This window comes from Salmo salar, chromosome ssa01 (assembly GCF_905237065.1).
Source record: "Salmo salar chromosome ssa01, Ssal_v3.1, whole genome shotgun sequence".
NCBI lineage: Eukaryota > Metazoa > Chordata > Actinopteri > Salmoniformes > Salmonidae > Salmo > Salmo salar.
In genome coordinates this window covers 41,205,415-41,265,646 of record NC_059442.1, presented here as the reverse complement: position 1 = coordinate 41,265,646, position 60,232 = coordinate 41,205,415, and the positions used below count along the sequence as shown (strand labels likewise).

At 42.1% G+C, this 60,232-nt stretch overlaps 1 protein-coding gene across 1 annotated transcript; it reads left to right on the top strand.

The window, feature by feature from the left end:
* Positions 1-17,011: 17,011 nt before the first annotated feature.
* On the top strand, positions 17,012-57,734 carry LOC106602440 (calmin). Its single transcript, XM_014195086.2, has 13 exons — positions 17,012-17,717; positions 40,726-40,787; positions 44,200-44,295; positions 44,567-44,650; positions 44,850-44,942; positions 45,065-45,258; positions 45,444-45,637; positions 45,942-46,024; positions 46,525-49,044; positions 51,685-51,884; positions 53,982-54,072; positions 54,223-54,281; positions 56,468-57,734. Exons 1-13 carry the CDS (start codon positions 17,627-17,629, stop codon positions 56,607-56,609), a joined length of 3,909 nt encoding a protein of 1,302 aa, XP_014050561.2. The 5' UTR covers positions 17,012-17,626; the 3' UTR covers positions 56,610-57,734.
* Positions 57,735-60,232: the final 2,498 nt, after the last annotated feature.

Below are 60,232 nucleotides of genomic sequence, written 5' to 3'. Positions count from 1 at the left end.
CACCACCCACATGGGTAAATATTTAATCCTTCACTACGTTGCCATAGCAGCCGCTGCTTGCTGGGTTTCCACTAGTTACCACAGCCACAAAGTCAAAATTGGCTATATCGTACAAATGTATGATATCAATAATTCGCTTTTTTATATTCATTTAAGGTTAGGCTTAGGCATTCACATTTGAAGAAGATACATTTTAGTAATAGGCGTGGTTTATGACTTTGTGACTGGTAGCTAGTAAAAAACACATTGCTGTCACAAGGTGTTGACCTCGGGATGACCTCATAAATCTTGATATGATGACCCTGTAAAGCTACACTAGTCTAGGTTTGGAAAATGTAATATCTTTCTCTCGTCTTTCTTCTCTTCTCACCAGGTTAAGCACTAATGCTGAGGCCTCTTTATAGTCTAAGTCGGTCTGAGTATGTTTTTGTTTTAGCTGTGTGATCTTTGGAAAACAAAACATTCATTTAAAGGTGAGGTGCTAGACCAGTGGATCTGCTGTGTTCTGTCTCTGCCCCCCATGGAATGTGTGTGTGTGTAGACAGAGTCCTGTCATGGAATGTGACCTGCCATCAATCTGTCCGAGTAGATTTACAGCTCCCTCTCTGATAGGTTGTTTTCACCTTACTGTCACCGCCCTCGGCCATCCTTGTTTTTCTTATTTTTTAACTCCTATACATTCATCTCAGTTCAGCCATGATGATAACTGATCGTTATCTAATCACATTGTAAGAAGATAAATTGTAGAAATAGGGAGAGACTTTGTGTCTGTGGTAAGTAGTGACAACCGTGTTGCTGTCACAGGGTCTTAACCTCGGGGATGACCTCGTGACACTGTAAAGCTACACTAATCTAGGTTTTGAAAATTGAATATCTTCTTTGTAAGCAACTCCAGTGTAGATTTGGCCTTGTGTTTTAGATTATTGTCCTGATAAAAGGTGAATTCATCTCCCAGTGTCTGGTCGAAAGCAGACTGAACCAATTTTTTTCTCTAGGATTTTGCCTGCGCTTAGCTCCATTCTGTTTATTTTTTATCCTGAAAAACTTGCTAGTCCTTAGCGATTACAAGCATACCCATAACATGATGCAGCCACTATTATGCTTGAAAATATGGAGAGTGGTACTCAGTAATGTGTTGTATTGGATTTGCCCCAAACATAACACTTTGTATTCAGGACAAAGAGTTAATTACCTTGCCACAAACACGATGCATGTTTTGGAATATGTTTTTTTATTTTTTACAAGCTTCCTTCTTTTCACTCTGTTAAGTAGGTTAGTATTGTGCAGTAACTACAATGTTGTTATCCATCCTATCACAGCCATTACACTCTGTAACTGTATTAAAGACACCATTGGCCTCATGGTGAAATCCCTGAGCGGTTAATTATTCTCCGGCAACAGAGTTAAGAAGGATGCTGGTATCTTTGTAGTGACTGGGTGTATTGATACACCATCCAACGTGTAATTAATATCTTCACCATGCTCAAAGGGATATTGAATGTCTGCTTTTTTTATACCAATATACCAACCCTTCTTTGCGATGCATTGGAAAACCTCCCTGGTCTTTGTGGTTGAATCTGTGTTTGAAATTCACTGCTCAACTGAGGGACCTTACAGATAATTGTATGTGTGTGGTACAGAGATGAGGTAGTCATTCAAAAATTATGGTAACACTATTATTGCACACAGAGTGAGTCCATGTAACTTATTATGTGACTTGTTAAGCACATTTTCACAACTGAACTTATTTTATTTAGGCTTGCCATAACAAAGGGGTTGAATACTTATTGACTCAAGACATTTCAGCTTTTAATTAATTTGTAAAAAAATACAAATCTATAATTCCACTTTAACATTATGGGGTACTGTGTTTAAGCCAGTGACAAAAATCTCAATTTAATCAATTTTAAATCCAGTCTATAATACAACACAATGTGGAAAAAGTCAAAGGGGTGTGAATATTTTCTGAAGGCACTGTCTATGAAAGGCAAAGGGAAAGGGAAAGGGGGACAACTAGTCAATTGTACAACTGAATGCCTTCAACTGAAATGTGTCTTCTGCATTTAACCCAAACCCTCTGAATCAGAGAGGTGCGGGGGGTTGCCTTAATCGACATCCATGTCTTCAGCGCCTGGGGAACAGTAGTTTAACTGCCTTGCTCAGTGGCAGAACAACAGATTTTTACATTGTTAGCTCGGGGATTTGATCCAGCAACCTTTCTGGTTACTGGCCCAACACTGTCTACGAACATACAGTACCAGTCAAAGTCTGGACACACCTACTCATTCAAGGGTTTTTCTTTATTTTTACTATTTTCTATATTGTAGAATAATAGTGAAGACATCAAAACTATGAAATAACTTATATGGAATCATGTAGTAACCAAAAAAGTGTTAAACAAATCAAAATATATTTAATATTTTCGATTCTTCAAAGTAGCCACCCTTTGCCTTGATGACAGCTTTGCACACTCTTGGCAATCTCTCAACCAGCTTCATGAGGAATGCTTTTCCAACTGTCTTGAAGGAGTTCCCACATATGCTGAGCACTTGTTGGCTGCTTTTCCTTCACTCTGCTGTCCAACTCATCCCAAACCATCTCAACTGGGTTGAGGTCGGGTGATTGTGTAGACAAGGTCATCTGATGCAGCACTCCATCACTCTCCTTCTTGGTCAAGTAGCCCTTACACAGCCTGGATGTGTGTTTGATAGTCCCACTAAGCACAAACCAGATGGGATGGTGTATCACTGCAGAATGCAGTGTGCCATGAATTCTAAATAAATCACAGACTGTGTCACCAGCCAAGCATCCCCTCCTCCATGCTTCACAGTGGGAACCACACATGCGGAGATCATCCGCTCACCTACTCTGCATCTCACAAAGACATGGTGGTTGGAACCAGAAATCTCAAATTTGGACTCATCAGACCAAAGGACAGATTTCCACCGGTCTAATGTCCATTGCTCATGTTTCTTGGCCCAAGCAAGTCTCTTCTTCTTATTGGTGTCCTTTAGTAGTGGTTCCTTTGCAACAATTTGACCATGGCGGCCTGATTCTCCTCTGAACAGTTGATGTTTTTATTTTTGTTTTAATTTAACCTTTATTTAACTAGGCAAGTCAGTTAAGAACAAATTCTTATTTATATTGACACCCTAGGAACAGTAGGAACTTCCTTAACTGATTTTTACCTTGTCAGCTCAAGGATTTGATCTAGCAACCTTTTGTTTACTGGCTCAACACTCTAACCACTAGGCTACCTGCCACCCCTGAGAGATGTGTCTGTTACTTGAATTCTGTAAAGCATTTATTTTGGCTGCAATCTGAGGTCCAGTTAACTCTAATGAACTTATCTTCTGCAGCAAAGGTAACTCCGGGTCTTCCTTTCCTGTGGAGGTCCTCACGAGAGCCAGTTTCATCATAGGGCTTGATTGTTTTTGCGACTGCACTTGAAGAAACGTTCAAAGTTCTTGACATTTTCCAGACTGACCTTCATGTCTTAAAGTAGTGATGGACTGTCGTTTCTCTTTGCTCATTTGAGCTGTTCTTGCCATAATATGGACTTGGTCTTTTACCAAATAGGGCTATCTTCTGTATACCACCCCTACCTTGTCACAACACAACTGATTGGCTCAAACACATTAAGAAGGAAAGAAATTCCACAAATAGGATATGCATATTATTAGTAAATTTGCATAGAAAAGACTCTAAAGTTTCTAAAACTGTTTGAATAATGTCTGTGAGTATAACACAACTGATTTGGCAGGCGAAACCCCGAGCACAATCCATGCAGGGAAAAAATATGTTGAGCTCAATCTGTTTTCCATTAGTTTTCTATGGCAATCCCTTTTTAATAGAAATATGCTTGCAGTTCCTATGGCTTCCACTAGTTTAGAAATTGGTTGATGTTTTTCCTTTGAGAAATGAAGAAGTAGCCCTGTTATTTTCATGTGTCACTCCAGGTGCTCTCTAATGTTTTGGTGCGCACGACCTGGAACGTGCTTCACTTTGTTTTCGTCCGGTATTGAGCACAGGATTTCCCGTCTTAAATTTGATCAATTATTTATGTTTTAAAATACCTAAAGTTGGATTAGGAAAGTTGTTTGAAATGTTTGAACAAAGTTTACAGGTAACTTATTAGATACTTTGTAGGCATGTTGGGCGAGTTGGAACAGGTGTTTTTCAGAATCAAACGTGCCAAATAAATGGACATTTTGGGGATATATAGAAGCAATTTATCGAACAAAAGGACCATTTGTGATGTTTATGGGACATTTTGGAGTGCAAACAGAAGAAGAACTTCAAAGGTAAGGCATGAATTATATCGTTATTTCTGACTTTTGTGTAGCACCTGCCTGGTTGAAATCTGATTTTCATGTGTTGGTATGCTGGGCGCCATCCTCAGATAATCGCATGGTCTGCTTTCGCCGTAAAGCCTTTTTGAAATCTGACACTGCGGCTGGATTAACAAGAAGTTAATCTTTAAACCGATGTATAACTAGTATGTTTTATGAATTCTTATTATGAGTATTTCTGTTTTTGAATTTGGCACGCTGTAATTTCACTGGGTGTTGTCAAATCGATCCCGCTAAAGGGATTGGCGTGCGAAGGGATCCATAAGAAGTTAACACTTTTTTGGTTACTACATGATTCCATATGTGTTATTTCATAGTTTTGATGTCTTCACTATTATTCTACAATGTAGAAAATAGTTTTAAAAAATGTAAAAACTTCAGTAGGTGTGTCCAAACTTTTGACTGGTACTGTATGTGTTTTACAAAAGTTACAATAGATTTCCATAGATTTTCTGCTAATTACCAAAATTACTGAAGATTCCGGTAACTTTGGTAAATTACCGGTAGCTTTTCAACCCTATTATACTGTAGGCGTATAAGGTTATAGTATATCGTTACAGTTTATCCACTCAGAATCTTGGTCTTTTTTTTCTTGTTCACTGTCCGCTTTAGTGCTTGTTTAGTCCATGATTCACCAACACCCTTTTATATCTGCAATCTTATGGCACATCTGTTTATTCCTAATCCGCACACATTTTGTGATTACTAATCCAGACAGATCATCGGTAAGTGTCACACAAATCGTGTTTCTATCTGCTCATCAGGAAATGAAACTTCTACACACTTGCTGACTGTAGAACTATACACAGGGAATCTAGGTCTAGAAAATTAGGTCTCTGTGTGGTGAAATTATGTCACGATGACACAACAGGGTGAGAGTGGGAAAGGATGTTTTCACACCTGACACCTCCATTCATATTGTATTTGTATCATGTATTTGGCCCAGCTGCTGTAATACATTAGAGTCTAGACTGATGCATAAGATTGTGTGTAGACTAGAGTAGTGTCTGTGTGCTGACACAGTGTGGTTGACGCATGCACAGTGTGTCTGTGGTTAAAAGCCAGTTCTCCCTCTGACCATCTAAGCTACATATCAGGAGGACAGATAGACAGAGAGCTTCGGAAGTGACTGGAGGGGTGGGGGTGGGAGGAGCTGTTTATTTGTTTATGTTTGTGAGCGTGTGAGCTAGGCTCTATGGTTTTGCATGTGTGGCTGTTTGCTATGCACAGTAAGTGGCCAAAGGTTTTGAGAATGACACAAATATTAATTTCCACAAAGTTTGCTGCTTCAGTGTCTTTAGATATTTTTGTCAGATGTTACTATGGAATACTGAAGTATAATTACAAGCATTTCATAAGTGTCAGAGGCTTTTATTGACAATTACATGAGGTTGATGCAAAGAGTCAATATTTGCAGTGTTGACCCTTCTTTTTCAAGACCTCTGCAATCCGCCCTGGCATGCTGTCAATGAACTTCTGAGCCACATCCTGACTGATGGCAGCCCATTCTTGCATAATCAATGCTTGGAGTTTGTCAGAATTGTGGGGTTTTGTTTGTCCACCCGCCTCTTGAGGATTGACCACAAGTTCTCAATGGGATTAAGGTCTGGGGAGTTTCCTGGCCATGGACCCAAAATATCGATGTTTTGTTCCCCGAGCCACTTAGTTGTCACTTTTGCCTTATGGCAAGGTGCTCCATCATGCTGGAAAAGGCATTGTTCATCACCAAATTGTTCCTGGATGGTTGGGAGAAGTTGCTCTTGGAGGATGTGTTGGTACCATTCTTTATTCATGGCTGTGTTCTTAGGCAAAATTGTGAGTGAACCCACTCCCTTAGCTGAGAAGCAACCCCACACATGAATGGTCTCAGGATGCTTTACTGTTGGCATGACACAGGACTGACGGTAGCACTCACCTTGTCTTCTCCGGACAAGCTTTTTTCCGGATGACCCAAACAATCGGAAAGGGGATTCATCAGAGAAAATGACTTTACCCCAGTCCTCAGCAGTCCAATCCCTGTACCTTTTGCAGAATATCAGTCTGTCCCTGATGTTTTTCCTGGAGAGAAGTGTCTTCTTTGCTGCCCTTCTTGACACCAGGCCATCCTCCAAAAGTCTTCGTCTCACTGTGCGTGCAGATGCACTCACACCTGCCTGCTGCCATTCCTGAGCAAGCTCTGTACTGGCGATCCCACAGCTGAATCAACTTTAGGAGACAGTCCTGGCACTTGCTGGACTTTCTTGGGCGCCCTGAAGCCTTCTTCACAACAATTGAACCGCTCTCCTTGAAGTTCTTGATGATCCGATAAATGGTTGATTTAGGTGCAATCTTACTGGCAGCAATATCCTTGCCCTTTTTGTGCAAAGCAATGACGATGGCACATGTTTCCTTGCAGGTAACCATGATTGACAGAGAAAGAACAATGATTCCAAGCTCCTTTTGAAGCTTCCAGTCTGTTATTTGAACTCAATCAGCATGACAGAGTGATCTCCGGTCTTGTCGTCATCACACTCACACCTGTGTTAACGAGAGAATCACTGACAGGATGTCAGCTGGTCCTTTTGTGGCAGGGCTGAAATGCAGTGGAAATTGTTTTTGGGGGATTCAGTTCATTTGCATGGTAAAGAGGGACTTAATTGCAATTCATCTGATTTCTCTTCATGACATTCTGGAGTATATGCAAATTGCCATCATACAAACTGAGGCAGCAGACTTTGAAAATTAATATTTGTGTCATTCTCAAAACTTTTGGCCACGACTGTACAGTTGAAGTCGGAAGTTTACATACACCTTAGTCAAATACATTTAAACTCGGTTTTTCACAATTCCTGACATTTAATCCTAGTAACAATTCCCTATTTTAGGTCAGCTAGGATCACCACTTTATTTTAAGAATGTGAAAAGTCAGAATAATAGTAGAGAGAATGATTTATTTCAGCTTTTATTTCTTTCATCACATTCCCAGTGGGTCAGAAGTTTACATACACTCAATTAGTACTTGGTAGCATTGCCCTTAAATTGTTTAACTTGGGTCAAACATTTCAGGTAGCCTTCCAGAAGCTTCACACTACAAGTTGGGTGAATTTTGCCCCATTCCTCCTGACAGAGCTGGTGTAACTGAGTCAGGTTTGTAGGCCTCCTTGCTCGCACACGCTTTTTCAGTGTTGCCCACACATTTTCTATAGGATGAGGTCAGGGCATTGTGATGGCCACTCCAATACCTTGACTTTGTTGTCCTTAAGCCATTTTGCCACAACTTTGGAAGTATGCTTGCGGTCATCGTCCATTTGGAAGACCCATTTGCGACCAAGCTTTAACTTCCTGACTGATGTCTTGAGATGTTTATTCAATATATCCACATAATTTCCCTTCCTCATGATGCCATCTATTTTCTGAAGTGCACCAGTCCCTCCTGCAGCAAAGCACCCCCCACAACATGATGCTGCCACCCCCGTGCTTCACAGTTGGGATGGTGTTCTTCGGCTTGCAAGCCTCCCCCTTTTTCCTCCAAACATAACGATGGTCATTATGGCCAAACAGTTCAATTTTTGTTTCATCAGACCAGAGGACATTTCTCCAAAAAGTACGATCTTTGTTCCCATGTGCAGTTGCAACCGTAGTCTGGCTTTTTTATGACGGTTTTGGAGCAGTGGCTTCTTCCATCTGACCCACTGGAATTGTGATACAGTGAATTATAAGTAAAATAATCTGTCTGTAAACAATTGTTGGAAAAATTACTTGTGTCATGCACAAAGTAGATGTCCTAACCGACTTGTTAGACCTGCTTTTCTAGATAGAGTACAGTGGTCCATGTTCATTACAATCACAGAAATAGAATCATTCTAATGTATGGTTAAAACCTCAGAGCCTCTATCTCTGTCACAGGCATCAAAATGAGTAGACCAAGGTGCAGCGTGGAATATGTTCATCTTGTGGTTTAATGAAAGAATGAACACTTTACAAATAAAAAAAAATGACAACAGACAGTTCCGTCAGGTACTTACAACTAAAACGGAAAACAACTAGCCACAAAACCCAAAGGAAAAACAGGCTGCCTAAGTATGGTTCCTAATCAGAGACAACGATAGACAGCTGCCTCTGGTTAGGAACCCTACTCGGCCCAACAAAAAGAAATACAACACATAGAATGCCCACCCCACACCCTGACCTAACCACATAGAGAAACAAACCCTCTCTCTTAGGTCAGGGCGTGACAATCTCCTCCAAAGCTTTTCTCTGCATTCCTTCTTTTTTCCCCTCAATGGTCACACTACAAGTTTACTTACAGCTTCATTACAAACCAGTTCCATTATTGCCAAGCACAGAGTGACTAATGAGTCACACTAGTCCCATGCTAGTTCCTCCACCACATTAGCATCACCACTGGGGATTCATAAACATTCCCTGCTTTCTCTTATAACAACAAGACAGGAAATATAGGTGTCAAATCTCCCAGAAATAAGGAAGTGTCCCTGCCTTATGAAGTCACAGGACTGTCCCAAATAGCACCCTATGTAGTCCCTGGTCAAAAGAAGCACAATTTTAGGGAATAAGGTGCCATTTGGGACACAGACACAAAGACAGTTTAAATAGGCGGAGCTGCCGCCACTTGTCATCTGTGTCCAGAAACATCAAACCCCTGCAGATTGATAAAATAAATTAACTGGGCCTAATCTATGTATGTCACATCACTTAGAATACAGATATGCATATATTGATCACAGATACCTTAAAAAAAAGGTAGGGGCGTGGATCAGAAAACCAGTCAATATTGGGACTCCCAAGTGGCGCAGCGGTCTAAGGTACTGCATCTCAGTGCTTGAGGTGTCACTACAGACACTCTGGTTTGAATCCAGGCTGTATCACAACCGGCCATGATTGGGAGTCCCATAGGGCGGTGCACAATTGGCCCAGCGTTGTCCGGATTTGGCCGGTGTAGGCCGTCATTGTAAGTAAGAATTTGTTCTTAACTGACTTGCCTAGTTAAATAAAAGTGAAATATATATATATATTTCTTTTTAATCAGGTGTGACTACCATTTGCCTCATGCAATGCGACACATCTCCTTCACATAGAGTTGTTCAGGCTGTGGATTGTTGAATGTTGTCCTACTGATTTTCAATGGCTGTGTGAAGTTACTGGATATTATTGGGAACTGGATCACGCTGTCGTACACTTCGATCCAGAGCATCCCAAACATGTTCAATGGGTGACATGTCTGGTGAGTATGCAGGCCATGTAAGAACTGGGACATTTCCAGCTTCCAGGAATTGTGTACAGATTCTTGCAACATGGGGCCGTGCATTATCATTCTGAAACATGAGGTGATGACTGCGGATTAATGGCACGACAATGGGCCTCAGGATCTCGTCACGGTATCTCTGTGGATTGAAATTGCCATCGATAAAATGCAATTGTGTTCGTTGTCTGTAGCTTATGCCTGCCCCCACCATAACCCTACCGCCACCATGCGGCACTATGTTCACGATGTTGACATCAGAAAACCGCTCGCCAACACGATGCCATACACGCTGTCTGCCATCTGCCCGGTACAGTTGAAACCAGGATTAATCTGTGAAGAGCACACTTTTCCAGCGTGCCAGTGGCCATCGAAGGTGAGCATTTCCCCACTGAAGTTGGTTACGACGCCGAACTGCAGTCAGGTCAATGGTAGAAAAATTAACATTCAACTCTCTGGCAACAGCTCTGGTGGACATTCCTGCAGTCAGCATGCCAATTGCAAGCTCCCTCAACTTGAGACATCTGTGTTGTGTGACAGAACTGCACATTTTGCACATGCCTTTCAACTGAATTGTAGAGTTACCACCCATGACTGTATTTGTTAATTTAATAAGGCCTTATTTTGAGGGCCTAGTTTTACCATAGTACATTGGCAAACTCAAAGTTTACAGGCCTGCAAGTCACATTATGATGGCTTGCAAAGTGATGTGTAATTCCTATTGGAATCCAGCCAAAGTGGGGATATCCAGCATTTGGAATTTTTATTCACCCATAACCATTCAGAATAATATGAGACTACCTAAACCATCTAAACCATGAACAACCATTTCAGTAACTTGGGCAATAAGTCCATGTAACAGATTGGATTAGTTTAGAAAATATATATATAATTTATATTTGAGTAGCATAAGACTAATTAATCAATCAATGTACATGCAAAAACATAGATATTGAAACAAACCATTTAAAAAAAAAATCTGCCTGCAATACAGCATGCTGGGAAATATGGTAATGATTGGCATGGGTTTTGTTTAACAATGGTTAATAACACCAACACTGGGGTTCTTTTACACCGATGACTGTTAATTTAACACTTACAGAGTTAATTTAACACCTGAATCAACACTAGAAATGTCACACTGAAAAATCAACACTAGTCACACTGCCAATTTGCTGTGTAGTTAGCAATGTTAAGAATTCAACTCCAAACTGCTGTCAACATCAGGATACGACTTGAGAGCACTAATTGGCTCCAAATGTGGCTATAGCTTTGACTGCATGCTAACAGTGAACTCAGAGCCATTCAGTGACTAGCTACACAACAAACATAATTTTCCCAGGTTCCCGTGAAGCAATTGTAATGACAGTCCATCACAACAGACCCAAGAGTTTCCTAATTATCAAGGGGTAGTCTGTGTTTAATTTAATTGTGTATTACAAACACAGTTTGAGATCATTGTGAGGAGATTTCGCCAATGGTTGCATGGGGAATTGGGCTTCCTGGGAAAATGGCCGAGGTTGCAATAGTAAGCAAGGGGGGCGGGGCTTAGCAAAGAGTCAATTATGTACCTTAGGGTGTTTTCACATACAGTCCTCTTTAAAATAACTAATCTGTCCTCTTTAAAGTGAACTCTGGGATGAAAAAAGCTAAATATTTAAATTATCTTTGTATTCACACTGCTCTTCCTTTTAACTGAAGACTCAACTCTTTTGCCAGTTCACGTCACCTATTTTGTGGGCTGAGTCCTCTTTGCATTCACATTGCTATGTTTAGAAAGGAACCAAGATCTTTTTCCGACATTCACTCAATGCACTCTGGGTATTTAGCAAGTGCAGGACAAGCCATTCCATTAGAACGTGTTATTAGACAGCTAGATTTACCTACTCAAATTTTATTTAAGCTAATAGTTTGCATTTTGTTAAAATATCGGACATAATATTTATAATTAGAAGATGTTATTGGTAACAGAATAAATAGCAGAAGAATAACTGCAAATTAAATATTTCTGTATTTGAAAATGATGCCCCTTTAAGAGGTAGCACTGTTTCCCAAAATATGTTGTTGTCTTCTATTCAAGGTTTGTAACGCCCTTTCTTTTTGGTCTATTTAACTAATTGTTGCAATGGAAGGCCAAAACTCTATCCCACCAAAACAGGCAGAAATTTCAGGCGGTCTTTTCAAACAGCTCTTATGCTAGAAGGGCATTTTCATAATTTTCACAATTTCACAGTATTATTCCAACCACATAGTGTGGAAATATACACTACCGTTCAAAAGTTTGGGGTCACTTAGAAATGTCCTTGTTTTTGAAAGAAAAACACATTTTTTTGTCCATTAAAATAACATAAAATTGATCAGACATACAGTGTAGACATTGTTAATGTTGTAAATGACTATTGTAGCTGGAAATGGCTGATGTTTTATGGAATATCTACATAGGTGTACAGAGTCCAATTATCAGCAACCATCACTCCTGTGTTCCAATGGTACGTTGTGTTAGCTAATCCAAGTTTATCATTTTAAAAGGCTAATTGATCATTAGAAAACCCTTTTGCAATTATGTTAGCACAGCTGAAAGCTGTTGTTCTAATTAAATAAGCAATAAAACTGGCCTTCTTTAGACTTTCTAAGTATCTGGAGCATCAGCATTTCTGGGTTCGATTACAGGATCAAAAATGGCCAGAAACAAATAACTTTCTTCTGAAACTTGTCTGTCTATTCTTGTTCTAAGAAATGAAGGCTATTCCATGCGAAAAATTGCCAATGAACTGAAGATCTGGTACAACGCTGTGTCCTACTCCCTACACAGAACAGCGCAAACTGGCTCTAACCAGAATAGAAAGAGGAGTGGGAGGCACCGGTGAACAACTGAGCAAGAGGACAAGTACATTAGAGTGTCTAGTTTGAGAAACAGACACCTCACAAGTCCTCAACTGGCAGCTTCATTAAATAGTACCCGCAAAACACCAGTCTCAACGTCCGGGATGCTGGCATTCTCGGCAGAGTTCCTCTGTCCAGTGTCTGTTTTTTTGCCCATCTTAATCTTTTCTTTTTATTGGCCAGTCTGAGATATGGCTTTTTCTTTGCAACTCTGCCTAGAAGGCCAGCATCCCAGAGTCACCTCTTCACTGTTGACATTGAGACTTGTGTGCTTTTCTTTCAAAAACAAGGGCATTTCTAAGTGACCCCAAACGTTTTAACGGTAGCGTATATAAAACACGGTCATGTTTTTTGACTGCACTGGGCCTTTAAAAGGATTATGTATTATGAAGCACTGTAGAGCATTAGATGTAGCTAAGTGATGGAGTTGATTTGGGTTGGTTGAATAAAGTAAATTTCAATTTATTTCTCTGAAATTCAACCACTTTCTGTGGGAGTAAAATCACTTTCAGCTCTGTGCTGTGTTATACAACAGCTGCCTCCGCACGGTACTCAGAGTGGGTTGGGGAGCATTGACCCAACGCTTCATACATATGACTGTACTGATCGGTACTGCGCAAAGCAGACCCTGAGAGAGAGAGAGAGAGAGAGAGAGAGAGAGAGAGAGAGAGAGAGAGAGAGAGAGAGAGAGAGAGAGAGAGAGAGAGAGAGAGGCTCTCTAATTTTAACTACAGCTCTGAGAAAAACAAAAACAAAATGTGCTTCTATTCTCGCTTTTGGGACTGGGCTGTTCTGCAGCACTGCACTCTCTCATTTTCTTTGTTTCTCTGTCTTCCCCACCTGTCTCTCTCTTTCTCTCCCTCTCTGTCTTCTCCACCTGTTTCTCTCTCCCTCTATCTCCCCCATCTCTCTCTCTAGCTCTCTTACACTTCTTCTTCTTCTTCTTTAAATATGTATTGGCGGATCGCAATCAACTGAAAGGTACATATTCCGGCCACCTACAGTACTGTACTGGAGTGTGAGGCTGGCCACGGCCTCCCTATTTATCTATTTCTCCTACCTAGCCCTGTGTTTCTGCCTACTGTTCTGGAGTGTGAATTCATTACACTTTGTGACACAAAAAGGGAAGGGACAAAGGATGGGGAAAAGGGAGGAGGGAAGAAAAACCCATTAAAACCTCACCACTATTCCACTACTTGGCTCTATCTGATCCTACACCATGCCGGCAGACTCGGAGGACATGGCACTATCGTTCAACACACCATGTAACTCTTCTGCAGTAAAATCTCGTACACCCAAGTACTTCCCTGCAGCTGCCCCTCTTTTCTGTGATTTACGTTCCATTTCTGCCATAACCATGGCTATGAACTCAAAAAAAAAAAAAATCTACACTGAAGTACATGTCATTCCTATTACTCTTTATTGACCTTGGCCTACACGTAGGGAGCCTCTTAGGATCCTTTGCCCTGGACCCATCTTCCTGCCCTGGACCCATCTTCCTCTAATTCTCTATTCACCTCCTCAGCATACAACACCTTCTGTACTACTCTGACCCTGGCATCCTCAACATGCCTTTCTCTCCCCGGACACTTCTGATCTCCAGCACCATGGGTACCCCTACAGTTAACACACACCGATGCTACACATTCCTTTGTCTCATGCCCTCCAGTACACTTCTCACAACTAGGAATCTCCCTCCTACACACTTGGGGAACAGGACAGGAGGAGGGTCGTTTTCTTACCTGCCCTCATCCCTCAAGACAACAACAAATTCTGCAAAAGATGGCAGGTGGAAGAGGAGAAAGGTCATTAAGAAGGGTTCCTCATACCCAAGCTAGCCTCAATTGTGTGTGTGTGTGTGTGTGTGTGTGTACACTAAGCCTATCGGCTACTCTGAGGAGGTGACAAATGATTCATTCTGCAAGGCATTCTATACTGCTGTTGAGAGCTGAGTTGCTATGTTTCTGTGCTTCTGACTTTGCTGCCCTATTTGCCTGCTCTTTCAACACTCCTCTCTACGCATCTGTTGGACTGCCTGTCTGTCTGTCCTCTCTGTGTGCCTTATCCGAACCAGCAGCAGCTGGTGCCCCGCCTTAAGCTGTACCTCCTATTGCCCAGATGGGACCTAGCTGGCAATGAGTTTGTCAACAAACAAACAAACAATGCTATACAGTCATACTGTAAATCCATTTCTACTGCACCATTTTGATATGCTCTCCTGAATTCTCCTGAACTTAACTGATGTTGAAAAAATATGTGCTATTCCTCTCATTTACCCAGAACAACATTTCCATGATATGGACATAAAAACAGAACCAACACTTACTTATCCACTTTAGTTGACCCACTCTGGCTGACAAACAATTGCTTCATAAGCAATCCTCACATTTCACACACACATGGTATGACTGCTATACCGGAGCACAGTATGAACTGTAGTGTGTCTTTAAAACAATCAAATGTACCGTTTCTTATCAAAACCACTCTGATGCCTGTTTCTTATCAACTACAGTACTTGAGCTTCTGTCTCCTCCTCCTCCTACTATGTGTCAGAAATTGTACAGGCTGTATAGTAGTGTAGACATAGAAATATCTGTCCTCGGAACTACCCTGCCCTGCATCGTGCTGCATAAACGCTCGCTTCACTAATTATTAATTCACATTTTCTGAGAGGCAAAGCACAGAACAGTATACAAGCCAGACAGACACCACCGCTAAGCTTCATGACTTCAGTCCTGGAAGGAGAGACCAACAGAATTGAATATCCACAGCCGACAAAATGTTGCTTATTTATACAGTACCATTAGAAAACATGTGAACAGAGAAGAGATTAAAATACATTCTGTGAGTGCTTGGTGATGTAATGAATTGTTTAATTAAGTAACCAAAGTGCTACTATAAAAATGTATAATAGAATATGTCCATGCTCCCTGTGGGAGAGGGATGTTAGCAGGACTCTGCTGAGCTCATCTCCATGTAAGGGCTCTTAATCTAAAATAGATGAACCACCTGAAAGGTATAGGATTGTTCAGTGTGTGTGTGTGTGTAAACCGTGTGTGTGTGTGTGTGTGTGTGTATATATATATATGAGGATGGCTTTTTTTCTGCATATCTAAGCATACCTCTTGAGCTGTATGTATCCTGTATCCTGGTTATAAAATTTAAAAAAATACTAAATATGCTTGCAACCATAGTAGCAACGTTGCAAATTGTGTATATTTGCTCCACCAGTTTCATATTTTCTAATGGGTTTACTTATTGTATTTACACTATAGAGGTCAATCATCCTTACTGTAAGAAAACACCCACCATGAACAAGTACACACTGCACACTAGCCATTTAGAGGGTTGTTAGATACAGATCTCAAATACTGTAAAACATTATACTAACAGGTGTTGGTTGTACATCATTCAGGTGAAGGCAGGTGTCAATACAAGTGGTAGTGTTACGTCTCATGTGAAGGCACGTGTAACATTTTGACAGAGGGTTTAGAAAGAGTTGAAAATGGCAACTCTTTTATCAGCAATACAAGAAGGGCTTTCATGGGTTTCTTTAAATCTTTAGCTCTTTTCGTCGTTAACCACTGTTGCAAGTTGACTCCCATCTACATCGTATTACAAAGTAGGCCTACGGATTCCTCTGTGCACGAAGTTCCTATGGACTGGACATAGAGACGAGACCTGTAATTTTAGAATATCTTACAGTGCATAATCCTGGTTAAACCTTATAATTACCAGGGCTTTAATCACTGTTTGTAACTTTAATAACGCCTGCTAGCATACAGAGCACACATCATAAGGCCATTCTAATGACGTGGCCCTACACAGGAGCCAGGTTATATGGGTCAGCTACCCACAGAGACCTGTCGACGTCCCAAATGGCACCCTATTTCCTACAAAGTGTTATACTTTTTACCAACGCCTTCTGGGTTCTTGTCAAAAGTAGTGCACGATGTAGGAAATAGGGTGAGTCTTTGATCCAAATGACCACTGAATGTAGTGGACTCTTTCCTCCCCTCAAGGTGGGATAAAGGTTATTTTTACATTTCAGAATGTTCATAAGCTCCTCATGTGGCTTCATATTTCTATTTTCCTCATATGCTTGATCAAAGGGGGCATGCAGATTAAACGAACAGTGGCACAGTCAGTAGTCCTGTAATGTATTGCACTTGCAAGCCACCGACATAGGCTACAGTAGGCCTACATTTGTTCCTGTACTAGTTTGTATAGGCTACAGTAGTAGGCTTAGGGCTAATTAACTGGCCAACATTCCTTACACCTGTTGGACATCTCCTTTATAGTGCCCATCTCCTTTTATAGCAGGTTCTACTCAACATTTTCCTTGATGGCGAGTGAAATGAAAATGAGAGGTAGTTGTTTGAATGAGAGAGGTATTGAGTACAGGATATAATGCAGTACCATACGGGTGGCGCCCATGCTCGTTTAGTGCTGATGCGCTATATAATTGTAGCGTTGTGGTCCATCAGTTGTTTTGTAACATAAACGTACTCTACCGGCAGAAGAAAATGTTTATTATTATCTCGGTCAGGGAATCATATTAATGCGCAGTGCAATTATAACATAATGCAATTATGTTTATAGCGGGAACGGTCTATCTATGGTCCTATTCATAGCCATTCTGAGAACCATATCAGTCCTTTTCTCTCTTTCTGAGCTGAGACTGGCTCTCCTTTCCTCGACTATACAGTGGCGGGATGGTGGGTATACACTGTAAGCTACAACAGCCCACCTCGAAAATATTATCCAGGTGCTGTTATTTCCCTTCCTCTTTCCTTGTAGTTTGGTCATCTGTACCATTTCCCGCGTCCTCGCTTTGCGCCGTAGTGCTATGTGGGTGCTTTCTACGTCACCAGGGGGAAACTCAACGAAAACAATGATCCTTCGCCAGAAACCGCATCTACGGAATAGATTTAGAGTAGGTTAGACCTCCTCTATGCTATTGCCTACCCCACTCATGGCTCAGCGTCCGGCGACCGCCACAATAGCCAGCTAGACAAGGGTAGAAAGAAGGGGGATACATAGGGTTGCTATCTCAATCGCCTCCAGATCACACGGGACTGGATGTAGCTTAATAACTCTGTTTTTTTTATATCGAAGTCCAGACTGCAACTTTCCCCAGGGTACCGTCCTGATGGCTGGACACGAGTGGGAGTATAAGGACTGGTTCGAACGGGAGGAATTTATCGGACAGATCAGCGACATCCGAGTGCAGAATCTTCAAGGTATGTGGGGCAACGGTGGCTACCATGTGAAATAGAATGGAACCACTGCGTTCATTAGGCTGTATGTTAAAAGCTTTGCATTGGTTGGTTAGATTGAATCGGGGGACCCATAGTAAGTCAACCTCATCCGAATACCTTTCATGGTTGTAAAAACAAAAAAAAAGGTTTGTAAACATTGTGCCGGTGCCATGCACAGACGGCTGAAGTTTGAACTTTCTGGGGTTTGTATTTTACCTCACTCCGTCCGCGGCTATTGTTGATCTCATGTCTCTCATCTAATTTCATCAAATCAGTTCGCGACGTGTAGGAATCTGAAAAGGAAAGGGAGAAAATGTGACAATGGTGATAAACCGAAGACGGCTATGCACCACTAGAAACCTCTAAGATAGGGAGACCATGTTTTTTTTAATTGCAGACAATACACTTTCAATGAGGGGGCAGAAAATAATTTCTTGCTAATTTACAGCTGCGTGTCTGTAAAACTTCTGGAGCTACAAAGTTGCACGTCAAATCAAATAATAATTTGTCACATGCTCCGAATACAACAGGTGTAGACATTACCGTGAAATGCTTACTTACAAGACCTTAACCACTATGTAATTCAAGAAATAGAGTTAAGAAAACATTTACTAAACAAAATCAGGTAAAAAAATGAAATAAAAAGTACAAAAAAAAAAAAAAACTATACCGTGGCTATATACAGGTGGTACCGAGTCAATGTGCAGGGGTACATTTTAGTCGATGTAATTTGTACATGTAGGTAGGGGTAAAGTGGCTATAGATAGAAGCTGTTAAGGAGCCTTTTGGACCTAGACCTGGCACTCCAGTACCGCTTATCTTGCGGTAACAGAGAGAACAGTCTATGACTTGGGTGACTGGAGTCTTTGACAATTTTTTAGTCCTTCCTCTGACACTGCCTAGTATATAGGTCCTGGATGGCAGGAAGCTTGGCCCCAGTGATGTACTGGGCTGTACGCACTACCCTCTGTAGCACCTTACGGTCTGATGCCGAGCAGTTGCCATACCAGGCGGTGATGCAACCGGTCAGGATGCTCTCGATGGTGCAGCTGTAGAACTTTTTGAGGATCTGGGGACCCATGCCAAATCTTTTCAGTCTGCTGAGGAGGAAAAGGTGTTGTTGTGCCCTCTTCAGGACTGTGTTTGGACCATGATAGTTTGTTGGTGATGTGGACACCAAGGAACTACAGCCCCGTCGATGTGAATGGGGGCGTGTTCAGCCCTCCTTTTCCTGTCGTCCATGATCAGCTCCTTTGTCTTGCTCACATTGTTGCATGTGACATTGTCACTTCTCTTCACCCTGATGCTTCTGACAGTTTCCCTGTGGTGTCAGTCTGAGTCAGTAGCCTATAGCCTGCCCTACGGTAGCCTAGTCTGTAATGACTAGGCTATGTGCAGTGAATAAACAACAATTGGGCAGCAAAGTGGAAAAAATGTATTTAATGAGTGTTGAGAATGAGAGCTTTGTCTCAGTCTCCAGAGGACGGATCACACATTAACTGAGGCCTCCGCAATGGACATACACACACACACACACACACACACACACACACACACACACACACACACACACACACACACACACACACACACACACACACACACACACACACACACACACACACATTTCTCCAGACAGACATATGAGCCTTCAAACACACTTTGTGGCTGCTATAGCCTGCCAAGTGCTTTTCCCTGTAGCCAGATTGAGCCGTCCACTACAACAAACCATATGTCTGTCTCTGTGGTTCACCTAGTAGTGCATTGAAATAAATGTAAAACGGTCTGATAATGCATAAGATATGTAAGACGTGTTGGATTGTGTGTGTGTGTGTGTGTGTGTGTGTGTGTGTGTGTGTGTGTGTGTGTGTGTGTGTGTGTGTGTGTGTGTGTGTGTGTGTAATGCACACGTTATAGGCCTATGCATTATATCCATGAAGAAGAACCTAAGACATGCTCTTGACATTTGAAGTGTGAAATGGTACATGAGGAGGGGTACCTGTACCTGTACCTGTTCTGCTCTGGTTCTGTCAAGCATCTGGGGTTGCTCCCCCCAGCTCTCTGTCTTTTTATCTTCCCCACTTTCTCTCTCCTTCCCTCTCATAACACCAACTGGTTTGACACTTCCATCTGATGACTAGCTGGCCCTGGAGGCTTTGTGGTTGGAAGAAAACATACTGAGGAGAAGCCAGTGCATTAAAACAATGCTCTGAAGGGCCTTACATAACTAATACTCTCTCACCCATCAGAGAAAAGAGCATTGTCCTCCCCCCTCTCGTTCTGTCTCTGCATTAGAGCGCTGAAATCTCAGAACTGTACGTACACACACACACACACACACACACACACACACACACACACACACACACACACACACACACACACACACACACACACACACACACACACACTAAGGATCTACCATGGTCCACATACACCAACACAGTCATGAAGAGGGCACGACACACGCCTCTTCCCCCCCAGGAGACTGAAAAGATTTGGCATGGGCCCTCAGATCCTCAAAAAGTGCTACAGCTGCACCATTGAGAACATCTTAACTGGCTGCTTCACAGTACATCACTGGGGTCAAAGGTCCCTGCCATCCAGAACCTCTATACCAGGCAGTGTCAGAAGAACGCCCTAAAAATTGTCAAAGACTCCGGCCACCCAAGTCACTTTTTTGATTCATCACATACGCTGCTCCTACTGTTTATTATCGGTCACTTTATTCCTAGTTATATGTACATACAGTTGAAGTGAGAAGTTTACATACACTTAGGTTGGTGTCATTAAAACTCGTTTTTCAACCACTCCACAAATTTCTTGTTATCAAACTATAGTTTTGGCAAGTTGGTTAGGACATCTACTTTGTGCGTGACACAAGTCATTTTTTCAACAATTGTTTACAGACAGATTATTTCACTTATAATTCACTGTATCACAATTCCAGTGGGTCAGAAGTTTACACACACTAAGTTGACTGTGCCTTTAAACAGCTTGGAAAATTCCAGAAAATTATGTCATGGCTTTAGAAGCTTCTGATAGGCTAATTGACATCTTTTGAGTCAATTGGAGGTGTACTTGTGGATGTATTTCAAAAGAAATCAGCCAAGACCTCAGAAAATAATTGTAGACCTCCACAAGTCTAGTTCATCCTTGGGAGCAATTTCCAAATGCCTGAGGGTACCACGTTCATCTGTACAAACAACAGTATGCAAGTATAAACACCGTGGGACCACGCAGCCATCATACTGCTCAGGAAGGAGACGCTTTCTGTCTCCTAGAGATGAACCTACTTTAGTGCGAAAAGTGCAAGTCAATCCCAGAACAACAGCAAAGGACCTTGTGTAGATGCTGGAGGAAACAGGTACAAAAGTATCTATATCCACAGTAAAACAAGTCCTATATCGACATAACCTGAAAGGCCGCTCAGCAAGGAAGAAGCCACTGCTCCAAAACCGCCATAAAAAAGCCAGACTACAGTTTGCAACTGCACATGGGGACAAAGATCGTACTTTTTGGAGAAATGTCCTCTGGTCTGATGAAACCAAAAAGAACTGTTTGGCCATAATGACCATAGTTATGTTTGGAGGAAAAAGGGGGAGGCTTGCAAGCCGAAGAACACCATCCCAAACGTGAAGCACGGGGGTGTCAGTTTCATGTTGTGGGGGTGCTTTGCTGAGGCAGGGACTGGTGCACTTTACAAAATAGATGGCATCATGAGGAAGGGAAATTATGTGGATATATTGAAGCAACATCTCAAGACATCAGTCAGGAAGTTAAAGCTTGGTCGCAAATGGATCTTTCAAATGGACAATGACCCCAAGCATACTTCCAAAGTTGTGGCAAAATGGATTAAGGACAACAAAGTCAAGGTATTGGAGTGGCCATCACAAAGCCCTGACCTCAGTCCTATAGAAAATTTGTGGGCACAACTGAAAAAGTGTGTGCGAGCAAGGAGGCCTACAAACCTGACTCAGTTACACCAGCTCTGTCAGGAGGAATAGGCCACAATTCACCCAACTTATTGTGGGAAGCTTGTGGAAGGCAACCTGAAACGTTTGACCCAAGTTAAACAATTTAAGGGCAATGCTACCAAATACTTAGTTGAGTGTATGTAAACTTCTGACCCACTGGGAATGTGATGAAAGAAATAAAAGCTGAAAGAAATCATTCACTCTACTATTTTTCTGCCATTTCACATTCCTAAAATAAAGTGGTGATCCTAACTGACCTAAGACAGGGAATTTTAACTAGGATTAAATGTCAGGAATTGTAAAAACTGAGTTTAAATGTATTTGGCCAAGGTGTATGTAAACTTCCGACTTCAACTGTATCTACCTCAATTACCTCATACCCCTGCACATTGACTCGGTACAGGTACCCCGTGTATATAGCCAAGTTATCATTACACCATTGTGTATTTATTATTACTTTTATTATTATGTTTTTAGATTCATTATTTGTTATTATTTTCTTTTTTCTTTCTCTCTGCATTGTTGGGAAGGGCCCATTAGTAAGCATTTCACTGTTATTCTACACCTGTTTACGAAGCATGTGACAAAAACAATTTGACTTGATTTGACCCCGAGAGGCTCCCAGCTCATTGAGATGCTCATGGACCTCTTTCTGAGCTGGTGGGTAGTAGTGCTGTTCTCTGTACTGACCTGAAGCATCTTTCATCTGAAACACTCAACTCATCAGTAGTTTACAGAGAAGAATGACTACTGAAACGTCTCAACTGCCTGCAGTATATAGGGAATAGGGTGCCATTTGGGATGCAGGCAGTGGCTGGAGGAATGTGTCTCTGAGCTCAGCGTGAATAAATGGGGCATAAAAGAGTTAATCAATATCGGACATGTTGTGCTGGACAAAGGTCGTAGTAGCTGAGCTCTAGGTCACTAGCACGGTTCAGGAGTGCATGTGTGTGTCTTTTTTGTGTACGTGGACACACCTGCTGCTAAGTAGAGAGACCATCCGGCAACAGCAGTGTGTACACTCTACCTTTAGGGACTGGACATCTGTTGAAATATTTTATGAAAGTCCTCCACTGAACGGAGCCTTCTGCTGATGCCATACAGTACCTCACAAAATGCTCAAACAAGCTAGAACCGCTGAGCCAGAGTGAAAGTCTGCAGTCACTGCTGCGGTGGACTTGACTTTCTACTCGGAGAGAGAGAGCGAGAAGGCTTTTCTTCTAAAGCCCAGTGACAGAACAGATTTTCACACGATGTGTGGGGCGAGGAACTGCCTCAAACACTCACACTTATTTGAATGTGATGTTCTTGAACGCTCACCAGGCCAGTCGAGTCCCCCACATCTCAGCACTTATTCAACACAGAGTGACTAAGGGGGAGAGGCTGAGCACACACTGTGCCGCTTCCCTCACATTCTGGTATGAGTTTGAGGAGGGTAGGGTATAGAGAGAGATGGGGGTGGAGGCTAAAGGACAATGGTCTCTTCTCTTTTACTCACCCCCTGGCTTATTATAATTTTTGTTCCTCCTATATTCTGTGGTGGTACTCAGTCAAGGCAAGTAAACTAGCTCAGATGTCCTCTTGATTCAGAACAAATTCAATGTCTCTTTGATTCTCCCCCTGAAGCCCCCCATGTTTATTCAACTATACTGAAATCGTTGGTGAGACACACGAAATGCATTGAGTAATCACTATCAATGCACGCCATCCATCGCAGTGTTTGGATAACCTAACAGCAGTACAACCTTACATTACTGGTTGTGTTCCAAATGGAACCCTATTCACTATATAGTGCACTACTTTTGACCGGGGCCCATAGTGCACTACTTTCGACCAGAGCCCTATCTATGGAATAGGGTACCATTTGGTTTCCATACGTTGTGCATGACCATCACTGACCTTCAGCTTGGTTTTGTCTTGGACAGAGCCATTATATTGCAGTATAAAAAGGAAACCAACTCAGATTAAATCAGTGCAGAGGATTTTGATATTGCTCTGTATTATTGCAGCCTATCCTGTCTGCCTGTACAGAGTGAACTTCATACAGTATTCAGACATTATCATGCAGTATTCATTTGCTTAGACAGTTCTGCTGCTGCCTTCGCCTTCGCCTCCTCATCTCTTTCTCTCTTTTTCTCTCTCTCTCGCTCCCATCCACTCTGAGCCTCTATGTAAAACCGTGGGATCCGCTGTGGGTAAAAGAAAATCAGAATTAAGGTCATGTGCACTCTCTCTCTCTTACAATGCAGTTCTTGGAAGCACAGGAGAAAGAACCACTTTCATCCCCCCTGCTCCTCCTCCACCCGCTCGTTATTCGAGGATTGCCTAGCTGCATGGTTCTCCAGAGCATCACTGATGTAGCGAGGTTCCGGGAGGCCGTAGATGTACAGCAGTAGACTTCTGAGTTCTGACGTCTATATTTAGTCTATTTACCACTTTCTCTTAGTAGCATGCATGAGGGGCTGACTTCCCTGACATGTACCAAGTGTGTGTAGTGTGTGTGTGTTGGAAAATATGCAGCTGAGAGCTAGAAGCCTGCGCAACAGAGCTATTATGTAAGCCGTGTTAACCCTGTCATATCTGGATACAGTAGCATACTGTTGCTGACATGTACTAAGCGTGTGTGTGTAATATGTGTGTGTGCATGTTAGGGCTGGGTTGACACCAGTATCCCGATACTCATTAGTATCGTGGCAAGGAAATAAAACACGAAGCGAATTCACATTGATTCATTTTCCAACTATACAATATTTTACATACAGAAGGTTTTTTAAAGGACCAAAGAGTTAGATCTGATTCGTGTTTTCATTTTTGCAATGGAAAAGATATTGCAATACTGCTAGCGCATGTGTGTGTAGTACAGAGGTTCAGTAGCATACTGTCGCCGTAGCAGCCAGACAGTGAATGTGGAGTGTATCAAATATGGACGATTGCATCACTATTGCAAAGTCTCAGTGACATGCAAGAGGGGGAACGATGTTATTGTGAACTGAATACTGAATAAACTCAACTGAATGGTGTCTGTATCTTTGAAGAAGCGAGTATAATGTGGACAACACTGTCCTCATAGCGGTGGTTGTCTAATGGGCAGAGATATTGCTATGGCTAGACCAACAGTTCCAGGATGATGGTCGATCCAAGTCAATTGTTCTTATTTTATCTTGAGTGATGATAAGTCTAAAGTTACAGTTTATGCTTCAAAAAGTACTCCTTTTGTAGGAGGCCCATTTTCCACTCTAAAAATACCATGGCGCCTTTTAAAAGGTCAACGGTTATATTGTCAAATAAACCTGTGGAGAGAGAGAGTGACGTACACGGGGTGAGTTCACTCTACTCTTTGTCTGAGGTCTGTATAAGTGCCAGTTTTATTAGATGCAGGTGTTTCTACCAATGGGCTGAAGAAAGAAACGGTCCAACAGAACTTTGAATAAGTAACTCTCATGGATTGCAGTGATGATGACAAATCAGGGCTGTGCTCTCTCTGCCTACAGCTCTGTTTTTATAAATAGCAATGATTGTTGTTCTCAGGTTGATCTGTAGCTGTCAGGGTAAGGTAATCAGTAACCAGATTTCTATCCAACCTTTTTATGCGAGTAAAGTACATGTGGGGGAAAAAATGTAATGACAGGCCAGATGGAAACAGAACATTTGTCGGTAAACTTTCAAATGTCGACAAAACAAAATACGCTAGACAAGATGGGATCTTTATGTGTCGGTAAAATGTATTAATCAAGAAATGTCAATGGAAATGCTTTTACGCATGTTGTGGGGTCCTCCCACTACGACTCGTGGGGAAAGTTTGCAGTTTATTAGGATACAGATTCAGTCATTTATGAAGAACTTCACAGGGTGGTGAAAGTGTCAGGTGATGAGCCTGATACTCCTTTGCAATAAATATCGAGGGTCTTACTCTTGTGGCATGATCATTGATGCTTGTCTGCCGTTTGACAAATAAAAATAATATCGCTCTTTTGTCTATAATAATGTAACATAGACGCTGGGAGTCGAGAAGCAGGTGCAGGTGGTAAGTTTAATTAATATAACAAGTAACATGGAACGATACAATGTAGGAGTAGCGTCTAGACATGAACAACAGAAACAATACTGCCTGGGGAAAGAACCTAAGGGAGTGCCAGATAAAGGGGTGGTAATGAGTGAGGTAATAGAGTCCAGGTGTGCCTAATGATGAAGCGCAGGTGCGTGTAATGATGAATGCCAGGTGCGAGTAATGATGGTCCCCAGGATCGGTGGTTAGTAAACCGGCGACGTCGAATGCTGGAGGGGAGGAGTAGACGCGACAAAGAATCTCATCATGTAGGCTATACCCGCTGTTGGCTACAGCACACATGCCAGTACTAGAGTGGTATCGCTATAAAACACAACCTTTTTTTGTAAGAAAACCATCAGTAGAGTTGAAAATGCGATGGAAACCCATTTAACTTCTATTTGTAATTGGGGGGGGGGGTTAACCGTTCATTTTATTTTTATGTACACTACGTCATCACACAGTCTTTTATCCCAAACAAGTCAATTTGAAGGAAACACATCTCTGATGGGAAAATGCGCATATTGTTTTTATGCAGATCTTTCTTTTTATTTGCATGAAAGTCTGTCACTAATTGCATGGAAACCTAGCTAGTGAGTAGGTATGATCGGAGGAAAGAAAAACAAACACATGAAGGATCTTTTTCATTCCTTCTTCTTTTCACCAAGTTATGCTCTCCTTGCATATGATCTGATTTGAACTTCACTTTTAAAGTTTTATGAAGGCATTGCTAATCTATAGTGCACTATATTTGGGAAGACAAAACAAATATTTTTTCCCCCTTCATATTTTTTACCAAAGATGACTCCTTCCACCTGATCCCCCCGAAGTTATTCATGATTTGAACTTCACTTTTCATGTAGGTTACATGAATGTCATTACTACATAATTACTGATGCGGCAAAGATTTAGCATGGGCCCTCAGATCCTCAAAAAGTTATACAGCTGCACCATTGAGAGCATCTTGACTGGCTGCATCACCGCTTGGTATGGCAACTGCTTAGTATCCGACCGCAAGGCGCTGTAGAGGATAGTGCGTACGGCCCAGTACATCACTGACCGACCTTCATGTCTTAAAGTAATGATGGACTGCTGTTTCTCTGCTTATTTGAGCTGTTCTTGACATAATATGGACTCTTTTACCAAATAGGGCTATCTTCTGTATACCACCCCTACCTTGTCACAACACAACTGATTGGCACAAGCGCATTAAGAAGGAAAGAATTTCTACAAATGTACTTTTAAGAAGGCACACCTGTTAATTGAAATGCATTCCAGGTGACTACCTCATAAAGCTGGTTGAGATAATGCCAAGAGTGTGCAAAGCTGTCATGATTTGTTTAACACTTTTTTGGTTAATACATGATTCCATATGTGTTATTTCATAGTTTTGATGTCTTCAATATTATTCTACAATCTAGAAAATAGTCAAAATTAAGAAAAACCCTTGAATGAGTAGGTGTGTCCAAACTTTTGACTGGTACTGTATATATATAACATTTGAACCCAAATTCACCCTAACTGATCTGTATATGAGCAAACAGCACAGTGCATACAATAAGCATAGGCTACGTTGGTTTTGGTTCAAAATGCGGTGTCACGACTTCTGCCGAAGTCGATGCCCCTCCTTGCTCGGGTGGTGCTCGGCGGTCGACGTCACCAGTCTTCTAGCCATCATTGATCAGTTTTTCATTTTCCATTGGTTTTGTCTTGTCTTCCTACATACCTGGTTCCAATCCCATTCATTACATGTTGTGCATTTAACCCTCTGTTTTCCCTCATGTCCTTGTCGGGGATTGTTTGTGAGTTATGTGCGCGTGTATTTTACCCATGTTATTTGTGTACTTTGGTTTTGGAGTTTGTTTTTTGTTAATTAAAATACTCCAGTTTAACCAAGTTGGTTTCTCCTGCGCCTGACTTCCCTGCCACCTACAAACACGACTGACATGCGGACTAGATTTGAATCTTTTTGGTCTAGTTTAGTGGAAGCTTGTCTTTTGTATCTTTGTGACTGTACTTATTTTGTTTAGATATTTAGTCTGTTTGGAATGAGGAAGATGCAGCCTGTGACATCAGCACGTCTTTTCTTTATCTTCTCAAACTATTCAATTGCCAGGGCACAGCTCTTATTGTGAAACTGTGAGTGAGAGTGTCATTCCAGTTTATCTAATGTGTTGTGGTATGCCGTTAAGTAGTAAGTCTTGTGCAAGACTCATGTATGGGCTTGTGTCAATTGAGAACGGTTGACTAAATCAGTCAGTGGCTCTCTCCTCAGGGACCCCCAGCTGTTCCAGAGCTGCCACACCTGATTCAACTACCGTAAATTCCAGACTATAAGCCGCAACTTTTTTCCCAGACTTTGAACCTCGCGGCTTAAACAATGAAGCGGCTAATATATGGATTTTTCACGCTTTCAATTTTGTTTCTCCAAAAAAACATATTCTGTGACGTGCTCAGTTTTTTGGCGGCATGAAGCTTTCATTAGACCAATGAAATTGCCGAACGGTTTACGGTCAAACTACTTTTTTGTTTACTGTTTAGATTAAATCGAGCGCTCTCAAACTTCCCATCATTCTGATTATGGTAGTCATTTTGTCACTCTCATCATGGCAAAGACACGGAGAAATGCATATGATGCAACTTTCAAGTTGAAGGCGATTGATCTGGCTGTTGGAAAAGGAAATAGAGCTACTGCACGGGAGCTTGGTCTTAATGAGTCGATGATAAGACGTTGGAAACAGCAGCGTGAGGAATTGACTCAGTGCAAAAAGACAACTAAAGCTTACTGCTAATTTTTTATTTTTTGTTACAAACTGTGTTTCGTTAAAGCCTATTTATTTTTGTTACAAGCCGTGTTTTGTTAATGCCTGTGTAAAGTTCATTTGTTTCAATGTACCGGTAGGCACCTGCGGCTTATAGACATGTGCGGCTTATTTATGTTCAAAATATATATATTTTTTTTATTCAGTGGGTGCGGCTTATATCCAGGTGCGCTTAATAGTCCGGAAATTACGGTAGTCAGTTAACACAATAATATCAGCTACGGAATTTTACAATATAATATGGCTGACCAGAATAGGTTCTATAAAGAACCATAAAAAAGGGTTCTACATAGCCCCAAAAAGGGTTGTATCCATAGTGGAACCCTTTTTTGGTGTTTCTTTATAGACCCTTAGGAAAGGGTTCTTTATAGCGCCATACAGGAACCATTTTGAATCTTATGAGCATTGTTCTTTACAGACCCTTCAAAAAAGGGTTCAATATAGCACCAAAAAAGGTTTCGCTAAGGTAACAACAAGCCAAAGAACCCTTATCTGGTACTACAATATTTAGAACCATTTTTTGGGGATGTGTAGCTTTGACCTCACAAACACACTGGCTGAGTCCCAAATGGAAGTCACATTTAGATGCAATACAAAATCCTGGAATTGTTTGCATATGGAAATGCTTCAGTGAGTGAGAGTGTTTTGGTTTCCCGGTATTGTCCATGTTGGATTCCCGGCACTCGCATTTAGGTAAGGTTTGAACAGAGGCTGTGTCCCAAATGGCACCCTAGTAGATGTGTACTACATAGGGGAATACGGTGCCTTTTGAGACACCGACAAACTCACTTAACCCACATTATAAATGGCCCTTCCTTTCCTGTCAGGAATGACCTTCAACTACAGAATATGTTTAGTAATGTAAACGCAATTCCCTTAAAATGCCATGCAGACCTGTAGTTCTGCTGGGTGGGGGGTTTAGACTGAATCCAACCATGTTGGACCAGCTACCTCAAGGAAGAACGCATGCCTTTCTGGTATGTAGAGTGATTGTGAAACATATGCAAATACTAGATAAGGTGAAGGAAGGAGTGAACACACTTTTTAGTTCAAGTATAGTTTAGGTTCACAGGTCTCTGTCTCACCCATCTAATAATTGGTGATATCTAATCACTCCACTCCTCTCTCCTTTTATAATGGTGTGAATGGCTGAGTTTATAGGGCCAAAAAAGAACCTGATTGATCTTGGCTCTGTGACAATGAATCTGCACCAAGAATCACAATGAATGTATCCCACACTTACTGCTGATTTGTTTGCTGTATTAGTGGTTGTAGTTCAGAAGATGTAGTTATTCTTCAGATTAAGTAGGCTAAATGTTGATTTCCCGGCTGTCAATTATGCAAGCAAAGGCAGCATTAATTCACAGTATATGCAGAAACTGGTCTGCAAGATCACATCCCTGGATTTGTTTGTGTAGCCTATGCATGTGTACATGAATGTGTACACAGTGTGTGTCTGTGTGTGTGTGAGAGAGTAACAACACTTTTAGAAGGATAGATAAGGAAATTGATTTCACAAACCTCTGTTAGAACTATTGGTTACCTGTCAAATAATGTTGAATCACGCTTGGAAAGAATCAAAACGTTATTCTTCTTTTCTATTCGCTAATTTTCCCCAGTGGAGGCATGCAGACAACAAATGAACACTTCCTCTTGAGTCATGTTCGGTTACATAAGTGTGCTTCATCAAAAATGTCTGCAACCCTTTCTTCTAAAGGGGCCATCTGGGATTGGTACAGTACATCAATTTTTGACTTTTAAATGAATGCTATATAGCCATTGACTCGAGTGACCGCTTTGTTGTTTTTCGAATCCCAGATTGCCCCTTTTAAGGTGTGAGCTGAGGTATTTTTTATGACACTGGACTGTTTCTATTGTAATCATACGCTGTTGGGAATAGTTATTTGTATCCCGTTATCTTCTTATAGGAAAATACATACGCTGCATTTATATTGGCTAATCCCAAACATGTAGAATAAGACAAAGTCATTTTTCAATTAGACGTGGATGGCGAGGCCTATATAGAACATGGAAAGGCACTCTTAAATGTGAACTAAAGAAAAGGGATATTATAAACCCCAGCAACTCTTCTAGTTATATAACCCCTTTGGTTAAAGAGTAGGACACCAGCAGCAGTGTCTTTAGGGAAGCCTCTATCATGGCAGTTTTTGTTTTAATATTTTAATATAAGATGAGCTCCACTTTGTTTAGCACAGTTGTATTGTTACTCTACACAGTGCAGAACGCAACGGCAGTAATGTGATGACTCCAAACCAACCCACTGGGCACAGACGTCAGTTCATCGTTTAGTTTTACATTTGAAATCAACAAAATATTTCACAGTCTCATTGGATTTAGGGTGAAAGTTGGGTGAAAAAAATACGAAATTCCCTTATGTTGATGACTTTTTGCAAATCCAATCAGTTTTCCATGTTGTTTCAACGTCATCACATTGAAATGTTGTTGTTGAAATGATGTGGAAACAACGTTGATTCAACCAGTTTTTGCCCAGAGGGGACCTCATCTTAATGCAAAGCAACATAAATCAACAGCAGTGATATATTGAGGGAGGGTGAACCCAGCACCCACTCATCCAGCGTATTTCATTTCGTCCTTCTTCCTGTAGATTTATCCAGCACATTTATTTCATCTTTCTCGCCTACTTTCAAAAGGATTCTGCACTTTCTGTTCCTTCCGACTGTTCTGAGGTGCGTAGGAGGTGGTGCCAGGCAGGCAGTCAACCATGGCTTCTTCCCGAAATGGCACCCTATTCACCCTATGCCCCCATAGGGCTCTGGTCAAATGCAGTTCACTATATAGGGAATAGGGTGCCATTTGGTTTGAGATGCACCCCAGGACATCTGGAGACATTCTGTTACCCAGGTAGGAAGATTCCTGTACCCCCTCCTCCCCGTGTTTTTCCTCCTTGTCTTCACAGCCTCTAATTGGCAGGCAGTGAGGCAGAACTCTGGAGAGGCGCTAGCTGCCCACAGGATTGCCCCCAGAATTGCCCCCAATCAGACTTTGTTTTGTTTATTAGTGGTAATTACTCTCAGATGGAGAAATGGGACTGTTTGTCATATGGTGTACTTTGTTGGTGTGTTGTTGTTGTTGTTGTTGTTGTTGTTGTTGGTGTATCTATTGTACAGACTCCAATTGTCAGTGAAGGGAGTTATGTTGCTGAAAAAGGATGTCAGTATTGGATGAGATACTTTTCTCTTAGGCCGGGATTCAATCCGATCGCACTTTGTCGACAATGCACCATTTAGAGTTAATTTTCCGGTTTAGCCATCATATGCAGCATTCACCATGAATGCGGGGACAAAGCTGCATCACCGACAAAGCGCGATCGGATTGAATCCCAGCCTTAGTCTCTTACACTTGTTTTTGCACACTTCCCTACTGCAGATTATTTTGATATGTTTACATCCAGAGTGTTGATGCAGAGTTTGGTCGACTCTCAGCTCTCACATCTACTGTTTGTTCCTTTAAATGAGTGGATAATCACATGAACAGTAAGTGAATTTGCACTGCAAAGAGACACTAACTATAAAGCCTAGAAGAAGTGCCTTAATCAGCGCACAGCTAGTATATACGGATCTGTGTCAGTGTCATTATACACATCTAGCATGTACAGATCTGTGTTCAATAAAAGCACTGAGCTAATTGGCTCCTAATGATATTTGTTCAGTCCTACAGGGTTGTCCCTTCTCTGTTCGACTCTCTGAGATGGTATAAAAGAGTAACATTACGCCCGCGTACCAAATGGCACCCTATTTCCTGCATAGTGCACTACTTTTGACTAGAGACCTACGGGCCCCGGTCAAAAGTTGTGCGTTATATATGGAATAGTGTGCCATTTGGGACGCTGTTGTAATGGTAATCAGATCATTCATATCCCCGTGAAAGGCTTTCTCTACCACATGGTTGAGGAGTCTCAGACTTGCTCCCCCACTCTTTGCATGGCAAGCAAATGAGAGCGGCCTCACTGCTCACACCGAGTCTGGGATTTTGTCTAGAGCCAGTGCCAACACACTGAGACAAAATAGAGAAAAAGGGGGTATAGAATAGAATATGTACGTCTGGTTGACAACTTACTATATCCCATTTCGTTATATGATAATATAGCTTTATTAGATTGCAATCATATGATTTTCTCTGCTTCTCTAGACAGTGCTGCTTCAGTTTCTCCTCGATACTGAGTTAAATCCGATCAATCCTAACAATGGAAATGAGTATCAACGGCAGCAGCAGTAATATGTAGTAATGTTTGGTCTGCCTTCGAAACTAACAATAGCCTAGATAAGATTAGGAAAGATAGAGTGCATAGAGAATTGCTTGTCACACTGTACACACTGACACGTCAACATTCACAGTAAGCTTGTATTCAACATGCCAGTCAGACAAGAGGTACCGGTCCTTGGCAGTGTCCCAAATGGCACATTATTCCCTACAATGTGCACTACTTTCTACAGATGAAAAATAGTGCACTATATAGGGAATAGGCTACCATTTTGGATGTATCCCTCCTGTCAGTCAGTGTGGCCTTATTTCCACAGAGAGAATGACCTCATCTTTAATGGCAGTGCAGCCAGAGAGCTGAAATAATGACACCCCTCTGCATTCACCTGTGCTAATCAGGATGTGACATCATCCATGTATAGAGTATGTATCCTATTCATTGTGCTCTTACCTTCTGAGACAGAGAGGGAAAACCAAAACAAGACCACTGAGAACATTGTGTTCACGTAAACTAGTGCTAGTCTACGGATTAAAGTTAGAGTTGGCCTCTCTGTGGTCACTAAAGAACCCATGGCACTTATCGCAAGAGTATGGGTGTTAACCCCGATGTCCCGGATACATTCCCAATCTGGCCCATACCATCATGGCCACCTAATCATCCCCAGCTTCAAATTGGCTCATTCATCCCGTCTCTTCTCCCCTGTAACTATTCCCCAGGTTGCTGCTGTAAAAAAGAATGTGTTATCAGTCAAATAAAGGTCATATTTTAATAACACTCCCCCCACCCCTTACCATACTAGAATGGGGACCTTCCATGTGACTGCTGTTCTAAGGACAGACCCCACCAAGGCTTTCCAAGAAATGTAAACTACTGTGTTGTACTGTGTCTATAATAGAAAACACCTCACCAGAGCTGACCCTAACTCTGCTCTTTCAGGAAAAAAAGCTTTGACTCAGCATCCTGCATTGTTCCCAGTACAGAACCTGACCTCAACACTAGACTGACTTACTAACTCCATGCTCTGGCTTTACAGCGTTATCTCACAGTACGGTGTGGTGGGAGAAGAAACAACATAATCGTAAATTCCTCTATTTCCACCCCTGAGTTCAAATGTCAGGGGCTCCTGAACACATAGCTCTTGTAAGGCAGTGTCCATATTTGCCTGTGGACTGTTGGAGGCTTTCATTGAATGGAAGACATCTGGAATTGACACATGTTGGTGGGCTAACAGACAGATTCCCTGGAGAGTAGGGCCTGATTATACAAGCCATTTGACAGATTGTCCCCAGACTGTCCCTAACAGGCAATGTTTCAACCAGCCGAGCCCACACTCCCCCGGACTTCTCTCCGGCACGGCACTTGTTAGTATTCAAGAAGTGTAACCCTTTTGTGTCGTAGGAATCTGAGTCAGACACATCGCTGTGACAGAGAGCGAGAGAGAGAAAGAAAAAAGAGGGGATCATTCTTTTCCATGTAGGCCTGTCTCTCATTGCCAAGACGTTAGGTGTCATTCCCTTTATTCAGCACTGTGCTGTCCACACATTCGTGGGGACGGAAAAATAAACGAACGGTCTGGTTAGGAATTCTAGGCGCACAGCCACACACATGCTATAAATCACCACCAGCGCACAATGGTACACATTCACAGCAACACACACACTCCAACAGACTGAGGTATCCGAGTGGGTCCGGATGCAGCGTGCCATAGTAAGTCTCTCTGTAGAGCCCTCCGATCTGACGATACGTGCACCTTTCTATTTGGCCCAGGCTCTGTTATTCCTAAGAGAAACCAGTGCAGCGTTTTGGATAATGTACCTGGAAAATGAGATCAACAGTTATGGATGGCCACGGTTATTAATATGTCCAGTGGGCAGTTGGGTTTTCAGACGTTTTATTTAACTAGCCTTTCATGACGTGGGCATTTTCTCACATTGGCTAATTGACTACAGAAATGACTATCCTCATCACAGGGGAGGTGTACGTGTCATGTACACTACTGTTCAAAAGTTTGGGGTCACTTAGAAATGTCCTTGTTTTTGAAAGAAAAGCAATTTTTTTTGTCCATTTAAAATAACATCAAATTGATCAGAAATACAGTGTAGACATTGTTAATGTTGTAAATGACTATTGTAGCTGAAAACAGCTGATTTTTTTAAATAGAATATCTACATAGGCGTACAGAGGCCCATTATCAGCAACCATCACTCCTGTGTTCCAATGGCACGTTGTGTTAGCTAATTCAAGATGATCATTTTAAAAGGCTAATTGATCGTTAGAAAACCCTTTTGCAATTATGTTAGCACAGCTGAAAGCTGTTGTTCTGATTAAAGAAGCAATAAAACTGGCCTTCTTTAGACTAGTTGAGTATCTGGAGCATCAGCATTTGTGGGTTCGATTACAGGCTCAAAATGGGCAGAAACAAATAACGTTCTTCTGAAACTCATCAGTCTATTCTTGTTCTGAGAAATGAAGGCTATTCCATGCGAGAAATTGCCAAGAAACTGAAGATCTTGTACAACGCTGTGTACTACTCCCTTCACAGAACAGCGCAAACTGGCTCTAACCAGAATAGAAAGAGGAGTGGGAGGCCCCGGTGCACAACTGAGCAAGAAGACAAGTACATTAGAGTGTCTAGTTTGAGAAACAGATGCCTCACAAGTCCTCAACTGGCGGCTTCATTAAATAGTACCCGCAAAACACCAGTCTCAATGTCAACGGTGAAGAGGCGACTCCGGGATGCTGGCCTTCTAGGCAGAGTTCCTCTGTCCAGTGTCTGTGTTCTTTGGCCCCCTTTAATCTTTTATTTTTATTGGCCAGTCTGAGATATGTTTTTTTCTTTGCAACTCTGCCTAGAAGGCCAGCATCCCGGAGTCGCCTCTTCACTGTTGATGTTGAGACTGGTGTTTTGCGAGTACTATTTCATGAAGCTGCCAATTGAGGACTTATGAGGAGTCTCAACATTTTCATAGACCATGAACAAAGAGGATACAATAGAATAGAACAGTCTCATAGAATGTAAACATTAGTTTATGATGACTAATAGTCTTATAAGCGTAGTGTGATACTACAAACAGAAATACATGGAGAGTACATTGTTCATCTCTTGGGTTTCTCTCCTGACTGAAGCTCTTTCTCAGAGCAAGAGCAGGAGCCTGCTTTTACTTTTTCTTGTGTGTGTGTGTGTGCCACTTTTTTTCTGTGTCTGCATGTCTCTGCCTGATAGTGTGTGTGAAGTGTCTCTGTGTGTGTCTATGTGTATGTGTGGCAGTGTGTCTGTTATTGTGTCCGTCTGTGTGTGTATAGGGCATGTCGCTATAATGAGGGGGCCATTTCCCAGCACTCCAGCGCCAGCAACCAGCCAGCAACCATAAAGACACAAAGAGCCTAGCTGCTCTGGTCTGGGCCAGAGGCTGGGTCTGGGTGACAGCTTTGAGCATTCAGCTGTGAAAAAAGAGAGAGAGAGAGAGAGAGAGAGAGAGAGAGAGAGAGAGGGAGCGAGCAAGGGAGAAAGAGAGTGAGAGAGAGAGAGCGCACATTGCCAAGGCTGAGAGTGAGGCCTACTCAGGGCCCAGTGATAGCAGCAAGGAACACTGTCCAAACTCCAGATGAAACTTTGTTTGGATGTGAGGACTAGCAGTACTTCTGTGTCTCAGCTGGAGTCAGCTGTGTGTGTTTTACTCAATGGGGTGAAGGAACTCCTACATCTCTGAGTAAATGCCTCATTTCAGAACAAACATACACCAGAGGAATGAAGAGATGACCCCATGCTGAGAATTGCCTGGTGGCTGGTCAGGGCAAATGAGGTTGTCATGAACATCAATGGTATTTAGAGAATGAATAAGGATGACGATTTCATTCCTGCTGGCAATTCTTCTGTTAATAGGGCACGTTATTAGCCTGGTTGCCAGTCTGTTTCTGCTCTCTTGCCAACTCCTTATGTAATTGTCATGTTTGGTTTGACAATGGAGTAGGCAAGAGCACAAACAGATCTGGGACCAGGTTGGGACATTATTGTCTCTCATTTTGTCTAATTACTACTCACAGTATGGCTGTCTGTCTTTTCCCTATATCTATCATACCTCACGATAAGATCTAGATGCAGACAGTTCGAAATAACACGTGTTTGACAAGAAGCTGGTTCTCCAGGAGACACTGGAGGACCTGTCGGACGTGGAGAACGTGTTCTTGAGCCAAGCGGGAAAAGACGAGGATGTCTTCAAGGTAGACGAACATGAACTGGTTCAACATGTCGCGGATAATGTCATTAACCAGAACCTGAAACACAGCAGGAGCATTGATCAGACCGAATGGCATCACCAGGTATTCATAGTGTCCGCTAGCAGTGTTGAAGGCTGTCTTCCACTCGTCACCTTCCCGTATCCGTACCAAGTGGTGGACGTTTCAGAGGTCCAACTTAGAGAGGTAGTGGCCCCCTGGAGCGGCTCGAAAGCCGAGGCGATGAGTGGTAGCGGGTAGCGGTTCTTAACCGTGACGTCATTGAGGCCCCGGTAGTCGATGCACGGGCGCATGGTTTTGTCCTTGTCCACAAAGAAGAACCCTTTGCCGGCAGGGATGCAGAAGGACGGATACCCCCTGCAGCCAGGGAGTCCTCGATGTACGTCTCCATAGCCTTGGTCTCCAGACCTGACAGTGAATACAGGCGTCCCCAGGGTGGTGTAGTGCCCAGGAAAGGTCGATCCCGCAGTCATAGGGTCGATGCAGAGGAAGCGAAGTGGCCCGGGCCTTGCTGAAAACCTCCCGGAGGTCCTGGTACTCCGCGGAAATGGCGGAGAGGTCCGAGGCTTCTTCCGAGCCCACAGGAAGACGTCCCAGGGCAGGCTGTGCCAACTTCAGGCAATGGGCATAGCAGAACGGGCTCCAGCCCATGATAGTACCAGCAGTCCAGTTGATAAGGAGTTGTGGCACTGGAGCCAAGAAAACCACAATACCACGGAAACCTGAGGAGACTTGATGAGCATAAACTGTATAGACTCATGGTGGTTCCCAGACACACGCGGGTGGACAGGAGTAGTATTGTGGGTGACCCTGCCTATAGAGTGCCCATCCAGTGCTCTAACGTCTAGGGGCCTGGAGAGGGGCTGAGTGGGGATGCCCACTCAGCCCAGAGTCAAAGAAAACCCAGAGAGATTTTGATTGGTCGCCCCACAGCAGGATGGCATGGAGAGGGGAGCGAGTAAGGGGAGAAGAAAAATTCTCTGTATGTTCCACCAAAGTACTCGTACCTACTAGAGGTCGACCGATTATGATTTTTCAACGCCAATACCGATTATTGGAGGACCAAAAAAAGCCCCTACCGATTAATCGGACGATTTTTTAATTTGTTTTTATTTGTAATAATGACAATTACAACAATACTGAATGAACACTTATTTTAACTTAATATAATACATCAATAAAATCAGTTTAGCCTCAAATAAATAATGAAACATGTTCAATTTGGTTTAAATAATGCAAAAACAAAGTGTTGGAGAAGAAAGTAAAAGTGCAATATGTGCCATGTAAAAAAGCTAACTTTTAAGTTCCTTGCTCAGAACATGAGAACATATGAAAGCTGGTGGTTCCTTTTAACATGAGTCTTCAATATTCCCAGGTAAGATGTTTTAGGTTCTAGTTATTATAGGACTATTTCTCTCTATACGATTTGTATTTCATATACCTTTGACTATTGGATGTTCTTATAGGCACTTTAGTATTGCCAGTGTAGCAATATAGCTTCCGTCCCTCTCCTCGCTCCTACCTGGGCTCGAACCAGGAACACATCGACAACAGCCACCCTCGAAGCAGCATTACCCATGTAGAGGAAGGGAAAAAACTACTCCAAGTCTCAGAGCGAGTGACGTTTGAAACGCTATTAGCGCGCACCCGGCCAACTAGCAAGCCATTTCATATCGGTTACACCAGCCTAATCTTGGGAGTTGACAGGCTTGAAGTCATAAACAGCGCAATGCATTGCGAAGGGCTGCTGGCAAAACGCTCAGTCAGACTGCTCTATCAAATCATAGACTTAATTATAACATAATAACACACAGAAACACGAGCCGGAAACTATCATCTCGAAAACAAAACGTTATTCCTGTTACATTGCACAACCTTCAGTGTTACGTCATAATTACGTAAAATTCTGGCAAATTAGTTCGCAACGAGCCAGGCGGCCCAAACTGTTGCATATACCCTGACTGCGTGCAATGAACGTAAAATGACACAATTTCACCTGGTTAATATTGCCTGCTAACCTGGATTTCTTTTAGCTAAATATGCAGGTTTAAAAATATATACTTCTGTGTATTGATTTTAAGAAAAACATTGATGTTTATGGTTAGGTACAGTCGTGCAACGATTGTGCTTTTTTCGCAAATGCGCTTTTGTTAAATCATCCCCGTTTGGCGAAGTCGGCTGTCTTTGTTAGGAAGAAATAGTCTTCACAGTTCGCAATGAGCCAGGCGGCCCAAACTGCTGCATATACCCTGACTCTGTTTCCAAGAGAAGTGACACATTTTCCCTAGTTAAAAGAAATTCATGTTAGCAGGCAATATTAACTAAATATGCAGGTTTAAAAATATATACTTGTGTATTGATTTTAAGAAAGGCATTGATGTTTATGGTTGGAGAAACGTGTACCTAAGCGATTATATGCAACGCAGGACAGGCTAGATAAACTAGTAATATCATCAACCATGTGTAGTTAACTAGTGATTGTGATTGATTGATTGTTTTATATAAGATAAGTTTAATGCTAGCTAGCAACTTACCTTAGCTTCTTACTGCATTCGCGTAACCTCGTGGAGTGCAATGTAAAGCAGGTGGTTAGAGCGTTGGACTAGTTAACCGTAAGGTTGCAAGATTGAATCCCTGAGCTGACAAGGTAAAAATCTGTTGTTCTGCCCCTGAACAAGGCAGTTAACCCACCGTTCCTAGGCCGTCATTGAAAATAAGAATGTGGTCTTAACTGACTTGCCTAGTTAAATAAAGGTCTAAAAAAATATATATTTAAAAAAAATTAAATAAATCGGCCAAATCGGCGTCCAAAAATTCCGATTGTTATGAAAACTTGAAATCGGCCCCAATTAATCGGCCATTCCGATTAATCGGTCGACCTCTAGTACCTACTGTTGAGCCTGGTCCTTTTAATGGACAGGTAGACACATAATGACCGGCAGTTTCGCAATACAGACAACTCTGGGTGTTAAGTCTGCGTATTTACATCCTAGTACCAAAGTTTCGATCCACTAAGAGAAACAGCCGTAGAATCACACTCCTCTGGCTAGGAAATGAGGAAAGATATTCATGAGGTTGTTGGATGGTACTCCAGTGTGACATTTAATGCACAACGACACACAGGTTAAGAGGTTTTTAATAATAGCCAAGGAGTGAGCATGCAAGATATGACCATGATTCACCAAATAGCTTCACCGTATTGTGTGTGGAAATCAATACAATATACGATTGGATATAAATTGGTGTGTATGTGTGTGATGTATGCATGTGAGCATGTAGATGTGTGATGTATGTTCATGCAAAGGTTCACATGTGAGGGTTGCATGTGTGTGTTTGCACGCTAAGTGCACCCCCTTGTTGCTATGGCGTGTTGACAGGTCATGGCTGCAGGGTAGAGGTCTTGCTGATTAACGACTGGGGTGTGTCACAATTGGCAACCTATTCCCTATGTAGTACGCTACTTTTGACCAAAGTCCTATGGACCCTGGTCAAAAGTAGTGCACTATATAGGGAATGGGGCTATTTAGGACGCTACCTGGTAGAAGATGAGGCTGTTGTCTTACATGAGTCAGTATTGATGCTGCTGGTCACTTCTCTGTATTCCTATCTTTTATTCACAGCCACCATATTCATATCCTCCTCTGTGTTTGTTGCTTTTCTCTTGCAGTTGAAAGAGAAGTCGTTCAGAAGAGGACGTTCACACGATGGATGAATCTGCATTTGGAGAAGGTAAGTCAGTCTACAGATCAGGGTTTGGGTCAATTCCATTTCAATTGAAAATGAAACTCCAATTTTCCTCAGAGCTCTATGAGAAGAAAAAAAAACATGTATTTTTTGTTTACTTCCTGAATTGACTGAATTGAAATGGAATTGACCCCAACCCTGCTACAGTTCGCCCAAAAGAATCCATCCCTCAAAATAAGCGTATCTTACCTAACACCACAAACTGGAGTATGTATAGACTTATTCATAAACCTGGGATATTTTACATTTCCAAAGCATCTCATTTCAATTTTACTGCCCTTTTTCTGACAACACTTTGAGTCTATCCCTCACACAAACCGAGTTGTAGCCTCTCCCTCTACCCTATAAATGATAAATGGAGGCAGTGGAACTGTAAAAAATTCATTTGTCGGTAAATGCTAATCTGATAGATTGTGTAGATGCTATCTGTCTGCCCTTGAGTAGATTTACTTTCACTTAATGCTGTACAGGTGGTACTGTGGGACTGCATCTCAAATGGCACCCTTTTCCTTATATAGTGCCCATAGGGCTTTGGTCAAAAGTAGTGCACTATATAGGGAATAGTAGTGGAGACTGTATATGCAAATAGTGCTAGATTAGATGTAAAAGGGCGATTCCACGCCAGCATGGCCCAAAAATAGTTTTAGTATCACAGATTGTTCTGGCAATTCACATTAAAAACTTCATTGGGAGGAAGGACGTTTAACATTTTTATTACATTTGTATTTTTTGGAAAATTGTGATGAAAGTGGCAATTTCTATAGGCCCTTTTTAGACCTATACATGCCTCCTGTAAGACCCTATGATCCATGAACCGTACATGGTACAGACAACATCTTGGTGTCATTATCAGTCCCTCCAGGATTTCGGAGGCAATTCTGACATTTTGCATGGCAACATGCAATGATTTTGTCCAATTTGTCGTGAAACTGCACTGACGAGGGAAAAGGTTTGTTGACATTTGGCTTGATTGAACCATATTATTTAAAATGTTTTAACTACACAAGTCAGTTACAGTGAGGGAAAAAGTATTTGATCCCCTGCTGATTTTGTACGTTTGCCCACTGACAAAGAAATGATCAGTCTATAATTTTAATGGTTGGTTTATTTGAACAGTGAGAGACAGAATAACAACCAAAAAATCCAGAAAAACGCATGTCAAAAATGCTAGAAATGTATTTGCATTTTAATGAGGGAAATACTGGACAACACTGGGCCAATTGTGCACCGCCTTATGGGACTCCCAATCACAGCCAGATGTGATACAGCCTGGATTCGAACCAGGAACTCTAGTGACATCTCTTTCACTGAGATACAGTGCCTCAGACCCCTGCGCCACTTGGGAGCCCGATATTATGTGGTAAATGTGTGGTGATTGGTTGAAATTGCGAGCCCTCTTTTCATACTGCGGTGATGGGTCAGTTTTGTGTGATAATATTGCGATGATTTGACTGTTTAATAGTGTGGTGATTGGTCAAATTTGCAAGCCCTCGCATAATATGCAGGTAAGTAATTGTAGATTTTGCACCAAACAAATGTGATCGCAGAATCTGGACTGCTTTATAGTCCTTACAGTGTGCTCTAAAATATGGAGTATGTCTATATTCTGACATAAAACATTTGTAATAAATGTATTCAACATAAAGCATATTATTATTAATATCGCAAAAGTACCCTTTTAGATTTTATTGCTTATTTGGAACAATATTCTCTTTAAACACATCAGATTTCCAGAGTGGGCTCTGTGGTACTTTGAAGAAATTATCAATTTTATACGTACAAATTGACATTATAGATCATTAACCAATCACAGCCCTTCTGTAGGATTGCACATTCAGCAAATCACCAGCAGTGGGAGTTCCCTTAAAATCCATTTTCCCATTCACTGTTTTGGTGGCGCTCATAAAATTGCTCATAACTTTAAAAGTAGGAGAGAGCCCACTCTGTATATTTGACATACGTGTAGAGTATATTGTTTAAAATAATATGTTTAAAAATGAACAAAATCAAAAAGGGTACTTTTGAGATAATACTATTAATAGTTTTAATGTTGAATAAATTAACGTGTTAAATTGTATTTCAGAATGTAGCGATACTCCATATTTTAGAGCACAGTATTAGGAGTATAATGACACCAAGGTGATGCCTGTATCATGTATGGTTCCCTGATTATTGGCTCTTATAGGGGGCATGTATAGGTCTAAAGAGTGCCTAACATGGCGTCTTTTATTGTGATAAAAAAATGGTTTGTTACAAAAGTAATTAGCATATCAAACATCTTTCCTCCCAATTAAGTTTTTATGTGAGAATTGCCAGAACAATCTGAGATACAAAAATATTTTCGGGCCATGCTGGCATGGAATAATCGCCACAGGCCTTTTTTGTACTTTTTCCCCCTCCTTTCTTCTCAGATTGCATTGTGTAATTTGAAGAACTGTTTTATTTACATGAATAGCATTCCTGAACAATTTACCAAGGAACTATGGTGAAAAGGCCCGCACATACGTTCTCTTTGTCTGCTAACCTACACGTACCCTCAGGCGTTCTGTGTTCCCTCCACTTTCAAGCACACATACACTTGTGCTCACAAATTGTTTACATATTTTTTTATCTTTCCCTCTCTTCACCCCCACCGCCTCCGCTCTCTCTCGCTCACAAAGTGACACACACACACACACACACACACACACACACACACACACACACACACACACACACACACACACACACACACACACACACACACACACACACTACTCTGCCATTAGTCATTCAGTGAGTTTCACTACTCTAGCCTTACACCATTGTTTGCATTGGCAAGGCTGTTTTGTGCTTCTAAGGTTTCAGGCGACAGAGAGATGAGATGATAACAGAGCAGAGCCATAAGGCTGACTGAGAGAGAGAGTCCAAAAGTGATTAAGTCTTTGTTTCTCTCACACAATGAACCTCTCTTCTCTGACACACTGTCTGGCGTTACATCAAATCTCTGACCCACTAATCGACAATCATACGCTTGTCCGCTGGGTTTCGATGGAAAGTTTTGCTCACTCCCTCTCTCAAGTAAGCGTTCAGATGTAGAGAGATTGGTTCATGCATGGTTCGGTTTGATGTCGTAGCTAATACTTAATAGCTGTTTTGACGGACTGCTCATTATACTGAAAAGATCCATCTTTGACAGTTATTGGCAGTCCTACCAGCCAGCATAAAACCAACACCAGAGAAATGTCAATGGTCATTATACTCCACTACTTATGCTACATGTGCACTTAAGTCAGACATCAGACACACACACTTGTAGCTGTTGCAGCACAATAGCATCATCAAAGGAAGACTGAAGTGTGTTTTTTACATCATCAGGGCTGTTGAAAGATTCACTCTCCTCTCCTCCTGTCTTCAGTGCACTCCTCCGATGGAGGTAAACGACCTGTTCAGAGATATCCAGGATGGAAGAATACTCATGGCCTTGCTGGAGGAACTGTCCGGATGCAAGCTGGTGAGGTTTCCACCGACAATACTACACCATCCACACAGTATTCAGATGTTAGTGATGCTTTGTTGATTCATTTGCCTGCGTCACAAATGGCACCCTATTCCCTATAGGCCCTGGTCAAAAGTAGTGCACAATGTAGGGGATAGGGTGCCATTTGGGAGGCAGCCCATGGCCATGTTAGATATGGAGAAGTTATGTGTTAAAGATTGTGTTTGAGTTCGATTTCGGTGGCTAACAATTCACCCAGCTTTTTATGGTCGGTGTCCTCCTCCAGCTTCATGGATGGAAACAATCCTCACATCGTATCTTCAGGCTGAACAACATCGCAAAGGTCCTCACCTTCCTAGAGGAAAGAAATGTGAGTATCACCAATCACCTATTTAGGGAAGTGTCTAATAAACATCCTGAAATTATAGAAGACGTTTCAGCTTTATTCCCTTCAATGATATTTATAGCTGAAGCAATTTTTTTCATATTGGGAGGGGCACCAGCACACCACTGTCTAAATATCCTGTTGATTGGTTGGATTGTTTACCTGGGTGTGTTTACCTGCACAGGTAAAGCTGGTCAGTATTGATGCTGCAGATGTCGCCGATGGCAACTCTTCCATCGTTCTCGGACTCATCTGGAATATTATCCTGTTTTTCCAAGTAAAATCTCTCTCTCTCTCTATACCGTCTCTTTCTTCTCTCTCCTCTCTTTCTCTCCCCCCCTCTCTCTCTCTCAGATATTAAGTCATGAAATAAGTGCCTAGTCTTCCTCCTTCTCTCAGATCAAGGAGCTGACAGGGAACATTAAGAGCCAGTTCCCCTCGTCCTCCAGCCTCTCCTCGCTCCCCACCAGCTCCGACTCTGACACCTCCCACTCCAGCACGCCTTCCGATGAGAGGCCACGCTCCATCGCCATGAGGGATCATGGGAAAGCCATCAAGACGCTCCTGCAGTGGGTCCAGAGACGCACCAGGAAGTGAGTTGTGATTGGACAGCAATCATATGTCAAATTCATAAGAGACTAACTCACAAATAGGATATGGTATTTGATGAACCTGTGGAAATTCGGTAATACATACACACAAGTTTGAAAGTTTGACTGCAGTCATGTTCAAGTGTTAGTGTCAGATGTTGCTGACTGGCCGAGTCTTGTCTTGTCAGGTACGGTGTGGCGGTGCAGGACTTTGGGAAGAGCTGGACCAGTGGGCTGGCCTTCCTGGCCGTCATTAAGTCTATTGACCCCAGCCTGGTGGACATGAGGAGAGCTCTGCTGAGGACAGCCAGGGAGAACCTAGAGGATGCCTTCAGGACAGCCCACTACAGCCTGGGCATACCCAGACTACTGGAACCAGAGGGTAAATTATTCAATTAAATTCAGTTAAATTCAATCCAATTCAATTAATTGAGACTTTATTCATTGCCACAAGGGGCAATTATGTTAGCCTGATCACAGATCTGTTAGGGCTGTATAGCCAACTCCTATGGCCGTTGTCTTGCCAAAATAGTTGACATGACAACGGCCATAGCAGTTGACAAGTCAGCATAAAGAGATCTGGGACTGGGCTACAATTATGCTGTACAATCAGAGTGTATTAGAAGATTTACCACTAGTCGATCTTAAGTCCCTCTGTTATCATTCCCGCATTTCCATCTCCACAGATGTGACCATTAACCCTCCAGATGAGCAGTCCATCATGACCTACGTGTCCCAGTTCCTGGAGCACTTCCCTGGGATGGAAGAGGTGAGAGAGACTGCATCCCAAGGGCTCAGGTCAAAACTAGTGCGTTATATAGGGAATGCGGTGCCATTTGGAACACATTCAGTGTCTGCATAATATTCATCTCATGATCGATATATGATATATACAGTAGTTTATACAAACCACTAGATCAGGGGTGTCAAACAAATGTTACCCCGTGGGCTGCAGTCGGTCTTCACCGAGGTCTGGAGGGACGCACTTAAAATGTATCATATTTCCCAAAAATCGTCCTTCATCCTTTGCTTTTCGTTTCCCTGATTGTCTAGCTTTCGTTTCAATGACTATTAGCAAGCTGGACAGAGTGAAGAGACTATAAATGTCGGTCTATTATGATTTCTACACAGTTTTGATTTGGTTTTAGTCATTTCGATGTTGATTAAGATCGTAAAAAAAACAATTATTGGGCTCGTGGGCTAGATATTTGACACCCCTGCACTAGATACAGATAACCTGATAAATCTCTCTCTCTTTGTCACTCTCAGCCCCAGGAGAATGTATCTGATGTGATACAGAGAAGTGTGTCGTCAGGTAGACTCAGCTGTCGTGTCAACGACTCCTCCCACGACCTGAGGAATGGCGTTCACCGGAGTCGGGACCGAGAGAGGCCCTTTGTGGTCCGGAGGGACTTAGTCCAGCACCCGCCCAAAATCTTAATCTCCTCTGTCTCGGAGGAGCTCAAGTCCCCCACATCACCGCCTGTGGTGGAGCGCTCCCCGGTCAACGAAGGCTCGTCAGTAGGGACCACCCCCAGCCCTGTCTTCACCGTCTCCAGCTCTCCGCAACCCTCATTTGTCGACTCGGTCATCGGCTCTGTTTCCTGTGACTCACCAATCAGTGACTCTGTGATCGGTTCGCCAGACTCCTGTTGGGAGCGCCTGCCGAGCGAGGCAGTGACGCCAGACAGGTCCGTGGAGAGCCGTAGCGACGGGTCGCTATGTGACAGCGGGGTATCCTGGGACATCCCTCCCTCCACACCCCATGGGGTCACACCTGATCTGGAGGATCCGTTGCCGTCGGTTATGGGGCCAAAGGCAGGAAAGCCTCAGGATGAGGAACAGAAAGTGATGCCGGAGCTGTTTATCGACGAGGGGAACTACTCCTTTAGCTCAGTGGAGAGCACACAGTACAGGGCCAATTCACAACTAGAAGAGGATGGGGAGGGAAGGAAGAAGAAAGAGAAGGAAGACGAGGAGGAGGTGTGTAGCTACATTCTGGAACTGAGTGAGGACAAGGCAGCCAAGCAGGAGCCTGATCAAAGAGAAGGAAAGAACATAACAGAGAGAACAGAAAGTGACTCAGAAGGAATAGACACAACTACTTGTCAGAGTGATGGCGTCAGCAAGGAACAGGGGCGGCCATCTTTAGAGTTTTCTGACAAGCCTCAGCAGACTGACTCTGACCAGAAAAGGGAGAGTGTGTGTGAGGGTGAGAGTGTGCGTGTGGGTGAGAGTGTGTGTGCGGGTGAGACAGGAGGAGCGGTGTGTTCTCCTCAACACGAGGAAATCAGCCATTCACAGCAGGAGACCTCTGACCTGCATGAAAAGCCAAATCAGCAGGACGGTGTCCTGGAGGGGACAGACAGAGCATCAGAATGTGCCAAGAAGGAAACAGTGGAACCATCTACAGATTCCAGGACGGCTGGAAACCCAAAGGAAGGGTTAGCTACGGAACGTTCTGATAAAGCAGAGGGTCAAAGTGATGTGACTGACAGAGTGGTGACGGAACACAGATCGACTACGTCCCTGTCAGAGAGGGACAGAAATTGGGAGCGGTCCCAGGAGGGGTCAGAGGAAAGGCACAAGCAGGTCACAGAAGAGTCAGAAACACAAGAGAAGATAAAGGACGTTCTGAACGGCCACATAGAGTCACAGGAGAACACTACGACGCAGGCGGATGAGGTCACAGAGCAGTCACAACCGTATATGGAGATGGACCAGAGTCGGACCATCCAGGGGGGATCCTCAGAACCAGAAGAGGAGAGCCATACTGGGAAAAAGGACCCTGAATCTCTGGCTTGCACAGACGATCGGCAGAGCTCCACACTCCCAGCAGAGGACAGAGACGATAGGACCCAGAGCCCAGAGAGAGAGGCAGAGGTTGGGGATGAAGACCCAGACCTGCGTGGGCCCCCTGGAGGTGGCTTGGTTGAAAATAGTGAGACAGCCCCTTGTGGTGGAGATGCTGAAGTGAATGTTGTAGTTCCTGAGAAGAAGAGAGGGGCAGAAAATGGCCATGACAGGGTGGATGCTACTGGGTCTGGGGCCACAGACAACAGAGAGACTGTAGTGGAGGTCCCCCACTATGATGTCCCCATCTCCCATGTCACTGAGGCCTTCGTGGAGCCTAACCCTGGACTGGTCCTCACTGGCCCGGTTCCTCGCTCTCCTCTCTCAGACACACACACCAAGAACCAGTCTGTATTCCTCCCGCCTGGTCAAGAGAGAGACATAGAAAAGGATGCAGAGGATCATACTGAGGGCAGTCATAGTGAGACAGAGGCCTCTACTGTTGAAGAGACAGGGGACAAAATGGCAGACACAGAAAAGAGTGAAACCAAGAGTGTCAATGTGGCCTATACAGACAGTGAGTGGAGCAGTGCAATGGAGAAGCCTGAAAGTGAACCAATGGACTTGTTCCAAGCTGACATGAGTGGGGCCCTTGATCAGACAATGACATTGAGTGAGACTCTGGAACCCATGGACCTGTTCTACCCGGATACAGATGACTGTGGTCCTGTAGAGGAACCAGAGAACGACGTGGAGACATCGCCGTGGTCCTCTTCCTTCAGCAAGTCAGTAGAGACCTGGCCCTCAACCTTTAGTGTTGCAGCGCTACAACCAGCACCGTCCTCAGAACCAGAGACACACACAGACTCGCACACACATAGCCAGACAGAGACACATACAGAGACACACGCACACAGCAGTCCAGACTCACACATAAAAAGCCAACTGGATCAAGAAGCTCTCAGAGAGGAGTCAACAATGCAGAAGCAGGATAAGGTAAGCCAGTGTGTATGGACAACAAGGACAGATCTGTGTATGTGTGTGTGTGCATGTATGCGCGCCTCCTGCATGCGTATGTGTGTGTGTGTGCAAGGTGATCCAAACAACACCAGACAACATCAGAGTGACGTGACATTTCACACATACACATAGGACAAGGTCACCGTCTCATTATATGCAATAATCTGTCTGCATGTGTTATTATCTGTCATCCTTTTCTCTGGTTCTATCTGACGTGTCTGTCTGGGTGTCTGATAATATATGCATTGTTTTGGTGCTAGATGTTCTGCATACCAAGTCATATTTAGCATATTTACCTTTCATAAGCTGTGTTGACCAACCATGAATCATGAATCACTCATGAGAACGTTACCCATTATTTAAAGGAGGGACATTGGAGCTAATGTTCAAGACAGTTAAAAAGAAAGAGCGATATTTTTTATCAAGTGCTTTGTGCTACTCTATATGACTACAAGGGCTGGGATTTGAAAGGGACCTCATGATTCGATATTATAGCGATACTTAGGTGCCGAATTGATATGTATTGCTATTCTCACGATTCTATATGTATTGCGATTCGATACTGTGATTTTATTGCAATTTGATGTTGCAAACATATTTCTCATTATATGTCTTCTGCAGAGACAGGAGAGAGCATAATAAATGAGTTTTGATCAGTCATGGAAATAAAAGTGCTGAAAACATGTTGGCTCACTATTTAAAAAGAAGATGAAGAACAAGCTATAAGATGAAAAATATTTGAGTTTTGGCACAGGTACAGCCGACCAGCGTTAGCTAATGCTACCTAGCAAAAACAAAGAAACAAACAAAAACATACATATATTTATATGCTACCGGTCAAAAGTTTTAGAACACCTACTCATTCAAGGGTTTTTCTTTATTTTTACTATTTTCTACATTGTAGAATAATAGTGAAGACATCAAAACTATGAAACACATATGGGATCTTGTAGTAACCAAAAAAGTGTAATACAAATCAAAATATATTTTATATTTGAGATTCTTCAAATAGCCACCCTTTGCCTTCATGACAGCTTTGCACACTCTTGGTATTCTCTCAACCAGCTTCACCTGGAATGCTTTTCCAACAGTTTTGAAGGAGTTCCCACATATGCTGAGCACTTGTTGGCTGCTTTTCCTTCACTCTGCGGTCCGACTCATCCCAAACCATTTCAATTTGGTTGAGGTCAGGGGATTGTGGAGGCCAGGTCATCTGATGCAGTACTCCCTCACTCTCCTTCTTGGTAAAATAACCCTTACACAGCCTGGCGGTGTGTTGGGTCATTGTCCTGTTGAAAACAAATGATAGTCCCACAAAGCGCAAACCAGATGGGATGGCGTATCGCTGCAGAATGCTGTGGTAGCCATGCTGGTTAAGTGTGCCTTGAATTCTAAATAAATCACAGACAGTGTCAATAGCACCCCCATACCATAACACCTCCTCCATGCTTTACGGTGGGAAATACACATGCGGAGATTTTCCGTTCACCTACTCAACGTCTTACACGGCGGTTGGAACCAAAAATCTCAAATTTGGACTCCAGACCAAAGGACAAATTTCCACCGGTCTAATGTCCTTTGCTCATGTTTCTTGGCCCAAGCAAGTCTCTTCTTCTTATTGGTGTCCTTTAGTAGTGGTTTCTTTGCAGCAATTCGACGATGAAGGCCTGATTCACACAGTCTCCTCTGAACAGTTGATGTTGAGATGTGTCCGTTACTTGAACTCTGTGAAGCATTTATTTGGGCTAGTAACTCTAATGAACTTATCCTCTCCAGCACAGGTCACTTTGGGTCTTCCATTCCTGTGGTGGTCTTCATGAGAGCCAGTTTCATCATAGCGCTTGATGGTTTTTGTGACTGCACTTGAAGAAACTTTCAAAGTTCTTGACATTTTCCGTATTGACTGACCTTCAGGTCTTAAAGTAATGATGGACTGTCATTTCTCTTTGCTTATTTGAGCTGTTCTTGCCATAATATGGACTTGGTCTTTTACCAAATAGGGCTATCTTCTGTATACCCCCATACCTTGTCACAACACAACTGATTGGCTCAAACGCATTAAGAAGGAAAGACATTCTACAAATTAACTTTTTAGAAGGCACACCTGTTAATTGAAATGCATTCCAGGTGCCTACCTCATCAAGCTGGTTGAGAGAATACCAAGAGTGTGCAAAGCTGTCATCAAGGCAAAGGGTGGCTATTTGAAAAATCTCAAATATAAAATATATTTTGATTTATTTAACACTTTTTTGGTTACTACATGATTTCATGTGTTATTTCATAGTTTTGATGTCTTCACTATTATCCTATAATGTAAAAAATTATAAAAATAAAGAAAAACCCTTGAATGAGTAGGTGTTCTAAAACTTTTGACCGGCAGTGTGTATATATGTAAATTTTTTACAAGTCAATACTTGGGAGTCGGAAGTATCTATATAATATTGTCCAAAATAATATTGTGATATGTAACTGTATCGATTTTCCCCCATCACTGATGACTAGCCAGTAACCCTTTACCCCCACACCCACTACATCCATACCCTATGATCCTATCCAACAACCTCCACCTTCCCCTTACACTTTAAAGTAGTCTCCCCCCCCCCCATGTGTGCCCAGGAGGTTGAAGTGAGAGGGGGCTCCAGGCTATCGGGCCCACAGGAATGGTGCTCCGTGCTGGGTGAGCAGACAGAGGGAGATGGGGGTGTGGTGGAGACAGAGATGGAGACCCACCGTGGAGCTGCTGAGAGAAGTGATCTCACCAGGACTGATGAGGAGAAGCCTGCCTCTGCTGCCAGAGAAAACAATGAGACCATGAGGTAGGATACTATTCTTAGGTCCCTGGTACGGCTGGGCTGTGTCCAAAATGGCACCCTATTCCCTTTATAGTGCACTACTATGGGCTCTGGTCAAAAGTAGTGCACTGTATAGGGAAAAGGGTTCCATTTGGGACGCCGCCTGAGAAACACAGCACAGAACATTATTTTGGGGGAAAGCAATGTTAAGCAGCGAAAGAAATGACTTCAGAACTGGGCCTCCCAGTTTGATAGAGCAAAATTCCTTAAATGTACTCAATGAAATGTGTTTAGATCTGGCTAGTCATTGAACTTGGAAGCTAATTTCCTCTCCACTAACATTAAGAGGCTCTTCATTTCAAATTACATAATGACATACAGTGCATTCGGAAACTTTTTCCACATTTTGTTACTTTACAGCCTTATTCTGAAATGAATAAAATATTTTTTTTCCCCTCATCCATCTACACACAATTACCCATAATGACAAGGCAAAAACAGGTTTTTAGACATTTCAGCAGATGTATAAAAAATTATAATTATAAGTATTCGGACTGTTGAAGCGCCTTTGGCAGCGAGTCTTCTTGGGTATGACGCTACAAACTTGACACACCTTTATTTGGGGAGTTTCTCCCATTATTCTCTGCATATTCTCTCAAGCTCTGTCAAGTTGGATGGGGAGCGTCGCTGCACAGCTATTTTCAGGTCTCTCCAGAGTCCGGGCTCTGGCTGGGCCACTCAAGGACGTTCAGAGACTTGTCTCGAAACCACTCTTGCATTGTCTTGGCTGTGTGCTTAGGGTCATTGTCCTGTTGGAAGGTGAACCTTCGCCCCAGTCTGAGGTCCCGAGGGCTCTGCAGCAGGTTTTCATCAAGGATCTCTCTGTACTTTGCGCCGTTCATATTTCCCTCGATCCTGACTCGTCTCCCAGTCCCTGCCACTGAAAAACATCCAACCAGCATGATGATGCCACCACCATGCTTCACCGTAGGGATGGTGCCAGGTTTCCTCCAGACATGACGCTTGGCATTCAGGCCAAAGAGTTAAATATTGGTTTCATCAGACCAGAGAATCTTGTTTTTCATGGTCTGAGTCTTTAGGTGCCTTTTGGAAAACTGTAAGCGGGCTGTCATGTGCCTTTTTCTGAAGAGTGTCTTCCGTCTGGCCACTCTACCATAAAGGCCTGATTGCTGCAGAGATGGTTGTCCTTCTGGAAGGTTTCCCCATCTCCACAGATGAACTCTGAAGCTCTGCCAGAGTGACCATCGGGTTCAAGGTCACCTCCCTGACCAACACCCTTCTCCCCCGATTGCTCAGTTTGGCCGGACGGCCAGCTCTATAGCTCACCAGTTTAGAATGATGGAGGCTACTGTGTTCTTGGGGACCTTCAATGCTGCAGACATGTTTTGGTACCCTTCCCCAGATCTGTGCCTCGACACAATCCTATCTTGGAGCTCTACAGACAATTCGTTTGACATCATGGCTTGGTTTTTGCTCTGACATACACTATATAAACTGGTGTGTGCCTTTCCAAATCATGTCCAGTCAATTGAATTTACCACAGATGGATCCCAATCAAGTTGTACAAACATCTCAAGGATGATCAATGGAAGCAGGATGCCCCTGTGCTCAATTTCAAGTCTCATAGCAAATGGTATTTCAGTTTTTTCCAAAAACGTCTAAAAAACTGTTTTTGTTTTGACATTATGGGGTATTGGGTGTAGATTGACGAGGAAAAATAGAATTTAATACATTTTAGAATAAGGCAAGGCTGTAACGTAACAAAATGTGGAAAAAGTCAAGGGGTCTGAATACTTTCTGAATGCACTGTAATTCAATTATATAATCTATGCTGATGATGACTGATTCTGAAATGTTTTATTGCAATAATAGTGGCTTTTTTCTCTCTGCTTTAATGAGTAAGATGAACAGTATGTTAGTCACTGTGTAAATAATAGCTAACAAGATGTTTTCTTTGTTCTGAATGATAGTGTTCGTACATTTTCTTATCTAGTAGAAATGTAAATATAGCGCTCTCTCTCTGTCTCTCTCTCTGTCTGACTCTCTCTCGCTGTCTCGCTTCGTCTGTCTGTCTCTCTTTCGTTCTCTCTCTTTGAACAGGAGGGAAGCGGACAGTGATGGCACCACAGATGAACAGTGTTCTATGTGTTCTACACCACTCCACCAGAGGAAGGTGACTGGCTCTAATGAGGTTTGTTGCAAAACATTTCAGATATTTAGGAAATATCATTATTTCCTATGTAAGTATTTTACCATAAGATGAGCCTACAAACAATACCTGTGCTTTTATCGTCATCACTCATGTTTTGGGGATTGTAATACGTATCCCTCTGTCCCGTAGAAGGACAATCAGAAGAACGGAGCATCCAGCCGAACTCACAGTACCAAGTCTGACACCAGGTAAGAATATGAGTCAGTAGGCCTCTAGCCCCAAAGGGCGGGGTGCAGCATGACTGTTATACAGTTATAACTTCATATGTTCAAAACAGAGGTTTGTTGCACGAACCGTTTCTCTCTTGCTCACTTGTCTGAGCGTAAGTCACTGGGTGGGGCTATCTTGTAGTTGCCGTGACAACCCTCCTGTATGAGTGTTGAGGCGAGGCATCGTGGGAATTAGAGACACACAATATTCGACTGATACCATCACTCCTATGGGGCACAGCTTGGCTTGGTGTTGTAATTGTGTGAAACATTTACATCATTACATCATCTACAGCCCTCTGGGGAGGGAGATGCCATACAGATAGGTTGCGTCCTAAATGACACCCTATCTCCCTTTATAGTACACAACTTTTGACCAGGGCCCATAGGGTGCCATTTAGGTCACAGCCATAGAGATAAAGGAACACAGCTGTCTGTAGCTCAGGAACAAAGATGTTGTCTTAGTAGTTATTAGGAGGACCAGGAGTAAATCTGACCAAGAAAAACATCAGGTGCTAGTTGTATGAAGGGTATAACTAGGGCCCATAGTTTTTCTTGGTCGTGTCAAAACTCCTGTACCTAGTTACAGTATTAGTATGAGACTAACCTTGTCCCATATCTCTTTTTGCTCTTGCAAACTCCATTGCTCATGACAATGAGTGACAAGGAGTTGGCATTATTGCACAAGCAGACTGGCATTCAGCCTATCCCAGACATAGTTAAATTATTAGTATCAGAAAACTATTCAACATGAAAATAACTCTTCAGTCTGGATAAATGAAATCCATCCTGGGCTTTTGTTTTGGTGTCACTAGCGAAGCCTAACATATAACAGTTTTTTCTATTCTAAATCCTTTTTATTCAACCATTGACCCATTTTACCCTGAATTGTAGCTCTGCTGTTTATGTTGACATTATCTCTTCCCAGCTAGCACATAATGTTCTGAGAACCATATGTTTTATAGAGCTTGGTGAGAGCATGGTTGTCCTATGATTATTTTGCATCTAACCTTCTCACAACATTCTGGGAATGTTGCAGGATAGCCAGCTAGCGCATAACATTCTGAGAACCATATATTTCTTAGGTGGGAATTTCAGTACCTAAGCCTAACGTTTCCCACAGGTTTACTCATGGTTCTATATAATGTTCTCAGAATGTTCAGAGAATGTTAAGAAACAACTTTCTTCTGTGGGAATTTCAGTACTTCAGCTTAACGTTTTCTGCAGATTTCCTCATGTTTCTATTTAAAGTCATGTTCTCAGAATGTTCAGAGAATGTTAAGAAACAATGTTCTTCTGTGGGAATTTCAGTACTTCAGCATAACATATTCTGCACCTTTCCTCATGGTTCTATTTAAAGTCATGTTCTTAAGAAAACTTTCCAGAAAAAAAGGAAAAAAGAAAACAGTAGTAACGTTCAAAGAACGTTCTAAGAATGTTATTTAAAAACATACATGACGTTCGCAGCGTCAACAATACTGTCTTTAGCCTATCTTGTTAAGTGTGTTCGGGTGTGTTGGCTGCGCCCACTAATTGGCCACACATAATCTTAATGAGTGTTTCCTTTGAAATGCGGTCTGCTTGAATAGACTACAATGAACAGCTTTGTATGAGTTAAAAAACCAACATGGCACGCTAGCTCCATCCTGGTGGCGCAGTGAACTAATTCCATTGCTATAGAACAGAAGATAATAGGTTCATAATCTCACTGATGCCATGGCACAATAAAAAAATACATGTGTTTGCATGATTAATGCCTAAGCAAATTAATTTCCAGGTGTCCTATCTGTGCTTGGAGTTCAAAACAGTTAACCTAAGCTAGCAGTATTATTAAAAGTCTTATTGGAACAAGTTCTCAGAACATTATTTAATTGCCTTCAAATAACCTATTATTTCCGTTCTCAGAAGGTTAGTAAACCTCCTAGGAAAACTTTCGGAGAACCATAGTAAAACGTTTTCAGAACCTCCCTGCAACCTAAAAATTCAAGTACCCAGAACAGGCAAAATGGAAACCAAAAATGTACATTCCCACGATTTCCAAGGAACCAAATGTGCTAGCTGGGTTTAAAGTCTGTTTGGTTCTGTCGACCTTCTGCTGAACCCAGTTTTTTTTTTTTTTCTCTCTCTCTCTCTCTCTCTCTCTCTCTCTCTCTCTCTCTCTCTAGCTGGAGGGAGATGAGGACTCCTACTTCGTTGACAGAGTACTACATTCTCCTACTGCTGTGGCTGCTCCTCTACTGCCTGTTGGTGTTGCCACAGATCGACTACAGGAACCTGCCAAGCCTTCTGCTCAACCTGGAAAAATGAATACACACACATACTGCGACACATGTACATACTGATACACACACACGACACATACGCACGCACACACAACACTTTTTTTTATTCCAGAATAATTTATAAAGCTGTTTAGAGATTCTGCTCTTTGGCTTTTAATGTGGCTTGCATTGATATGCTTAAATTGTAAAGACAAACCTATAACTTTGTATGTTTTTCTGAGTTTATTGATGTACAAAGAAAGAAGCACTCTAAGGGCTATTCAATCCGTAGCGCTGGAGATCCGCTTTATAGCGTGATTGACAATTAAAGTCAATGTTCCCGCGGTCGCGGAGACTGCGTTCGCGGTAAATGCTGCATATGTCGGTTCAATCGGAAATGACCTTTACATATTTATGTGGATCTTCAGCGATACTTCGGCAATACGGATTGAATCCAGCCCTAAGAGTCTGTAGGATTGTACGGTGCACAATTATAAAAAATGTTTTTTTGTAGGTATACAGTTTATGAAGCTTTGCAGTGGCCCATTTACATATATGCCAATTTGGTGAGTGGAATAACATGTATGTTTCAGAAACGTCCCTGATGTCCTTTTTGAATTTACATGCAATTTGATAAGAAAAAGTGTGGCCAATGAGTTATGCAGAACTATTTACACATTTAAGATGATGCACAACCTCCATTGAGCGATTAACTTATTAAGGTCCTGCATTCTCTTGAAGGTACTTGTCTTACAAGCTCAGTGGATTCTGCAGAGGCTTGGGAGTGTGTCAGTTGCACTTTTGAACCAGAGTATGTGAACTGCCAAAGATACAGTGTTTGGAATGCTGGATAGAAAATACAAAACTAATTCACCATCAGCAAATTATGAAATATAAGTTTAACACAGTTGAAATAGTTTTGAAGTGACAATACTGATTTACTAATAATGTTGGTTTTATTTTAATAGTATTTTAAGAATGCTGGAGTAAATGTCTATGGATCAGTTGAAAATACAGTATATGAATGGATTTTTAAAGTGTGATTATTAATTCCTTTATTAAATGCTATGTTTGTATGCCTGTGGGTTGTTTTTTAAACTGCTGTTATTGATTCAGCCGTGCTTGAACTTGTTAGAGCCCTTCAATAAAAAGAGAATGCTTTATGATTAAATGTTTATTTATAAAATACATTTTTTTAACAACATCTGTAATTAAGTACAGTACTATCATCATTTTGTTGTTGCATTTTTTTAAATTTTGAATCGGCTTAGTTTCCAGCCACCTAAATCTTCAATATAATTCCCCCAACAACAAGCACAGAATTCCTACACATGGATAAACCGAACAGTGGATTTATAAAGTGTGTGTAGTTATGTGCAAAAGCCATACTTTACATGACTTCATGTCCAGCAGCTGTCCATATGAATTCTGTTGAAATAGATTGCCTATACAGACACTGCATATGTTAATGAGATCTATATGGGCTGTGTGGAGGTCTGCATGATTATGCCCAAGGGACACAATACATACTGCCTATCTGATTGTGAATGAAGTGACCTAGTACGGCCTCAAAGAGGTCACCTTGCTTTTGTATTGGAACCCATTCTGTTCAAAAGCACCAGTCAAGTGCAACGGGTCGTTCCACGAAAAGAGTGCCTTTTGCTTCCCTTTGATATTTTAAGTAGAAATTGTGCACCAATATTGCATTTTAGAAGCCTGTTATGTTAAATGAAGTGCAGCATTTTGACATGTCATTCCATGCACCCTCTGTAACTTCCAGGGAAGATATTAACCCCATTTAACCCCAACATTTCTACAAGTTTTCACCATCATTGTAAAGCCCTAGTTATTTAGTTTCTTTGACATAGTCCTTTCTGAAGATGATTATTTACTTCAGGGGATTAGTAATTCATTTACATCTGTCCCTCATTTGAAGGTCAACCCTGTTACGTGAACTGAACTCTCTTTTTAATATGGTGAAACCATTCATAAAAATCAAAATCGTAGGAAACATTAAACACCTAATAGTGAAATCATAGTGTAGAAGCAGGTGATCTAGTTCTACTCTTTCTGGCCAGTTTCTGTTGTTTTGTGGTGGAAAACTGAGCAGGTTGAGCATGAAACGTCAACCCTGTTACCCATAGATAGACAGGCTAGAAATGTTTTAACAATGAAACGTGTTTTTGTGATGCTTGCATTCAATTGTCACTCCCTGTAGCTTCTATTCTCCCTGTCACAAGGGGATGTATCATTAACTCTTTTAGTCAACTGTGTTACTTTATTTGGCACTTAATAAGCACTTACTATAGTCTTTTTTTAAATTCAACCTCTTGATATAGCAAAACTTTTTTTTATGAAGCTCTTTATGGCAGAATGTTCAAATTAGGTGGAATCAAAAGTTACTTTTTGAAGAACTTACACTTCTCAAATGGCACTGAATTGGTGGAATGACCCAATAAATGACATGTTTTGCCCTTTGTTGTATAGTTTATTTGATTGGTTAATCCAGATTGATTTCATGCCTGCTGCATGAGTAGCGGTTACAACTCACAGCATTTTGTTCTAGTTTATGGTGAGTATTCCCATTTGGAGATATGGTTTGGGAAACATTAGAAACATTATAGCCCTGAAGTAAGAAATATTATAAAACTGACTGGGTAAAACGACAAGTACCCTACAGTGCCTTGTGCCTTCCCTTGGAAGCCAATAGCTCATTTCCTGAGTGCCTTTTGTTAGTAACTATAGTCAGAGTTAATCTGGGATGATTTATCAATTATTTTCGGTTCGCACTAATGTTATAAAATAAATTGGCAATTGCCATAGTCTACTGTATGCCACGGTTGCGGGAAATGATCCAGGGCCATAATAATCGAATCAAATTGTATTTGTCACATGCTTCGTGAACAACGGGTGTAGACTAACAGTGAAATGCTTACTTACGGGCCCTTCTCAACAATGCAGAGAGAAATATAGAAAAATAATAGAAAAATAATAACATGAGGAATAAATACACAATGAGTAATGATAACTTGGCTGTATACTGTACATGGGGTGCCAGTACTGACTTGATGTGCAGGAGTATGAGGTAATTGAGGTAGATACTGTATGTACATATAGGTAGGGGTAAAGTGATTAGGCAACAGGATTGATAATAAACAGTAGTGGCAGTGTATGTGATTTAGTTAGTGTAAAAGGGGTCAATGTGGATAATCCAGGTAGCTATATTTGAAGTTGGAAGTTTACATACACCTTAGCCAAATACATTTAAACTCAGTTTCTCACAATTCCTGACATTTAATTCTAGTAAAAAATCCCTGTATTAGGTCAGTTAGGATCACCACTTTATTTTAAGAATGTGAAATGTCAGAATAATAGTAGAGATTTATTTCAGCTATTATTTCTATCATCACATTCCCAGTGGGTCAGAAGTTTGCATACACTCAATTACCATTTGGTAGCATTGCCATTAAATTGTTTAACTTGGGTCAAACGTTTCGGGTAGCCTACCACAAGCTTCCCACAATAAGTTGGGTGAATTTTGGCCCATTCCTCCTAACAGAGCTGGTGTAACTGAGTCAGGTTGGTAGGCCTCCTTGCTTGCACACACTTTTTCAGTTCTGCCCACAAATGTTATATGGGATTCAGGCTAGGGCTTTGTGATGGCTACTC

What these genes read in the sequence shown, in the direction of transcription:
- LOC106602440 (XM_014195086.2), top strand. Translation starts at nt 17,627, where the DNA reads ATGGCTGGACACGAGTGGGAGTATAAGGACTGGTTCGAACGGGAGGAA. An exon ending in AACTGTCCGGATGCAAGCTG is followed by an intron (nt 44,296 to 44,566) that starts GTGAGGTTTCCA and finishes GTCCTCCTCCAG; the next exon opens with CTTCATGGATGGAAACAATC. An exon ending in ATATTATCCTGTTTTTCCAA is followed by an intron (nt 44,943 to 45,064) that starts GTAAAATCTCTC and finishes TCCTTCTCTCAG; the next exon opens with ATCAAGGAGCTGACAGGGAA.